Here is a 72,089-nt window from a genome sequence, read left to right on the forward strand (position 1 = left end):
TGGATAATGACAATACTTAGCTTCCTTAACTCTTTAAAACTTAACTTTTACTATACATAATTCCCTGACTAGTAAAGTTATACCTGAACTTTAATATCATCCAAATATTTCTTCATGTGTGGAATTTAAAGTTCTTATACTCCACACACTGCTCTCAACTTCCTGTGCTTCTCAAACTCATGGAGAATTTTCCAGTCTTAATGTCCCCTACCCACCCCCCGCTGGCATATAATCTCCATTTTAAACTCTTTAAACTCTTAGATAGGCATGGTCCAGTCAGCACTTAAATGTTTTATCCTGAACCTCAACCCTGTGACTTCTCATTTAAGCTGGCCCTTCTCATGGTTAATTCCTTTTCTTGTCCGTGGTCAGCTCCTTTTTCCCTTGTTAATCTCTTTTTGCCAGTGACTTATTGCCTCCTTAAACTCTCTCTCTCTCTTTATTTTTATTTATTTTTATTTATTTATTTTACCATTGTTAACACTACAATTTCCCAGTGTTAATTCTACCTCCATGGTCATACTTACTCAATTCCTAGGGAAAACGAGTTCTTCAGGGGTCAGTCCCAGTGTACTTCTTACTTAATTCTACAACATCTTTCTGAATGGTCTCAGTCACTATCATCCATATGCAGTGACTTCCAAATATATATTCTAATCTTGATTTCTCCCCAAATATTCTAGAACAAAATATAAAATTGCCAAGGGACAATTCTACTGGGAAGTTTCTCAGGTACCTAAAATTCATACAAAACCAAAGTTAAACTGTTCCTTCCACATCTATTCTTTCAGGTTTTTCTTTTCAGTTAGAGACACATGATCTGTGCTGTCACCTAAGCTAAAATCTAGAAATCATGTCTGATCCTTCTTTCTCCATTATCTCGCTCAGGTCTAAGTGCTTTTACCTTTTACACTTCTCTCTGATATGTCTTCTTATCCATAACTATTGCCTCTGCTCTAGCTCCTTAGCATCTCCTGCTCGGGTAGGAAAGAGCAGTGATTATGAACAAAGACCTTAGAGTTTAAAAGATCTGGGCTTTGAATCCTGGATCCATTAAATTTTCTTTGTGTGATTGTGACCAAGTTAGTAAGTCTTGTTTTTATTTGTAAAGTAGTGATAATAATAATATTGGTAGAGGTGGTGATAATGGTGCTATTTCATAAGGTTACGTAATCCAAACTTAGGTCTGTCTGACACTAAATCTCTTCACACTCTGCTTTACCATCTGCTACTTGGGAGTTTTTTCTAAAATATAGTACTATCAACCCCAAACAGCCTGAATTTGGATGACATGATCTATTCCTATCGTGTCTACTGCTAATCTCTGTCTAACTGCTAATCTCTAACTCCAACATCTTCCAGTTCATTCTGATTTCTACAGCAAGCAATGGACTCATAGGGTCATATCTTAAAAAATATTAGAAGAAAAAATATTCTCTGAGAATCTCATTGATATTCTTGGCACAGGAAAACAAATTACAAGTACTTTGATTGTAATGGGCAACATTTTTTTGAATGCTCAATATATATTTCATATTGGGCACTTTAGACACATTATGTCACACATTCTTCAGGGTTGTTGAATTTGGTTGTGCAGGTCATCCACTCTATGAGGGCACCCTGCCAAAAGGCATTATTTTTATCATAGATATCACACCACATTTATGTCAATTTGCCATCAGATGACTATACAATGGCTTATTTTAACAAAATCAAAATATTACACATTTCTGAGATTAATGCAGAGTGAAGGGATGAAGAAGGGCTGCTTTCTAAGAAGCACAAATAACTGTCAGGATTTGAAGTGGTAACGGGAATCTTTACCATTGTCTTTATCATCTTCATCTTTATTATTTTTCAGTTATCCCCTTTTCACATTTAAGAAAACTGGTATCAGGGCAGTTAAATGACTTGCACAACATTTTACAGATATAGCAAGAGGCAGAGCTATGATTTGAATTCAGGTCCGTATGTTTCAGCTCAACACCACGCTGCACATCTCCTATGGCAACTAGTGTAGTGCTTAGCATGTATACTTGCTCCAGTGATACTAAAATGGTAAGGATCAAGATTCTGAGTAAAAATAAAATTTGAAAAATGGTGCAAGCCATCAGACAGTTGAATAAGGAAAACTTGGCTTTAGGCTTTCTGTGATTCTGATTTCATCTCTTTTTCCTGTGTCTACCTATCTCTAAGGCAATGTTGACTTTAGATATAACATGTGGAAACTTTCTCTTGAGGAGAAATTAAACTTCAGAAAATTGAAAGCATATTGACTTAGTGAGGGAATCTGGGCACTGGTCATCTTCTAAACTTTCTTATCAGGGCTGAGGCAGAGGACTATTGTGCATTTTCCAGGACAGGGGTGTCTCTGGAACTTTGATTGATGACATGTTGGGAAATTATATGAACAGTTTGTGTTTACAGCCTCAATGTTATCACATGAATAATACAGCTAAGCATATCCAATAAATCAAATGTCTTGAAAGGTCACGTGCAAACATGGAATGACACGACCCCAAGATCCAATCAGTTCAAGCAATATGGAATCCTGGCCAAGAAGTACACCAAGTTTTCCTGGTTTGACCTCTTGCCTCTTCTGGGTGAGATTAAAATATAATAATTCAAAGAATTGAAAAAAGTTCTCTTTGCAATGCTGTTAACTTTTGAATCAAAACTGGAATGGTTTGTTACCTTAGCCTTTCACTTTATTTGGAATTTTAGATAAATATTCTAATAAAGCATAGATAAATATGAAATAAAAGATAATGACTGTGATATCTCTTCAGTAATAGTAGATAACTATGATAATCAGAAAATATGGCCCAGGCAAAATTATGAAGAGGATGATGTTTTTCCTGGTATCTTCAGCTATCTGATTCTTTCCATATGTTAAGAGTATTCCTTATTGTTCCTCTCAGATATTCATGGAGGAGAGTGCTCTGGCTGTGATACTGCTTGATTCCGTTAGATATTATTCAGCTAACTTGACTGTATGGTAAGTGTATATCTTGGCAGATGCTGGCATATAGATAGGCAGCTAATTCAAAGAGAGGCATAGAAAAGTTCCCTGGCTTTGAGGGAATAAGAAAGAGAATGGTAAAGGCCAGTGATTTATAGTCTGACATAGAATCCAAGTACCTGTGAAATTTTCATTTCTTTGTTTTTGCTCTTATTTAATTAAATATAGGCTTCCCTTCTCCAAATAATTTTGGGAAGATGAGAGGAGGCCTGACACTCTACCATTCAATCAATGGTATTACAAATCCAATTTGGGAACCAGTGGTATAAATTGCTCTGGTGTATGATCTAGTAATATCTATCAAGGTTTAAACTACACACACCAGTCATACAGAGTATAGAAAAAAGCTAAAGAGATGAAATGAACAACTGCTATAATATATAACATTCTAACATTCGAGAAAAGGACAATACAGAACAGAGATAATGCAAGTTCATGATGTAGAGAACTCAACAAATTAAATAGGGAAAGGGTTTTCAGAGTCATTTGATTAAATTTTGAAATGAGAAGACTAGATTGATCAATGAAAAGACTCTTGATATACAAAGACAAATTGATTCAGAATTATAGAAACTAAGACATATTCTAGATAAGTTATTGAATTCAAAGAATAAAGAAAAGATTCTTCAAAAAGTAAATACCACTGGTCAAAAAGTAAATACCACCCATTATGGGAGAATATCTAGGTGACTTCATTTCTTTCCCATAGCAACCTTCAATACAGCAGTGTCTACAAAGTACTGAGGGATAAAAAGTTTATTGTATTCACTCCAGCCATTTTTCTTTTTCTTTTCTTTTTTTTTTTTTTTTTTTTTTTAAGATTTTTAATGTATTCATTTGAGAGAGAGAGAGAGAGAGAGAGAGAGAATGAGCAGGGGGAAATGGAAGCAGTAGAGGGAGAGAAAGAGGCAGACTACCTTCCAAGCAGGGAAGCCCAACTTGGGGCTCTGTCCCAGGACCCCACGATCATGACCTGAGCCAAAGACAGATGCTCAACCAACTGAACCACTCAGGCACCCATCCCAGTCATTTCTCAAGAATAAATGCCACAGGGGCACCTGGATGGCTCGGTGGTTGAGTGTCTGCCTTTGGCTCAGGTCGTGATCCTGGGGTCTTGGGATCCAGTCCCTCATCAGCCTCCCTGCAGGGAGCCTGCCTCTTCCTCTGCCTGTATCTCTGCCTTTCTCTCTGTGTCTCTCATGGATAAATAAATAAAATCTTAAAAAAATAAATACACACCAGAGAGAGGCTTTCTCAAAGAAGAAAATCATATGGCACCCATAAGTCCTTCTGGAGAAAAAGACAAACCAATCTTGAAATACAGCCAAATATGAACTAATATTAAAAGACAGAATTTAACATGTAGCAACTATGGTAAAATGACTTTAAATATTTAAATTCTTTTGAGAGGTAGTTAATCCACTAAAATATGAAAACAAGATTAACTAATGAAAGAAATTATAGCAGATCAGAATGTGAATGCCATTCATTCATCCAAAGCAAAGATAATACAAGTATCACAGATGGAAATGTAAGCAGGAGGCAAGGGTTGAAATGTAATGATGCTGAGCAGTTCCTCTCTCATCACGGAAGACAATCAAAGATGTCTGAACTGGAAAAGTATTTTTTTAATGCCATAGTTGATCTAATATCAGTACTTTAGATAGTATTTTTGTTCTGAAACTTAGAGAGATATTGTAGAGTCACATATATTTTGTAATGAAATATATTAATTACTAAGAAGACTGGTAATGTTTTTGTTAAATTCAACAAAAATTTAACTATTCATTTTTAAAAGATTTTATTTATTCATGAGAGACAGACAGAGGGGCAGAGACATAGGCAGAGGAAAGGGCAGACTTCCCACAGGGGGCCCGATATGGGACTTGATGCAGGACTCAATCCCAGGACCCTGGGATCATGCCCTGAGCCGAAGGCAGACTCTCAACCACTGAGCCACCCAGGTGTCCCACTTCTAAGTAATATTTTTCTCCAGCTTAGAAATATGACTTTTGTAGAACTGCCAAAGAAATATTATCAGATATATTATTTTAAATAAAAAAAGTAACTGCATTTTTCCTTAGAGAACTGCTTAGAAATTAATTATTAAGCTACTAAAGAGGCAGAGGTAGAAGAGGAAGAAAGCCTCATGTGGGACTCAATCCCAGGACCCTGGGATCATGACCTGAGCAGAAAATAGACACTTAACCACTGAGCCGCCCAGATGACCCTAAAATTGAATTATTCTTAATGTTTAAAATATATAGATTAGGTGACCTCATTGTTTTAGAGTCATTTCTCTATTGTTATGGATCGATGTATTTATATACCTGTTATTCCACATTTGTGTATATGTGTACGTAGGCATACATTTATATATGCACATGTGTATATTTATGTATGTACACACAGAGGTACATATATATATACACACATGCACACACAGACACACATACAAAGACAGAGAGAGACAGACAGCTGTTGACAGTAGCAACCACACAATATTAACGCTGAGGGGTCCCTGGGTGGCTCAGTGGTTGAGGGTCTGCCTTTGGCTCAGGGCGTGATCCTGGAGTTCAGGGATCGAGTCCCACATTGGGCTCCTTGCAAGGAGCATGCTTCTCCCTCCGCCTATGTCTCTGCTTCTCTCTGTGTCTCTCAGGAATAAATAAATAAATAAAATCTTTTAAAAAAATAAACAAAAGGGAAAAAATAATATTAACACTGAGAGATGCCCAGTCACCTGCCTTCCATGAGAGATGCACTTTCCTAGATCTTGTTGGCCAGATACACAGGTTCCCACTGCACAGAGCAAATCAGTAACAGTGTTATTATTAGGTCATCTGTCTTTATTGGAAAAACTTTGACCTTGTATCTAGAAGGTCTTTCAGCTTCATTTGTCTTTACTAAAACCCCCCAATTTTCCTCAGAAGCTCTTGTGACTAAGATACTTGATCAAATATCCATAAACTCTAATGATAATGAAGTATCTTATTCCTGGTCTGTTTGGCCACCCCTGATTGGTTTAAGGGTGAATATCTACTCATGCTGGGACAATGAGCCTGTCTACAGAAATTTGGATATTTTTTCATGTTCTTCCGGCTTTAGTGGCTAGAACTTTGAATGTAATGTCACAGATTGTGAAGGCTCATTTTCCACCATGGCATCTGAAAAGTTGAGAAAAGTGGAGTGCAGCGAGGAAGAAAAAAGCAGATGTTATAGTGGAACAGACACAGAGGCGACTGAACATCTCATTGTGCCCTTGCCTCTCCGTAACTGGATTGCACACCTCTGTTCTCCTAACAATAAATTCTTCTTTCAAGTCAGCTTGAGACAGTTTCTTCTGCCAAATAATCCAAATTATTATATATGAATTAAATTCTTAAGAAAGAGAAACATGTAAGAAACTTTTTATGGCATTTAAACCAATTTAATGAGATCTGTTATAAAAAACATCAGTCACTTCAATTCCTGCTATATTTCAAAATAAAAGTGTTATTTAAGAAGCAGTTGATTTTTCAACAAATAGCCATTGAGTTAACTATGACCCAAGTACTATTCTAGGTACTTGAACAAAAAAAAGACAAAAATCTTCGTTCTTGAGGCACTTACTTACATTTGGTGGAAGCATACAGTTTTCCAGGCTCTGGAAAAGTTGAAAAGTAAAATCTTTGGAAAATAAATGGGTTCATTTAGGAGTAACCAGTTCAATGTTTCCTAAAATACAGACAACATCTGGATCAAAATATGAAAACCTCTCTCAACACAATAAGATCAATACTACATATTTTGGAGTTGTAAGATAAACTTGGTAAAATAGAACAGTAAAAAATATTTCAGACACCTCTATTTTAATGTGGTTACTTAATGAAGGAAGTCATGCCTCCATCTTTCAGCTTTTGATAACACATAAGGTAAAAAGAAGCTGTTTGGAAAAGTTCATTTTGAGGCAACAAAGCAAAAAAAAATGTATTCAAGAAATATTTGTAGTATGAATTAATGGGAAGTTTCTGGTATAAAACAGTAAACATCAAAAGTAGGGGTGATATTACTATGTTTTCAACCATTCAAACCATGTCCAAAAATGTAGATTTATTTATTAATTCTCTATTCAGCTTTCACAACAATTTAAGTTTTCTCAATTAAATATGTTCTTAGAATTCCTAGTATATATTTTTATTCTGTCACTTATGGTCCTTTTAATTTCATATTCATGGATGCTATTCCTTGATTTTTCTCTTTGAAGATCATATACATATTTAAAGTCGTTTCCAAATTTCATTTGCTATCAGTGTTTCTCCTGAATTTTAATTTTTTAAATATATTTTTTATTGGAGTTCAATTTGCCAACATATTGGATTGCAATCATGAAATGGGCAAAAGACATGAACAGAAATTTCACCAAAGAAGACATACACATGGCCAACAAGCACATGAGAAAATGCTCCGCATCACTTGCCATCAGGAAAATACAAATCAAAACCACAATGAGATACCACCTCACACCAGTGAGAATGGTGAAAATTAACAAGACAGGAAACAACCAATGTTGGAGAGGATGTGGAGAAAGGGTAACCCTCTTGCACTGTTGATGGGACTGTGAACTGGTACAGCCACTCTGGAAAACTGTGGGGAGGTTCCTCAAAGAGGTAAAAATAGACCTGCCCTACCACCCAGCAATTGCACTGCTGGAGATTTACCCCAAAGATACAAATGCAGTGAAACAGCAGGACACCTGAATTTTAATTTTGTTCCTCATATTTTTAGAGTGTTTTCAGTTGCCCAGGGCTCTGAGAAAATGGCCTGGTCTTAAACTGGAAGCTTAGGTTCTTTAAGTAAGATGAGATATAATGCAGCTATAATCACTGAGTTAGTGGATATCCTGGCCCATGTTCTGATCTGAGATCCTATCTCCTACCTCTTTCATTATGTAACCTTCCAAAACTATATCTAGTGTTCAGTTCCATTAAGCAACTCTGGCTCCTGACTTTTGCCATTTTCCTGCATAATAACCAGTTTGCTTCCGCATGTTTCCAGATCTGGAATCCAACAAGCTTATGACTTTTGCTCCCACTTCAATTTGTTTCTGGCCAACAGACATGTTTATCTCATGTTTTAGCATAACTATTTTTTTAATGTTTCTCCTTTCATATTTTATCTATCATTGCTGGAATGGAGGGAGCATTAGAACATGACCTCAACAATGGTAACTTCATTGGAAATCCCAAAATAAATTTCTCAATGATTTTTCCAGACTCCAAGCCAGGAGAAATAGAAAGTATTATTTTGGGCAGTGGGACCATTCCCCCTGAAGTTATATCCTATGATTGAACTGAAATAAAAACAAAACAAAACAGCATGCTCTGATATGTTCTGTCACTGGCAATAATGTAATAGAGGCCGTTTGTATGATTAGGTAATTTCTAAGCAGTTGTTCTCCTAGAATTCCATAGGGTCAGGCCTCTTGAAAGAACTCCTGGCACCATCAGGAGAATCATCATTTATTTTATTTTTTTAATAATAAATTTATTTTTTATTGGTGTTCAATTTGCCAACATACAGAATAACACCCAGTGCTCATCCCATCAAGTGCCCCCCTCGGTGCTCGTCACCCATTCACCCTCCCCCGGCCCTCCTCCCCTTCCACCACCCCTAGTTCGTTTCCCAGAGTTAGGAGTCTTTATGCTCTGTCTCCCTTTCTGATATTTCCCACACATTTCTTCTCCCTTCCCTTATATTCCCTTTCACTATTATTTATATTCCCCAAAAGAATGAGAACATATAATGTTTGTCCTTCTCTGACTGACTTACTTCACTCAGCATAATACCCTCCAGTTCCATCCATGTCGAAGCAAATGGTGGGTATTTGTCATTTCTAATGGCTGAGGAATATTCCATTGTGTACATAAACCACATCTTCTTTATCCATTCATCTTTCCATGGACACCGAGGCTCCTTCCACAGTTGGGCTATTGTGGACATTGCTGCTATAAACATCGGGGTGCAGGTGTCCCGGAAAAGAGAATCATCATTTATTCATACACTATTGTAGGTGATAGAAATAGGAATAATGAATTTTTTTATCTTATAAACTGATTATAAGAAACCTAAAGAGGGGATCTTGGGTGGCTCAGCAGTTTAGCACCTGTCTTCGGTTCAGGGTGTGATCCTGGAGACCCGGGATCGAGTCCCACATCGGGCTCCCCACATGGAGCCTGCTTCTCCCTCTGCCTGTGTCTCTGCCTCTCCCTCTCTCCCTCCCTCTCTCTGTCTCTCAGGAATATATACATAAAATCTTAAAAAAATAAAAAACAAGAAAAGAAACCTGAAGAAACTTTTTCAGTGTCAAAATATTAACTAGAGGTAGAACTGAAACTAAGTAGGTAGAACTGAAATGGGCTAACAGATCAGAGTTCTTCTCACTATAGCAGGCAGTTTTATTTATTCCTTTTTCTTATGTAAACACAATGAATGTTGAGCATGTAGTGAGATAACCTGGAAAATGCTGTATTATCCTCCTAGGTTAGAATTAATTCACACCATACCAATTTGTTGGTATTGAGGCCAATGTATTTTAGTGGAGTGTACTTTTATTATGCAGAAAACTAAAGACAATGTTGATAGTTATTGTTCTTTTATTCAAGTAATTTTGAGATTAAATTTAATTGTGAGATTAAAATGTTTCAGAGTATTGTTCTTGAAAATCACAATTTTGTTATGACTGCAATTGGTTGATTTTTTTTAGCATCCAGTTTTCAGGGTTTTAGAGTTGTATATCTTTATAAAACTTGCTTATTCATATTTTTAAATACATATTTGAAATGTATAAAACTTGCTTATTCATTTCTTTCACTTCAAATATGTATTGACTGCCCCTTATGTGGCGGATGCTATGCTAGGTATCTGATATATAGAGTGAACACACAGTTATATTTCCTGAATTCATAGAGTTGATACTCTAGTGTGGGAAATAGAAAACAAACAAATAAAAATAATTCCAAGATAAATGAAAATTAAAATGACTGCAAGTATTATGAAGGAATGGTAGGTACTAGGGCTTATGTGGAAATAATCAGAAGATTTGACTAAATCAGGAATCCAGGGAAGGATTCTCTGGAGAGAGAGTCTAAAGGTTATGCAGAAGCAAATTCTTTCAGGAGACTGGGGGAAGAACATGCTTAGCAGAGAATAGGATGTGCAAGGTCCTTTGGAAAATAGGTCCATGGGTCCCTCAGTGAATTAAGTAGGCCAGTAAGGCTGGAAAGCATTCAGCAAGGGAAGAGTGGAGTAAATTGAGGCTGGAAGAATAGACAGGGCCAGGTTATGCATGACCTTACAGGCAGGTTAAGAACTTGGATTTTATCTTTAGCATAATATATGGGCTTAAGATAAGTATTTAATGGCTGAGTAATATTCCATTGTATACATACACCACATCTTCTTTAGCCAGCCATCTTTTGATGGACACCGAGGCTCCTTCCACAGTTTGGCTATTGTGGACATTTCTGCTATAAACATTGGGGTGCAGGTGTCCCGGCATTTCACTGCATCTGTATCTTTGGGGTAAATCCCCAGCAGTGCAATTGCTGGGTCATAGGGCAGATCTATTTTTACCTCTTTGAGGAACCTCCACACGGTTTTCCAGAGTGGCTGTACCAGTTCACATTCCCACCAACAGTGCAAGAGGGTTCCCCTTTCTCCACATCCTCTCCAACATTTATTGTTTCCCTTCTTGTTAATTTTCTCCATTATAAAACAAAACAACAACAACAAAAAAGATATGTATTTAAAAGTCATTCTGGCTGCAGGTGAGTATGGGCCATAGATGGAATCAGATAGTGTTTGGGCTATTGTTTTATACCAGGTAAGAGATAATAGTAAGCTGAATGAGACAGTGGAAATTGGCATGGAAAGAAGTGAATGAATTTAAAAGGTACTTAGAATATGTGAATGATGAATCACTAAATTCTACTCCTGAAACCAATATGTTAGCTAGCTAGAATTTAAATTAAAACTTGAAATAAAAAATAAATAAAGTGACAATTAAGTAGAAGATTTAAAAAAAGATGTTTAGAAAAGAAAACTAACAGATGATGAGAAAGGATCAGGGTGGTTCGTAGGTCCCCATCTCGCATATATGACTATATAATGATGTCCTTTGCAGCAATAAGAACCACAGAAGGGGACCTGGTTTCAAGGAGGTCAGATTTTCAATGGTGTCTTATTAATTTGAGGTGCTTTGGAGACATAAGACAAAAGGGTGGAGCTAGGATAGGCAGAGTAGTAGAGGACCCTAGGCTTGTCTTGTCCCTTGAACACTGCTAGATAAATATAAAATCATTCTGAATACCCATAAAGTCAATCTGAGGACCGACAGAACAAACTGAACAACTAGAGGGACAGAAGAGGCCACATTGTGGAAGATAGGAGGTGTGGAGACATGATTTGGAGGAAGTAAAGATAGTGGGTGCTGTGGAGAGGAGGGAGCCCTGATCATGGAAAAAAGAGATAGATAGATAGATAGATAGATAGATAGATAGATAGATAGATAGAAACAAAGGATTGCATAAGGAAAATACTACCCCAAAGCTATTGACTGGGAAAACTAGAGGGACTGATTATTGTGAGTTTTTATAAACAGTGGAACTCAAAGATTGGAAGTTTAGAAGTCTGTGCCCTGGCTGGAGTCAAGCCCAGTGGGCACTGCAGTACTCCTGTGGAGAAGTAGAAGCCCGGGAGCTGACAGTGTAATCTGAAGATCATCTGGGACACACTGGGAGGGACAGTTCCCCCTTCTTGAAGTGCTTCTGGGAGAGGTGGCATTGCCTCTCTGGGGACAAAAGAGTGGGCAGGTGCCATTATGTTCCTATGACCCTCAGCATAGGGGCAGAGACACCTGCTGAGCGCAGCTAACCTAGACAGCAGCTTTTTGCTGTGCTTTATTCCAAATTCCAAGCTGCTGCATGTTGGTACAACTGCCCTTCTGGAAAAAACCTGCACCAGCCCCACCTTGTCAAGACCCTCCCACAGAGGACCAGTGCAGGTCCACACTATGCCAGGTCCCTAAAGTTTGGAATTTTAGAACTCAGCCTGCCTGCCTGCCTGGGATAAAGCACAGGTGCCCGTGCTGCCAGAGGAGCAGACAGCTCAGACATAGACAGGGTGAAGGCAGGGAACTGAGGAATACTGGGGACACACGAGGAGAGATTGTTTTTCTGCAGGGAGGGCCTCCTGGACAGCAACTAGTGTGAACTCCCCTCTCAGGGATGAGGGAAAGGGCTGGTTCAATTTTCTTCCCTCACCCCTCAGCATAAACTGACTCCAGTAAGCAGCACAATACCAATAGTGGTATTGGAGATTGCTTATACCAATCTCCACTCCCCTGCACTCTGTAGGTGCTTCTTTACTATGTTAAGTGAGCCTGAGAACCAGAGCAGCCAGTCACTCCCCCAGAAGACAAGTACAGACCCCCTACATGCATGAAGTCTACTGAACAGTGTTGCAAAGCTTCAGCTGTAGTGGAAGTAGCATCAGGTCTCTTTTAACAAGCGGACCAGAACACACCTAGTTAAAACTTGCCACACTCTGGTCAAGGCCTGAACAGTTCCCAATACAAGCAAGAGGAAACTCTGCAGAGAACTGACCTGAGAGAAAGAGCAGTCAAAATACAGCAGCAAAATGTATACAGCATATACTATAAACACTTCCTGAAGTGCCAAGCCATGGACAGTATATGATCCCTTCTTAATAAAGCAATACTCTCAGGATCAAGAAACATAACAAGCTTTCCTAACACACAGAAGAAGACAGACACTTAGACAAAATGCCAAGATGGAGGAATTTATCCCAAAAGAAAAAAACAAGAAAAGGCCATATCCAGGGATCTAAATGAAACAGATAGAAGTAATATGCCTGATTCAGAATTTAAAATAACTATCATAAAAATACTAGCTGGGCTTGAGAAAAGCATAAAAGACACCAGGGAGTCCCTTATTACAGAGATAAAAGACATAAAAATTAGGAAGAAATAAAAAATGCTATCACTTAGATGTGAAACCAAGTAGATATAATGACCAAAAGCCTGGAAGAAATAGAAGAACAAACAAGTGATATAGGAGATAAAATTATGGAGGGTTGCTTGGGTGGCTCAGCTCATTAAGTGTCTGATTCTTGATTTTCTTTCATGTCATGATGTCAGGGTTGTGAGATCAAGCCCTGTGTTAGGCTCCACACTAAGCATGAAGTCTGCTTAAGATTCTCTCCCCCTCTCCCTCTGCTCCTCCCGCCCTGCTCACATGCACTCTCTCTCCCTAAAGAAAAAAAAAAAAAAAAGAAAAGATAAAATTATGGAAAATAATGAAGCTGAAAGAAGAGGTAAAGAAAAATATTGGATCACAAATGTAGACTTAGGGAACTCAGCGACTCCATAAAGTGTAATAATATTCATATCATAGGAGTCCTGAAGAAGTGGGGACAAAAGGGGCAGAAGATTTATTTGAAGAAATTACAGCTGAAAACTTCCTTAATCTATGGAAGGAAACAGACATCTAAATCCAGGAGGCCCAGAGAACTTCCATCAAAATCAACAAAAGCAGGCTGACACCAACACACAGGATAGTAAAATTTGCAAAATATAGAGATAAGGGAAACATTCTAAAAGCAGGAAGAGAAAAGAAATCCCTAACACACAAGGGAAGACAAACAAGGTTAGTAGCAGATTTCTCCATAGAAACTTGGCAGGCCAGAAGAAAATGGCATGATATATTCAATGTGATGAATGGGAAAAATATGCAGCCAAGAATACACTATCCAGCAATGCTGTAATTCAGGATAGAGGTGGAGATAAAGAGTTTCCCAGAAAAACAAAAACTAAAGGAGTTTGTGACTACTAAATCAGCCCTGTAGGAAACACTAAAGGAAACCCTTTGAGTGAGAAAGAAAGAGTAAAAGTGACAAAGACTAGAAAGGAACAGAGAAAATCTCCATAAACGACTATTTAACAGTATAACTAAATTCATATCTATTAATCATCACTCTGAATGTAAATGGACTAAATGCTCCAATCAAAATACATAGGGTGTCAGAATGGATAAAAAAAGACCCATCTATATGCCGGTTACAAGAGACTCATTGTAGACCTAAAGATACCTGCAGATTGAAAGTGAGGGGATGGAGAACCATTTATTATGCTAATAAACATCCCAAAAATCTGGAGTAGCCATACTTATATATCAGACAAACCATATTTTAAACCAAAGATTGTAACAAGAGATGAAGAAGGGTGGCACTATATTATAATAAAAGAGTCTATCCAACAAGAAGATACAGCAATTGTAAATATTTATGCCCCCGACTTGGAAGCACCCAAAACATAAAACGATTAATAGCAAACATAAAGGAACTCATTGATAATACAATAATATTAGGGGACTTTAACACCCCATTTATGGCAATGGACAGATCATTTAATCAGGAAATCAACAAGGAAACAATGGCTTTGAGTGACACACTGGACTGGATAGACTTAACAGATACATTCAGAATATTTCGTCCTAAAGCAGCGGAATATAATTTTTTTTTGAGTGCCCATGGAATATTCTCCAGAAGAGATCACATACTGGGCTACAAATTAGGCCTCAACAAAGACAAAAAGGTTGAGATCATACCATACATATTTTCATACCACAATACTCTGAAACTTAAAGTTAACCATAAAAAAAATTTGGAAAGATCACAAATACATGGAGTTTAAAGAAAATCCTACTAAAGAATGAATGGGTCAACCAGGAAATTAAAGAAAAAATAAAACAATAAATGGAAGCAAGTGATAATGAAAACATGATGGTCCCAAACCTTTAGGATGCAGCAAAAGTGGTCATGAGAGGGAAGTATATAGCACAACAGGCCTACTTCAAGAGGCAAGAAAAATTTCAAATACACAACCTAACCTTACACCTAAAGGAGCTAGAAAAAGAACAACAAATGAAGCCAAAGTCAGCAGAAGAGAAATAAGAAAGATGAGAGCAGAAATAAATGATACAGAAACAAACAAACAACAGCAAAAGATCAATGAAACCAGGGGTTTGTTCTTTGAGATAATTAATAAAATTAATAACCCCCTACCCAGACTCATCAGTTGAAAAGAGAAAAGACACAAATAAAATCATGAATTAAAGAGAAGAAATCACAACAAACACCACAAAAATACAAACAATTATAAAAGAATATCATGAAAAAATTATATGTCAACAAATTGGGCAATCTGGTAGAAATGGGCAAATTCCTAGAAACATATAAACTACCAAAACCGAAACAGGAAGAAATAGAAAACTTGAACAGACTGATAACCAAAGAAACTAAATCAGTAGTCAAAAATCTTCCAACAAACAAAACTACAGGGCCAGATGGTTTCTCGTTGGTAGAATTCCCAAACATTTAAAGAAGAATTAATACCTACACTTCTCAAACTGTTCCAAAAAAATAAAAATGGAAGGAAAATGTCCAAACTTATTCTGTGAAGCCAGCAATACCTCGATCTCAAAATTAGACAAAGACCTCACTAAAAAGGAGAATTATAGGCCAATATCTCTTATAAACATGGGTACAAATTTTTCAATAAAATACTAGCAAATTGTATCCAACAGTACATTAAAAAGAATTATTCACCACAATTAGGTGGAATTTATTCCTGGGCTGCAAGGGTGGTTCAATATTCACAAATCAATCAACGTGATATACCACATTAATAAAAGAAATGGTAAGAACCATATGATGTCCTCAATAGATGAAGAAAAAAGCATTTGACAAAGTACAGCATCCATTCTTGATAAAAATCCTCAACAAAGTAAGGATAGAGGGAACATACCTCAACATCATAAAGGCCATGTACAAAAGACCCACAATTAATATCATCCTCAATGGGGAAAAACTGAGAGCTTTTCCTCTATGGTCAGGATCAAGACAGTGATGGCCACTGTCACCATTTTTATACAACTTAGTACTGGAAGTCCTAGACTTAGCAGTAAGATAGCAAAAAAGAAATAAAAGGTGTCCAAATCACCAAGGAAGAGATTAAACTTGCACTATTTGCAGATGACATGATAGTCTATACAGACAACTTAAAAGACTCCACCAAAAAATTACTGGAACTGATACATGAATTGAATAGCCACAAGATACAAAATCAATGTACACATATCTGTTGTATTTCTGTACACCAATAATGAAGCAGCAGAAAGAGAAATCAAGAAATAAATCTCATTTACGATTGCACCAAAAACCTTAAGATATCTAGGAATAAACCTAACCAAAGAGGTAAGAGATCTATACTCTGAAAACCATAAAACACTTATGGAAGATATTGAAGATGACACAAAGAAATGGAAACATCCCATACTCATGGACTAGAAGAATAAATATTGTGAAAATGTCTATGCTACCCAAAGCAATCTACACAATTAATGCAAAGCCTAGCGAAGTACCAGCACCATTTTTCACAGAGCTAGAACAAAAAATTCTAAAATTTGCATGGAACCACATGCAAAAGACCCCAAATAGCTAAAGCAATCTTGAAAAAGAAAAGCAAAGCTGAAGGCATCACAATTCAGGACTTCAAGTTATACTACAAAACTGTAGTCATCAAGACAGTATAGTACCGGCAAAAAAACAGACACAGAGATCAATGGAATAGAATGGAAAACCCAGAAATGGACCCACAACTAAGTGGTCAACTTAAGTGGTTGTCAGCTTAAGTGGTTAACTAAGTGGTTAAGCTTCAACAAAGCAGGAAGGAATATCCATAGGAAAAAAGACAGTGTCTTCAACAAATGGTGCTGAGAAAACTGGACGGCCACATGCAAAAAAATGAAAATGGACCACTTTCTTACAACATGCCTAAAAATAAATTCAAAATGGATTGAAGACCTAAATATGACACAAGAATACATCAAAATCCTAGAGAAGAACACAGGCAGTAACCTTTTTGACATCAGTTGTAGCAACTTCTTACTAGATACATCTCCAGAGGCAAGAAGAACAAAAGCAAAAATGAGCTACTGAGACTACATAAAGATAAAAAGCTTCTGCACAGCAAAGGAAACAGTCAACAAACCTAAAAGGTAACCTTCAGAAAGGGGGAAGATATTTGCAAATGACATATCCAATAAAGTTCTAGTACCCAAAATCTATAAAGAGTTTATCAAACTCAAACTTCAAAACCAAATAATCCAGTTAAGAAACTGAATCAGTATATCATATACTCTATTTATGGAATATTGCTCAGCCATACAAAAGGATGGAATCTTGCCATTTGCAGCTAGCCATTTGCATGCTAAGCAAAATAAGTCGGTCAGAGAAAGACAAATACCATATAATTTTAATCATATATGGAATTTAAGAAATGAAACAGACTAACACAAGGGAAAAGAAAAAGAGAGAGAGGCAAACCATAATACATATTCTGAACTATAGAGAACAAACTGAGTGTTGCTGGAGGTGAGCTGATGGGGAATATAGGTCAAATGGGTGATGGATATTAAAAGGAGGATGCTTGTGATGAGCACTGGGTATTATATGAAAGTGACAAATCACCAAAAATTCTACACCTGAAACTAATATTACACTGTATGTTAACTAACCAGAATTTAAATAAAAACTTGAGATATATAAACAAAAAACAAAGCAAACAAACAGGAGGACATCTGACACGAAATGCCAGATAGGTGATTGGATAAAAAGACTTGGGACTCAGAGGATAGTTCTGGACTAGAGATATAACTTTGTGAGTTACTGTCATACAGTGGTGGATGGAACACATTAGATCACCCAGGGGAAAATTATAGAGCGAGAAGAGAAGAAAGTCCAGGCCTGACTGGTGACCTACCAAATTTAGTGTTTGGGTAGAGAATGAAGAATCAACAGAGGAGACTTGAGCAATCTGGGAGAGTAAAAGGAGCAAGGGGCCACAGGGCAAAGTCTTGTGCAGAGTGTGTCTATACTGGTAATAGCTACTGAGACTATAAAAAAGAACACTGAAAATATCCATTAGATGTACCAATCGGGAGATCACTTGTGACCTTAGTTTGTTGCTATAAGAATTGGAGCCAGATCAGAAAAAGTTAACAATAAAGCTGATGGTGAGGAAGTGTTCACTGGAGAAACAGACCAGTCTTTTAGAATTTTGTTTTGAAAAAGAAGGTAGAGAAAAAGCTCTGTCCAAAGGAAGATTTGAACTATATGGATGGAAGAGACTTGTGCATGTTTAAAAGCTGGAAGTAAGATCAATTTGAGAGGATGTATTTATACTATTGAGTAAATCCTTATTGTCTTTAGACATTTTACAAATCCTCATTGTGTCCTATTAAATAAAAGTAATAAAACTCATTTTCTGTAAGGCATTACACTCTTTAAAATACTTGCATTCATGATCTTGTTTTTATTCTCACAGTAATGCTGTTAGTTAATATTATTTTTGTCTCATAGCACAGACCATTACTGTTCTCTTCAATCTTGGGTCCTCCGTGCATACAGAGCACCTGAAAACAGTAAACATACAATATGTATTTATTGAATAGATGACATAATGTTCATCGTCTACATGAGAAAACAAAGCCAATCAGAGATTAAGTTCTTGGCTAAATTGACAGTTGTTAGGGACGATGTTGGGTCTTCAGACTCCAAGTTTAGTGTTCTTTCCATCTTAGACTTGCAAAGATACTAGAGAGAAAACTAATTTGTAATAGATCTCTTGGTTGGGTGTTTTGTAGTTAATTTTCTAGAGAAAATATTTCTGTAATACTTAAAAGAATGGCATTTGAAAGGAAAGCCCACCAACTGTTCTCCATCTTTTAAAAACTTGCCCAGATAACTAACTTGTGGCCACTCTTAAGAGACAAACAGGAAGCCAGTCATTGCTTTGTGAAGTATAAATACTATGAAGCAGATGCATTTTAAGTTCGATTCTAGTAAAATTCCTCATAATTGGCCAGCAAATCCAATACAGGTGAAGTAATAATTGAGGGGTAACAACTAACATAACACTTTTTAGATATTTTCTATGATGTCTACTTATTCGTAGGTGGTATGAAATGAACACATTTTTTTTCCATTATGATTATAATACAGTAACAGAGAAAGAGAGAATAAGAAATGGGAACAAGATATTTTAGATATCCAGTCTTGGATCCATATTCAGCCCCAAATTATCAAACAATTGAATATTAATCTGTAAAAATCTTATGGTACTTCATGTATTCTGCCTTGAATAATATTATTGAACCAAATATCCACTGGTCTGAGTGCAAATTTTAAAGGGTAATTAAATTAAATTTATCAAAATACTTTGTCTATATTACTTAATTAAATTTCAGGAACTACTGCATGAATATATGTACTACTAATATGTATGTATGTAGTACTATGTATATATGTAGTAATATGTATATATGTAGTACTAATATGTACTACTGCAAGGCATGTAACTCCAAACAGCATGCATTTTCTTCCCTCAGTCCTCCCCATTTCTGAATACTGCTTCTCCCCAAAATTCATTTTCAAATCATTTCACTGTTTCTTTTGGTGTTTGACTCCATATTTATAAATAGTATATCTATTTTATGCTGGTGTTTAAAATCATATAAATTATCTTTCAGCCTTGTTGTTACTTTTAAGAGTTCTAATGTCATTCTCATTTCAGTCCTATACATTTGACTTCAATTTTGACTTGTTTCTGGAAACACTCCAAACTTTTGAAGGCATTCTATTTAATTTAATTTATTTTATTTTATATATTTTTTTAAATAATAAATTTATTTTTTATTGGTATTCAATTTGCCAACATACAGAATAACACCCAGTGCTCATCCCATCAAGTGCCCACCTCAGTGCCTGCCACCCAGTCACCCCCACTCTCCGCCCTCCTCCCCTTCTACCACCCCTAGTTTGTTTCCCAGAGTTAGGAGTCTTCCATGTTCTGTCTGAAGGCATTCTATTTTAAATAGAGATTAGCTTTCTATCATGAAAGGCAAGGAGTTAGCTTTCATATATTCTCTTCAAAAGTTTTCTCCTCCACCCTCATCATTTTTCAGATACAGTTTTATATATGTCTGTCTGTATGTGTATGTATTTATATATAACTATATAAATTCTTTTCTTAATATCTGTAGTTAATAATTTCAATTTCTTCTCCTTCTCCTCCTTTTTCCTCTTCTTTTTCTTTCTTTTTTGTATACTTCTCTACTTCCTCCTCTCCTTCTTCTTTAGCTTGCTTATGCATTCCTATTTTACCCACAATCTGCAAATCAAACACACCAGGTAATGTAATGTCTGTTTTGTACTTTATCTTGGGAACAATCCAATTCCAGTGTTTCGCTCCATTTTATACTGGCTGGGCTCTTGTGCTCCTGAGTCTGCCAGGGGAAGGGCATCGCCACAGAGATGCTCCAGAGTAAGAACATAGGTGCATAGGTGCAGAAGACCTAACCTAACCCACAGTCTGGAACCAAAACTAGCCCAAGAATATAAATGCTGCAAGCACACAGAGACAAAGGATATACTTAAGAGAGGGAAAGAGAGAGAGAAGAAAAAAGAAAAAAAAAACTAGACAAGGTAGATTAAATTTCCACAAATTCTGGAAAGATGGACAGTTTGTACTGTCTTTTGATGAGGAGCTATTCCATTCATCATTTTATGTAGGATAACTAAAGTACATGGACTTTTAAAAAATATTGTACAAAAAGAGAATGTGTGCCTATGTGGGAATGCACACACTGGTTCCCCAAAGAAATGTAGTGTAATGGAAAGCTTTATTTTATTTCACTTTTTGTTATACTTAGAGTGCCATAATTCAATAAATAATTGTTGCATCACCAGAATAAAACCCACAGAAAATTAGGAGTTGCATCGTTACACATGTTACTTCTTTCCAATGAAATCTTATTTGATAATGTTTTTCTAAATTTCTCTGAGAAGCTAGATATCATGGCACTGTTAAAGTGTATATTATATATGATGTAACAAATGAGGCAATTAATTTGGATTTGTTTCCACAGAATAAGCTGTTTGATATTTCTGTACTCTTTATGGCAGATTAGTTTTGATCATGGCAGATTATTATATTCTTTCTGAGTCATTAAAAGCTATTACCGACGTGTACCAAACTGTGTTTTAAAGTGTTGTCATTATGTTTAAAACGTATAATTTGTAGATAAAAGTAAAAGCATGAAGCTTGTCAAATATTCTTTTATTTCATATTGCAAAAAGTAAGAAAATTCCTCACTTCAATGTTGAATTATTGTAGGTAGAGAAGTCAGTAGAAAAATGATATTAAAAAAGGAAATATTATCTCAATATTTGCAAAAAACTGTGATAAAATTTACTAGTGTTTTTCATATCTGATTATTCTCTCCTTCCAGACCTCCTTGCAGTTAGGCAGGGTCATATGACTAGTTCTAGCCAGTGAGATGCAAGTGAAATCCATGCATTTTATTTCCAGTTGAAGCTTTTAAGAACAAGTAAGTCACTTCCATAATCTCTATTCCTCTCTGACAGTGACATGGAAGCAGTTTATTGAAATGGCAGAACTCAACAAATAACGCAGAGTGACTACTCTGGAAAGACAGTTGACTGACATCAGACTTGTGCATGTGAGAAATAGATTTTGTTTAGGACTTTTTTGCTATAGCTAGTGACTAAAACAGGCATGTCTTGTACAAAATCTATGTCTAAATTTTAACTTTATTAAATGGAAACATACTTTGTTAGGATGTACTCACTACTTAAAAGTATCCCAAGGTAAATGTTCCTTTAATTAAACAACTATTTAAGTATAAATAAAAAACACTTAATTTACATGTTCTTTAACTAATTAGTTAAAAAAAAGTTAATCATAAAGTTATATGATTAAAAAAATTGAGAGCTTTTGAGTGAATTTTAGTCTTCATTGTTCAATAAAGATTGGATGTGTGTATGTATGTCAAGAGAAAGGCAAGTAACTTATATATAGTAGGATATTTTGAGCTGTTAAATTAGGTCACACATATGAGAATAATTTTTAAGTTGGAGGGATTATAAAATATAGAGAAATCAGTAGAATCATTATCAATACCATTAAAATCTTGCTTTATTGGGAATCTCAGAGTTGGCCATACACTTAGGAGGGGGTCTACATATATTACTCTGCTAGATGATATAATAAACTGGTAATTCAGTCAATCAACTAAAGTTGTTTGTACTACCTGATACTGAGCAACTTATTTAACTGATTTGCACATTAATTGATAGTTAATTACCTTGACTGATATAGTAAGTTGTTTTGGTTTCATGTAGACAGTCTTAGACAGTTACATATTATTATCTGAGAAGCTTATCCTCCAAACACAAAGTCAGGGACTCCAAAGGTACTATAGAAACTGGCAGTGACTCTGTGTCATGTGTGTATTTGTGTGTGTGTGTATGCTCATGAGTACATGTTCACAGTTATTAATATTGCATTTTTTAGACACCCTGATATTATTCTAATATGACTAATATGACAGCAACTTCAAGACTTTAAGCAATTTACCAAATTTTGCAGAAGAAAAATATGCTAAACCTAGGGCACTGACTCTTACCTTCTGAGTTCAAGGCCAGGACCCTGTCCATCAGACCACAGCTTCCTTTAGAGAAAAAGAACCAAAAAAGCTCAATATTGTAAGGGATTTTTTAAAAAAGTTACATTTTACTCTATGGTTTATCTGGAATTATTATCATGCTTAATGTGTGAGAAAAACCTAAATTCATATTCTCTACACACTACAATCCAATAGTTTTCATTCTGATTACATAAAAATATGCCGTACTTTCCTGTCTTTCTAAATTTGTATCCTCATTTTTAAGCAGAAGAAGGGAAAGTTAATTATGAGCATTCACTAATAAATGTTACTATAATGAGATACTAGCAGGAGGATCAGAATTCCTTGTATTTCTTCCCTGTCTATTCATATGACCTTAATGTCATCCTTGTTCTGAAATTCTTGCTGTTGAAGAATTGTGTTTATCTCCACAATCTGTCTTTAAAATTTGTAATAAATTCCTCAAATCTTAAAGAAGCAGCTTAGAAACATGGATTTTAGCTTGAGACATTGATTTGAATGCTAATTTTACCATTAATTAGCTGAGTGAACTTGGACATGTTTCTTAATCAAGCTGATCCTTAGTTTCCTCATTTCTATGGTGGAGTTAAAATGTCTGCTTCATAAATAGAATTAATCGATATAATGTACATAAAGCAGATCAATTAATATAGATGAAAATTACATTGCTTGCTTTCAGAGACCTTAAAATCTACTTTTAGAAGGTAGCTTATTTATAGTACAGACTAAAGGTAATACAAAGTAATGTATATTACAACACTGGAGTCAAATAAACCTGGGTTTAAATGTTGCTTCTACCACATACAGTTTAGTATTTTTATCTGTAAATTGGGATCATTATAGAATGAACCTTATGAAGTTGCAAAGAAGATTAAATGAAATAATTTATGGAAAGTACTTAGAGGTACCTATAGGTACTGGAGAATTGAGCTGGTTTTCCCATGTGAAAAGCTACAGGGAAAAAAGAAATCCCTGGGAAGGGGGCGAGTGAGAGCGGCGCAGGGCAAGCCTAAATAGCAATGAAAGCACAGAGCCTACAAGGTCAGGGACTACACCATTCACTTTGCTCCACATCGCTGGTCTATGGCCCCATAGTTGTTACACATCACCCAGCCAACACCTATCTATGAAGTAAATTAATACAACAGGTGTTCTTCTAGACATTGCTTAAAATGTTATATCAGAGGCATGAAAATGATGAAATATGCTCTGAAATCTATTCAAAGTCAAAAGAACCCACCAAAAGGCATTTACACAGAAGAGGAAGAGGTCCTTGAAGGAATAGAACACTGGCATTTTCGAAGAGAAAAAATAGTAAAATAATTATTTGTTCTTACAAAATATTATTTCTTTCTCTCAGAGATGTTGTCTTCATTGGCATTAACTGGTAGCCGAGAAAGACAATGCACTGGTTTGGCTTTGTAGATACTTGTTATTACCAGTTGGGTAACGTAGCTGCATTGGGAATGCATAATTCCATTGTTGGAAACACCTACAGACAATCTTTCCTTTATAGGATAGTCAGGGACTTGGGTTGTTTATACAGTGAATCACCTAAATAGAAATGGCAAGCAATTTGAAAGAAACAGAATTTGTTCTCTATTTCAGAGTAAAATCTTCACCACCCATCCCCCACTCCTGGCTTTCCATCTATATGTGAAAATCTCTCTGCATCAGCCAATAACAAGGTAAATACTCATTCAGACTCTCTTCACTTTCTTCACACAGATCTATTTCATCCTGAATTCGAGGACTCAAATACATAGCTAAAGACATAGAGTATTAAATAATAATGTGTCCTACCATCTTAGCTCAGATCTCTGGAGTTTTAGGACTATCAAAGAACAGTAATAATCATAATTAATATTTATTGAAATCCTAAAATAACATTATGCATATGTGTGTGTGTGTTTTGTATGGATATTATTTTGTTCTTACAACAGTCCCACTAACTTGTTAAAACAAGTGTTATAACTATTTATAAAAGAAGAAAGAAGATCACAATGTTTTGGTGAGTTTCTCAAGGCTGGTCACGTATTGAGTGTGGACCCAGATGTGAACCTTGGCTCTAGGGTCCACCTGCTTTCTACTAGATGCTGCCACAAAATAGTCCAAAATAATAGAGACTTTAAAAGTCACAAAATTAATTAACATCTCTTCTCTTACTGTGGGAAACAGACATAATGGATATGAAGGTGCCCATCTGATTGCTCAGTAGGCCATGGTGAGCCCAGAGTCTTGCATAAACTCTGGGCCTGGGGTCTAGTCAGCAGAAACTATCAAGAAATGGTTTAACCAGACAAGGGCAGTGATGCAGATGTAAGAAAGTGAGTACTGAGAAGAGAGCAACAGGACCACCAAGCTGTCCCATAAAATAACCCAGAAATAGACCCTCTTACTATCTTTTATCTGGATCTCAGTTCAAAGTCATTGTCCACTGCCACTGTAGAGAAATCTTAACAGAAATGCTTAATTACCTAAGCTCCATTTAAAATATTAACAACATCCTTAATTTTAGAAAAGTGCTCAAGCCACATGCTGTCTTCTAACTCACTAATTTCTAGTTAAACTGAACATTTAAATGTCAAGTTAAGTCTTCCCTGATCTGATTCTCTCATTTACTGTGATGAACTAGGCTTCTTTAAATTTCATAAGTGTTATCCACCAACTTTATTCTTTGCTTTGGCCTTCCTAAGTTTCTCAGATCGGAGTGTTGAGTAACCTCCAGCCTGCTCCTGTTATACTCATTCGTGAAGTAAAGAATATATGGATGAAAAACTCTAGGTCTGCCACATACGCGGGCTTAGAATTGAGTCAGCTTGTCCATACTTCAAAATATCTTTGTTGTCAAAAGACAAGTGGGATCCAAGAATAGGCCCTGGCACTATGTCTCCCTTCTTCATCGTACCAGTTGGTATATAACAAGTCATCCCTAAACAGTGGCTTGTCATAGCTATTTATTAATTTATAATTCTGTAGATTGACAACTGGGCTTGGATTAACTGAATGGTAATCTGCTGGTCTCATCTGGCTTTAGTCATGTACCTACATTTAGTTGACAGCGTTGGCCTCATTTACTATCAGTCTGGCAATTGACTGTTCCATGGCTGCAGGCTGGCTTACCATTGAATGGATACCTAAATTCTTTTCCTTTCACTCACCAAGCAGGCTAGCTTCTGTGGTGATCGCAGAGTTCCAGACAGAGCAAAAGAGCAAGATTCAATGCACAAAAATTTTTAAAGGCTCATCTTGCATCATAATCCAATGCAGTGAGCCACACAGCCAGCTCAGATTCAAGATGTGGATTACACACTCCCTATCTTCTAATGGTAGAACTTGCAAGAATGTAGATGTAAGGCCAAAATTTATGGCTCTTTTTACATTCTTCCATAGCCAGTCCTCTGGTCACACACTAAATGTTAATATTATCCCCATTTGCAAAATATACTCATCTAGGATACTTAAAAGACTTATCCAATTAAGGCACTACGTTCAAAAGTTAATAATATGACCTTGTAATTTTCTACATATCCAAATAAAGTTTCTTAGGTAGATATACAGAAGGTGATACTACAGCCGAAATGCCTAGTGATCACCCTCTTTTGAGTTAAGAAGAATGTACCCAGTCTACTTTATTACAGGTTAAAGGTTGTGCTTTTTCCACCATTACAGAATCATTCACGCAGAATCATTTAAGTCAGACCAATTGCCTGCCAACTAGAATGACTGAGACTGACTGATCTGAGCAGAAATTACAGTCTATAATGTTTTTTTCTGCTTCATGTGCAGAAACAGCCTCCAGCTGGATCTGGTTGAGCCAGACTAAATTGCATTTGATTCATTGACTTTGCTGCAATTGGTCTGTATAACAGTATGGCAGAGATCCAGCATTGCAATCCTTTTGTTCATGGCATTAAAATGGTATGTAGTAAGTTAGACTGAGTCTTTTGGAATCATTTTTATTTGCTCATATAAAAATTATAAGACTTTGAAATCTTACAAATACCAACTGTGTATATGCATACATGCACACACACACACACACATCAAGGAAGTTTGACACTTTCTACACATGTTCATAGCAACATCTTTAGAGAATGTTTTCTCTAAAGTTCATTTTGCTCATTAGTTTATAATATAATATACTAAATGTTGTGATTATTATATGCCATACGTTATGCTAGATGCTTTCAAATCATTAGTTCTTTCAGTCTCATAGAAAATCTCATCAAAGCCAGTACTATTATTATCATCCTCATTAATAGCTGATGGCAGTGGCAAGGGGGAAGTTAAGTATCCTACCTAATGTCATATAGCTACTAGGTAGTAGCCCAGGTTTGGGCTCAAATAGTTGGAATACAGGATTAATGCTGCTGCCCATCCTACCTTGCTGGCTCCTCTCTCCCTCCTTTCCTCTCTCTCTCTCTCTTTCTCCTTAATTTAACTGCATTCTTGAGTATCTATTCTTTATTTAAATTTAAATGCAAAGAAGTATACATTTCAGACTCTCGAAGAATTTATAGACAAGTAAGGATAATTATTATGTGAATAACATTTAACAAATGTTTTCAAAACATGGAGAATCCTCTAATAGATTAGAATAGCATGTAAGGTGTTAGAGGATTAGAACAATAAATGTCCATGAGGTTATGTTTAATGTCAGTTCTGTTCACTATCTTAATCTTAGACTGAGGGCACTACTTTGAATCTATCAGGCATTCAAAAAACAATGCTTATTAATTGAATCACTGAAAGCAGTCTCACAAAAAAATACATGATTGAATTATTGAAAACAGTCTCATAAAGGAGATGACCTTTTTTTTTTTAAAAAAAAGATTTTATTTATTTATTCATGAGAGACACAGAGAGTAGAGAGAGGGAGAGAGAGAGAGAGAGAGACAGAGACAGAGACACAGGCAGAGGGAGAAGCAGGCTCCATGCAGGGAGCCCGACATGGGACTCGATTCCGGGTCTCCAGAATCATGCCCTGGGCTGAAGGGGCATTAAACTGCTGAACCACCTGGGCGGCCCAGGAGATGACCTTTGACTTGATCCATGCCTATAGTAAATTTTCAAAAGTGTCAAGTACTTAACTATAAAACATTTTACTAAGTGCTTTACCATGTGTTAGGTATTCTTTTAAGCATTTTGCAAATAAAAGTATAAGTAATCCTCATAACAATTACTAGTCCCATTTTCCATATGAGAACAAGGATTTGCAGAGAGACTGAGTACTTGGCTGTAGCTAGAGTGTGGCAGAGCTAGGACTCAAACACCTGCAATCCAGCTCCAGGGTCTATCCTCCCAAGCATCACCCTATGCTGCTTCCTGAGGGTCCTGGGAGTTCCAGGTCACCTTTCGCGGTTGCTTGACATTCAAAACACATACTTCTCTTCTCTTCCTTTTTGTTTTTATGTATATAAAGAAGGATTTTCAACTCCATTTCATTAAAGATGGAAAATTGAAATTCATGACATTTGGAATATAACTTACATAAAAAAGAGAGTAGGTTTTACTTGGCTTTTGACAGACTTTGGTCAAGTTGTATGTACATGTTTGCACACAGGACTCTTGTCTATATTCAGAATTTGCAGAGTTTTTTATTCCTACGTGGCTACCACTTACCTATCTTTTTATTTTCTCAGCTTGTCCATTTAAATTTCCACCTATAACTTCATACACATCAGAACAAAGTCAGGCTTTAGGTACAGGAAATGTAGTGATCCTCAGCTTGTAGCTTACTTCCTAGGATTGATTCAAGTGCCTCCTGGCTGTATCCATACGAGTTCTTAGCAAAACAGTTGAAGTCAAGGAGAATGGTGTTTAAATGCAAGATGTCAATTTCTAAGTATGCAAACTTGGGCAAATTATTTAACCTGTAGGAGTCAGTTTCTTTATCTGCACAAGAAAAAATAACACCCACTGTATAAAGTTTCATGAAAAAATGTATATAAAGTGCTTGGCACTATATCTGGCTAAGTAAATGGTGGTTATTAAAAATGGTTCAACTCATAGAGATTTAGTGTCCTTTATCTGGATTCATATTTCTGCATGTTATATCTTAGCACATCATCCCTGGCTTTGCTCCTAAGAGATTCCTACCTCTCTCTGTCTTGAGCTTTCTAATAGGATTTCTGGAGTGGGCTTCTCAGTTCTGGGCCACTTCAGCCCTCATGATAAAAATGCTATGCCATTAGCTCATGTTATTGATGCCCACCAGAAGAGGCAAAATTTCTCAGCCTGAATTTCATAGATTTCTGTATTCTGATATCCTTATCTACCTCAAAACATTTTTTTCTCTTTATGACATATTCCTTTTTCCTCCAAGGGGCAAAACTCATAGCTCTTTATCCTAAAATAAACATAGTATTTTTTCTTTCATCTAGGGATCTTCCCTTTTGCCTTTTACAATTATTTCTTTCAAATTTTGACATAAAATTTGCCTCCTATATTAGGTTTTCATCAACATTTCTAGTTCATCTTTATTGATTTTGTGTTCAATGGGATTTGATTAAAAATAAACCAAGGCCCTGGGAATGATACAGAATATGGGATTCATTATTCATTATTGTTATTACATTATTATGGAGCTAGTTAAATACTTTACAAATAGCTGTTAGTTCTACATATGGTTCTGAGAATAAAATCAATAGATAGTGAAGAAGGAAAAATAGACATGGAGTAGGAGAAGCAAGGACAATAGAATTCACAAGGGCTAGCTGAACCCACATAGATCTCTTACCATCACCAAGCTTCTAATTTGGATGATGAGGTGATCTGAAGAAAAGATGGTCCTCTTCATCATAGAGCTAAAAATGCACCTGGCCAGGATTTAGAGAAGCGAAAATAGATCCAGTGAGAGCTAGAAAAACTATGAACCTGGCTGCTACCCTTCATCAACATGATGAGCCAGATCAGTGACAATGAGCATGAGTGGTAACAGAGACTAGTGCCAGTACAGATCTTCTGACCATATCTTCACTCTGTGTGTTATTAAGAGAGATCCATCTCATATTTCTTCCCCTGACATCCTTTTCACCAATTGCATTACTTTCAGTCCTTGATTATCCAGCCAAATCATTAACTATTGCCTTTGAATTAGTGTAGATCCAACTCCTGGTCATCTCTCCTTTTAGGCAAAGTGAACAACTAGGTACATTTCTTGAAGTTATTTTTTTAAGGTTTATTTATTTATTTGAAAGAGAGAGCAGGAAGGAGGAGGGGCAGAGGGAGAGGTGAGAGAGAATCCCAAGCAAACTCCACTCAAAGCATGGAGCCTAATATGGGGCTTGATCCCAGGACCCTAAGACCACCACCTAAACTGAAACCAAGAGTCAGATGCTTGACCAACTATGCTATTCAGGTGCCACACATTTCTTTTTTTCTTTTTTAAGATTTTATTTATTTATTCATGAGAGACACACACAGAGAGAGAGAGGCAGAGACACAGGCAGAGGGAGAAGCAGGCTCCATGCAGGGAGCCTGACGTGGGACTCGATCCCGGGTCTCCAGGATCATGCCCTGGGCCAAAGTGGTGCTAAACCACTGAGCCACCTGGGCTGCCCGGTGCCCCACATTTCTTGAAGTTCTGACCACTGGCTAGATTTTGCTTTACCACTGAGAGGGACTGTAGTATTGTAGCCATATACCTTCAAGTAGTGCATAATCATTTGTAAATCAGGACCAATTTTTTCTTCCTTAAGCAACTCTCCATGAGGTTTTAGGTGTAGGTTAAGGAGGAAGTAATATAATAGGAAAATGGGCCATGGGCATTTGGGCCATTTGCTTGTGCAACTCACTGTGTCTTAAGAAACTGATTGAGCTCAATCTCATATCTACCATTTTTGTTCAATGATGGGATGCTACCGTCTCTCTCAAGGATATAAATCAAAAAATCAGACAACACTCTGATGGGCAGTGTAGGCCACATAGTAATTTGATGGTCCGTGGTTAGGTGTTGGTTTTTTACTAAAGCTCTGTAGCAAGCCAGAGATATTTTACAAAAGGAGAATAATTATGTGTAACAGAAGGTGTAATTTGCTTCAAAATCCTAAATATCTGCTTCTTGAATCACTTATAAGGACTGTTCCATTCAGCTTTCCTGTCTTGACAAAGATACTTCAAGCACTGTTGTATCCTATAGATCACATAGCCCAAATGATAGGACATCTTGCTTGGCACCTTGTATATGTTGCAGAGTCTTCTTCTCGTGTTCTGGACCTCCATCAAAACTAAAAACTTTTGGAGTTACTAGGCAAATGGGTCAGAATAGCATATCCAAATGAGGTATATTTTGCAATCAATATCAAAGAGATACAAATAATCTTTTTTCTTTACTGGTAAGAGGGGTCAGATGCAGCAATTTTCTTCATTTTGGAAAGGATACTTTGACCTGTCATGGGCCATTGACTGGATCCATAGAAATTTCATTAGGCAGACAGGTTCTGAATTTTTGTGGAGTTTGTTTCCTATCCATGGGCACAGATGTTTCTAAATAATGCGTAGATAGTTGCTACTATTTTCACATCCTTCCCAAACAGCTAAATATTATAAAGAAAATAAACCATCATGAAATCCCACTGAAAGAAGAGGTAATCAAGGTCTCTGCAGACTAGATTATGACATGATATAAGGCTGGAGAATTGATATCACCCTTAGGTAAGATGGTAGTGATGTACTGTTGTCTCAAACAGCCAAAAGTAAACCGTTTCTCTTGGTCTTTACTAACAGGTATGAAGCAAAGAACATTTGCCAAATCAATAGCCTTGTACCATATGCCAGGGGATATGTTGATCTGTTCTACTAACAAAACCACATTTGAAGGAGCAACTGCAATTGGAGTCACCATCTGGTTAAGTTTGTGGAAACTCACTGTCATTCTTCAAGATCCATCTGTCTTCCACAGAGGCCAAAGAGACAATTAAATGGGATGTGACAAGAATCACTATCTTGCATCTTTCAAGTCTTTAGTGGTGGTACTAATGTCTAAAGTTCCTCTAGGAATGCAATGCTGTTTTTAGTTTACTATCTAGGCAGTTCTAGTGATTTTCACTTGGCTTTCCCTAAAATAATAGTTTTCATTCCATAGGTTAAGAAACAAAAGTGGGGATTCTTATGGTTTCTGAGCATGTCTATTGCAATCACGCATTCTGGAATCTGGGAAATTAACCACAGGATGAGTTTTGAGACTCATTTGGTTCACTGTGAGATAGACCCAAGTCAAAACTCAATTTATTTTAGGCCTCCATTTACCTCTACTACAATTGGTGAGCCACAGTGAAATATTTGGTCTCCAGGAATTGGTTTAAGTTTAGAGCCAATGTCTAATAATCCCTCAAAAGTCTAATTATTTTCTCTTCTGCAATGCACAATCACCCCGGTAAAAGGTTGCACAACTCTTTAAGGGAAGGCTAAAAGATTTACATTACATACTTTCATCATGGAAAATGTTTTTTTTCCTAAGGGTCGCAGGCTTTCCCTTCATTTAAGGGGTTCCAGGTCTGTGAACTGGTTCATATCTGGGAACTTGTTGAAGGGCATGATACTTCAATTGTAGTCACTTAAGTCAGGCTTCTGTTCACTAGACCTAGAGTTTTTTTGTGTATACAAGCCAAGCAAGACTTTTATATGTTGCTCATCTATTTCAGTTCTAGGGACACCTTGTCAGTTGGCCAATTAGACCATTTCGACTCTTGCTTTTAACTCAATTGCCTTTAAACTGTGCAATTGTGTGACTTGGTTAAACATTTTGTATATAGTTTTACTTCTGTGTCTTGTTTTGAGCCTGAAGATAGCTGCAAAGGCAGTAAAATAATAAGCTGCAGACATAAAGTGGGGTGGTTAGGACAAATCCAAACCCATAAGGATAGGCTGGAACATACATCTGTCTCTTACCACCTCCAACCAAGTTTCCAACTTCAATGATGCCAGTAACAAGCCACAGAAGCTAGTGCTCAGGATTTGGAGAGCTTAGGGAGATCTGGCACAAGTTTGAGGGGTTGCTTTCCAGCTACTGTCCCAGTTGCTATAAACACTAACCATGGATTTACTGACACTGAAGGAGATTCAACAGAACTAAAGCAGCTGCAGGACCAACTGCTGCTGCACAATAGGATGAGCTAGCACATCAGGGACCAATCTATGTGAGCTACAACAGCATTTGTTGTCCTGCACTGACCTGAGTGCAAAAAGAAAATATATGGCTTCTGCCTCACTTCTGCCTTCCAAATTTCATGCAAAATGTTCCTCATGATCCATGCTAATAAGAAAATATGCAGGTGTCAAAGCAAAAACTGTACCAGACAATGTTGAACAGGCAAGGAAGACTTTGTTCAAGGTTATTGAAACAGGAGAAACATATGAGAACTCTGAGCTTACCTCTACTGAAGAAAACGGCAGGAGTTTTTAAAAGCTGGATTGGGAAGATCTTAGGCACCCCCTTGTTTGCTAATTGGCCTTACCCAAAGGAAAATTAAACTTTCTCTTCATGACAGGAAATAATTTTACAACTTGGAGCAAAGTGCCAACTGAAGTTAGGCTTCTCTTCTCCCACAGACTCTGGGAGGCAGGAATGCTATCTTTCCTGATGATTACTCCTTTAAAGGTTAGCTCCCTAGTCCTGAGAAAATCTTCAGCTGCAAAACTGGCAAGAGGCTTTTTAAAAGACTTACATCTCAAAAAGGCAGAGAAAGAATTTACAATTACAAGTTTTCTAAAATAAATATTCTAAGAACAGGGAGGTCAGGAGCCTAGAGTCAAGAAAATGCCTGTTTATGGTTTAGCAAAGCTAAGGGGAATATTAAAGCTATCTTGGTCTCAAGAAAGGGAATACTAGGAAATATAGTTTTAGCTTGGCTAAGTTGATACTGTGCAAATCTAGCAATTCTTTTTTCTGAACTCCTACTGTTCTGATGCCTCATTTAGTGCTTATTTGTTCTATTATGAACCTGATGCAAAAATGGGAAATAAAAGAATGACTGCATGGCCTTTAAGTGTCATGTTGAAATATTATAATAAGACTATTTCATGATTATTTAATTTTCACTGTTGTAGCTGACAAACTGCCACAAACCCTTTAGATAGATGACTGTGGTTGTGTTACAGTAAACTTTATTCATAAAAATAGGCAATGGGTTGGATTTAGCCAATTATCTGTAGTATGCTAACCCCCACTCTAGATGAATGTAGTTTTGTTTGATTTACTATTGGATAACAGCCTAGATTCTTGAAGTGAATTATTGATTTATAGGATTGATATAGTAAATGATGTTTCTTCAAAAGAGATGTAAAAGTTTTCTAACCAGTAGAGAAGATAACCTCAAATGTTACAATTTTGTTTCATCATAGGACATTAACTACTTTTATATTTTACACTGCAATGATATTATTTCAGGGTTCTGTGTTTCCCTAACTATAAATACTTCTATCTTTCCTATACTCTTTTGAACCATCTTTACCAATACTCCATTTCCCTCATTATTGCCTTAAATAAATCTCTGACACATGTTACCTATGTATTTGTAATAGACTCATATCTTTAACCTTTAGAAATTATGCTTTGATAGTTTACTGATGGTTTACAGTATTGGGCATCCTTAGCCTTTCTCTGAAGGGCAGAGCCTGCCCTGATAAGCTTGAAGAAAAAAAGAAGAAACAGTGGAGCTAAACCTGTTCTGTAATTTCCCCCCAAAGATTAATTAGTCCTCTTTTCTTGAGGAAGAGTTGAGGTATGAGCAGGGTCAGGAATTGCCCTCTAGCTTTGTAGTTCCTCTGGTGTGGTCCCCAGAGCAGCAACAGCAGCCCTGAACAGTTATTAAAATGGTCAACTCATAGGTCCCCTCAGATCTACTAAAGCAGAAACTCTGAAGGTGGGGTTCGGCGATCTGCAGTTTGAAGAGCTTTCTAGATTTTAGTGCAAGCTAATGTTTGAAAACTTCTGCTTAGAAGATACCCAATGGGATCTGCAAGTACCTCCTTCTAAACAGCATTTAATACAAAGTTCAGCCACTCTCTAGGGTCTTTACTTTCACTGGTGAAGGCACATCTTCAGCACTTCACACTGCTGCTGAAGGGAGATTTTCAAGTTTGTCTTATAAGTGTGACTTGCTTGTTCTTGATAATTTATTTAATTGGCAAGTTAAATTCTATTTTACTATAGGATTTATTTTTTAAATGAAAGATAAAAATTAATTTGGGAAAGTGGTATGGGCAGGCTAGGCACTTTTCTCTTTGCCCTCTGCTGCTATAATTTACAGTTGTTTTCATAAAGACAAAGATTTAAAATGCATTTCCACATCATCTCTGACTACTCTTCAATCGATAATTCATTTCCACTTAGGTAGATGACCTGAAGTAAGAAATGTACAGTGATAGAATCATAAAGAAGTGTCAGAATAGTCTCTAGAGATTGTTCTGAGCAGAGCGTTTCATTTAGTTACTTCAAAATCTATGGTGGGCTTTCTGGAAACGTTTGCTTCATAATCACCATTGGATATGTCTCAAATCAAGCTGAAGAGTGAGTGAACAAATGGGACAAGCAATAATAATGGAGACAGCCTTATGGGGCTTTTTGGATACAGATCACTAGTGGGGTGAAGCCTTTCCTACAACCATAATTAATCTAAATAGAAACTAATAGATTGCCATGGGAAGTGCTCACTGTAATGACACATTTTTTTTTTATCCTGGAGAACTAGGTTTTGAATGCTGATCCAGGCTTCTAGGAAAACCACTTTTTGTTCTACTAACCTATTCTGACACATGAAGGGCAGAGGAGCTGCATTTGCTGCACAGCTCCTTACTGTAACACCACTGGCTATCCCAGTGGTGCCTACCTTTCGCAGAAGTGCAGTGTCATCTAGAACTCAGAGCTCAGATTTACACTGGCACAGAGAAAGTGTCCTCATGAGATCTTTTCTTTCCATTAACAGGACTTCTATTTTCATTAATGATCAAAAAACATATGCTCTCTGAAAGCAGGAGGCCTCATGGAATAAATATTTCAAGAACATGAGCTACTTTTTCAGAAATCATTGTCTTTCTACAACATTCTCCTTTGGTTACTTGGGGAATTATTTCTAAGGTAGTTTTGTATCCATTATGGCTTCCAGAATATCCTACAATACTTTGTATGTCTTTCAGCAGGACATATCAGACCATGGAAGATGATAACTCTTTACTAGTCCTTAGGCCAATTATCTTAACAGTGAGTGATGCCTAGGAGCATCACTGGTCCTGAGGGGCTGCTGTGGTTCTCTACTTTCTGCCTCATGTCAGAGTTCACAAACACTAATTTTGTTAGTATATATGAGGCAGATCAGGCTCTAAATGACTCAATCTAAATAAAATGAACTAACTAAATAACTAACTAAATAAAGATAGCTTATTTATTAATTTGCAAGAAAATTTACCTACATGTATCACAATTTCAAGATATTTATGGTCACTGATTGATGGGTATCAGATTGGCATTATTATTAAATGTTATAAATACAGATGACTATTATTTAAAAATAGCAATAGGGCTACTTATTAAATACTTGACATATTTCAGGGATTATTTTTATAAATGCAATGAGAGATATTTTGAAAATTATTAATGTACATATTCCTTTGACCTTCTGAGCACTTGACCCTTATCCAAGTGTGTCTGCAGATTCAGAGTAGAGATTATATTTATTATCCAGAAAGAATGCTACAAGAAAGACAGAGTCTAACATTCATAAATTTGATCTGCAGGAAGATGGTAATAGTCTTAGAAGCTGTGAAAGTATTGAAAAAAGAATCTTAAATTTCCTTTCTTATAATTTAGCCATTCAATAGACAAAATTGGCAAGCCTGACCTAATTCTTCAACTAAAAAAAGAGGAAGAATATAATGATGATGGAGGGAGGAGAACGAAAGGTTATGTACTTGTGCTAGGTTAGTGAAGGTCATAACAAGGGCAGAAAGAAGCTCTGGCCTCTGGAATTCAGATCTTCGGTCTCTCTCTGACCAACCTGGAAAGCCAATCACACTCATCATGAGTCACATAGCAGGGGACTCTGAGGTTAACTTAATTCATCCTTGCGTCACAGAGGTGGTATAAACAACACCCAGAATGCTAGATATTTGGCTGGGGAAAAGGGGAGGTCTTGTAGGGTGATTTTTTTTCCAGTTTTTATTTAAGTTCAATTTAGTTAATGTACAGCATATTATTAGTTTCAGAGGTAGAATTTAGTAATTCATCAGTTGCATATAACACACAGTGTTAATTACATCATTTCAGATATGACTGCAGAGTGAACCACCAGAATCAGGCTAGAAGAAGATACAATCAGGGAGAAATAAGGTCTGAATCTAGTTCCCTTGGACTCAGCCTGTGCTCCAGTGGTGGGATGTTCTTAAGAGGGATTACCTTTATGTTAGGATAGTCTGGGTAGTCACACTTCTCATCTGCATGCCTTACTGTCAATTAAGAATGGAAAAATGCCATCTGATGGTCAACCTTCTCTCACCTTCAGAATACTGAAAATTCTTCCCTTTCTCCTATTTTCATTAATAACACCATTTTCCTTATTGCAGTTGTTTTTATAACATCTCTTCAATTTGGTATAATTTCAAGTGTTTAACTGCATTTGTGCAGATTTGCCATTTACTATATTTAAGGCCTGCTGCTTCCAGATGATATGCAAAAAGACACCTTTTCCCCCTCATTTGTAAAATGATTCAGAATCATGCAGTATAATGAGTAACTTCTGGGAAGGGTTCCATGTTCAACAAAAATGTTCTAATCTAATTCAGGGCATGTGATGTCTTGTTGGCCACAATCACAGAGGACAGGTAGCCCTCTTATGTCTTGGTCATCTAGTTTGCTTCCTCACCTTGGCCTTTCTCATCTTTTGTCTAGAATTCTAGGTTTCATGTTCCTCTGAGGTCTGAATCTCTTCATTCATTGGTTGGATAGATGACAAAAGTATGTATTAACAAATCATTTTTGAAAAGTCCTTTTAAATTATTTCTATTATTCTCTCATACATCTTAGTGAGGGAAAAAAAGGAATTTTATTTTCTTCTTTTCCATTGTAAAGGAGGTTAAATGCTGTTCCTCAGGAAAGCTGGCGATATACCAATAGAAGAAGTACCCAAGACCTTTAGCATCATTGATCTGCCTTACTTGACACTTCCCTTAAAATTTTATCATTTGAACAATTATGAATAAAACATGAAGTTTGCATTCATGCCATTTACATATCTCCTTGCTCTGAGGAAAAATACATACCCAGATTTCTCTCTTTTTGTTCCAGTGTACTTAAGGGACTAGTAGATAAAACTGAGATGATAAATGAGATTCCATGGCTGAGGGCAGTAGAGTAGCAACCCACTGACCCAATGTTCCCTTGAACTGGACTTGCTCATGCCTGAGGCTAATGGTCAGTTTGCTGCATAATGAAGGCAGGAGTCTGGAGAACTTGATTAGCATCCATCCATTTTTGTTTTGTTTATGATTTTTACCCTAATGCTGAGGTTTTCTGCTACAACATTTCCCCCACTCCACCTCCTGGGCATTGGACATTTATTGTGGATTTTGGGCTACTTTCATTAAATATATATTTTAAATTCCTAGTTTTAATTTTTCATGGAACTAGAATATTATTTCCATATACATATCATGAATCTTAATTTGCCTATTTAAGACATGGGGATAAATAATAGCTGCCCATCTAACATCTTTGTTTTCAAAGTCCAGTAAGAGGCACAGATTCTTTTTATAAAATTTTCAAACTCACTAAAATTACTGCTACTACTACTACTGCCACCAGCACTACCACTACTACCACTCTTACTACATCTATAACTTTTACAATGTCCTTACTTGGGGGCTTTTATATTACCAACATACAGCAATATTTAACTCTTCACAAGTGCTTAGTACTTATAATTAAGTTATATTATATTGGATTCTGACATGAAACTCATATTCCGATATCTACAAATATACAAACTCCAGGACTCTAATACTGAGGATCATAATTCAGTATGTTTTGAGTGTGGTGTTTGGTGATTCCAAAATATGATCAGGTTTGGAAACTTCAGTTTAGATCACACCTCCCTTTTTACAGCTACTTTTTTAGCACCATGGACAGCACACTTGGCTTTAAAAATTATGCAGTGGAATGTTAAGAATTCTATAGTTTTTGAATGGAAGGGATCTTTGAGATAATAATAATAAAAAAAATACCATGTTTTCCAAGTGAGAAAAGTAAATCATACAAAAATTTAAAAATATTTTACAAAGATCACAAGCAAGATGAAGAGTGCTGACAGCTTTATATTTCATGACTTTCCTTAATTCTCCATCTACAATGAATTTTCTTCATTTTGTGAAACACACAGTGCTCACCTCCCAGCCCCCATTTGCTTTGTAAACTTCTCCTTACCAGCTTCAAGTGCTACTTCTTCAGGCAGTCATTTCTGACTTCTCAGACTAAGTCAGTTATTGTTATCACATGCTTTTGTTTTTTAATTTTTTATTATATGCTTTTATAGATCCATGTTGCTACCCTTCACATCTTTTATCTCAATATGTAATTATACAATCAACAGTGTGATTATTGGATTCATGTTCTCTTTACCAGACTGTGAATGTCAGAGTTTGTGACTATTTTTGCTTATCTTGGTGTCCTTTCCCTAGCACAATGCCAGGCACATAATACGCATGTGATGAATATGTGCTTAATTGAACAGAATTTTATTAGCAGCAGCCATAACATGATAGAATTTTATTTGTCCTAATTTAAAATCTAATGAAATTTCTTGTTCATGCCATTTATTTTAGACTTCAGAGTGCTGTTTATGACTGACACTAACATGTGCAAGAGGATCTTTTACTATCACATAAAAGTTCTTTATGACAAGTAAGCTGTTTTCAATTATGTATGAGTTATAAGAAAAAATATACTGGTTGGTCAAAAAGCAGAGAAATTTTAGAATGTCTGTTCAGGAAATTGAAAGATACATTTTTATTTTTGTTCCTGTAGTTTTATATAGTGGAGAGATAAACAGATGATAGGTGGATAGATAGATAGATAGATAGATAGATAGATAGATAGATGATAGATAGATGAAGATAGAAATGCAGACATAGACATAGGTATAGATGTATGGAGGACATTTGACTACATTTAATGCCACAGCATTGTACACTTAAAATGGTTAAATAGTACTTTTTATATATATTTTACCACAATAAAAATAAATACATAAATAATTAAAAAAATAGATCCTCTCTACCTTCAAAGAGCTCTTAAACAAGTTAATATGACATGTAAACAGCTAGGACAGTTTATGGACCAGACTTAAGATACTGGTGAAGGTTTAAGGTGGTCACCAAGGCCAATTCTATCAGAGCAGGGCTGTGCTGATGGAAGTCACAGCCTTGACTCAGAAGTGAAGGTATCTACTAAATCAGGCAACTTCATTCAGCTAAGTATGCTATTATGAAATGACTCAGCAGAATGTGTTTGAAAGTCAGTTCTCTGTTCAGCAGGAAGGGAATGCTGAGCTTTGCTCAGTAAGTACTGTTCATAGCTTGAGTAGAATGCTGGCGAAGTCTAAAATTGCCCTCTTGCTGTTTTAGAGGCTCTAGATTTCCTGTTTTTTTTCTAGCCTGATCTGGTGATTCACACAGACTGGTGCTGATCAGGCTTATGTCTGTCAGTGAGTGGAGAGAGACTTAGGAAAGAATTCTGTCAGGCTTTGATTTCTTTGTTTTGGTATTTTTCAAAATTTAGTTGAAGCAAAGAGCTTTGCAAAGCTCTTCAGATAAGAAGACTACTGATTATAGTTCTAATCCTGCTACGGTTATCATGAGTAACTAGGAAATGAGACATAATGATAGGGAGGGTTGAAGATGAAATATATGTCTTTGGGCATTAGATTAACATGGGAAAATTATTAGCAGGCGGATGGTTGGGGTCCATCAGGGTAGATTCTAATTTAATGGGGCTTAAGTGGTGCCTAGAAATCTTCATTTAGAACAAAAACAAAAACAATCCAGGTTAAAAGCAAACAATCAGCTTAAGCTGAATTTCGCAATAGGATGTACTGGCAACCAAGATAACAAGAAGACTAGAGATTTATTTAGGTCTTTATTTAACTTCACTATTGTACTACGGTAGTTGAAAGACAAAAGCTGTATCTAAAAGCTGCAATGGGACGAAATGAGAAGTCAGTAAAGCAGTAAGTTATTTCATTTAGATCAGTGGATCAGGGATCTTAATGTAAAATTGACTGACTTTTTATTAAAGAGTGGTTTATTCAATAGTAGTCAATTATGTCTATTGAGTGGATTATTGATAGAATTAATAAGCTGTTTCACTATCATTGAAACAGTGTTTTTAATCTCCCGTTTCTTGGCCTCTATCATATAAAAAATAAATTTTTCAAATTGCTGGTAAGGTCAATGAAGGGCTCTGAAAAGCAGTATAATGTAGGGAAAAAATAGACCAAGGGCTGAATCTAGCATTGTTCCTTATTTCTGTACTGCTCCTACCACCATTAGGACCATGACCATGACTGCTATCACCTCCAATTTTTTAGTACTATTTGACATAAGACATTCTTCTAATGTTCATAACTTCTAGGTAGGAGTTTTTACCATTTTTACCATTTTTTGCAGTTAAGTGAGCTATAATCAGAAAAGTTATGACTTGCCCAAATCACATAGCTGTTAAGAGACAATACAGATCAAGTTTCTCCTGACAAATAGTGGATTTCTCCCCCCATTCTAGCTGAATGATCTTGGACTAATTTAGTATATGCATTTTAATTTCTTTGTTTTCCAAGTAAAAGTAATACTTCACAGGGTTATTGTGAGGATTAACTAGGACCCCAATGGATCTGTACAATATAGAGAAACTTTAGTACCAGTGTAGCAGGTATGCTAGTTTTATCCCAATACTCATGTTCTATTCCTTTCATAGAATAGGAAAGAAATATTCATTGGATAATAGACGCTCAAATTTAGCCTACCCACTCTCTCAATGCTTCTGTACCTTGTAGTTGGTTAAGTGTGGCCATGAACCAATGAGATGGAAGAAGCATGCAGCAGCTTCCAACAATCTTCTTTTCATAAGTAACAGGTGATTAAGTGCCCTTTCCTCCACTTCTTCTCTGTCCCTTTTCCATACACCTGCCAAGAGATGGTAGAGCACTGAGAAGAGGAGAGCAATGAGAAGAGGGTCTCTCAGGATCTCATGGAGAAGAGCTACATGCCGGCCCTAGGCTGCCCATTTCTAGACATTTAGATTAAAAAGAAATAAATTTTATTCTTCCTCAAAGTCTTGAATAATATATTGTATGTAGTATGTATGTAGTAAATATTGTTAATTATTTAATATTGTAATATTAGGTGTAAAATTGCATTAGATGTGATAATATATATCTTACATAATATAACACTATAGATACAGATTATCTACATGCATATTTATATATATGGAGAGATGGATAGATTTGTTTTGAAAGAGGAATAAAAGCTAAGTATTCACTTTATAAGAAAATTGATTTTAGACTATAAAAATTTTAATAAATTGCTTTTGGACTATAAAAATAATGTGTATATACATACCTATAATCCAAACACTTGTAGTGTTTGGGGTTAGTTTTTTCTCCATATGCCAAACTTTTTTTTTTTAAGATTTTGGGGCTTACATAATTTGGGGTTAGTTTTTTCTCCGTATGCTAAACTTTTTTTTTTTAAGATTTTATTTATTTGTTTAAGAGAGAGAGAAAGCATGGATAGGGGAGGGGCAGAGGGAGAGGGAGAAGCATACTCCCAGCCAAGCAGGGAACCCAGTGCAGGGCTTGATCCCAGGACCCTGGGATCATGACCTGAGCTGAAGGCAGACACTTAACTGACTGAGCCACCCAGGCACCTCTCCTTATGCCAAACTTACTGTTATATTTTAATTCTGGCATATTGTTACATTATTTTGATAATCTAAAAGCAATCTTCTAATGAAATCAATATTTGTTTCCATTATCCTTTTGAAATGAATCAATATGCAAGTAAGTCTGAGTGCTCATAGACAGTAGATCTTGAAAACATGTATCACGTTTTCCTAATTTTTTTATTGTGATAAAATACACCTAAGATTTACCATTTTAACTGTATTTCGGTGTATAGTTCAGTGGCATTAAGTGTATTCATATCAATTTAATCATCACCATCATCTATTTCCACAACTATTTCCATTTCTTAACATTGAAATTCTACACCCATTAAACAGTAACTCCCTTTTCTCCCCTCCAGCCAGCTCTGGGCAACCAACATTCTATTTTCTGTTGCTATGATTTTGACTACTCTAAGTACCCATATAAATGGAATCATATGCTGTTTGTCTTCTGGCTTATTTCACTTAGCATACTATCCTCAAGGTTCATCCATATTGTAGCATACCTCATAATCACCTTCCTTTATAAGCTAAAAAATATTCCATTGTATATATCTCTCTTTTGATTACTACTTACATGGAATATCTTTTTACATCCTTTTTAAGCTGCAGAATTTGTTTTTGGTTTTTCTATTTCTTTTTAAAGTTTCCTATCTCTATTGATACTTCCATTTTGTTCATACATGGTTTTCTTCTTGACTGTCTCCATATTTTCTTTTAATTTTGTGAGCAACTTTAACAAAGTTTTAAACTCTTTATCTAGTAGATCTGCCACTGGGTCTTTCCCAGGGACCATTTGTTTTGTTTTGTTTCCTATTTCTTTGTAGGCCTTGTGACATTTTTTTTGTTGAAAACCAGAAATTTGAAATTACTGTAGTAACTTTGAAAATCTGATGCCCCTCCTTTCCCAGAGTTTTCTGTTTTTCTGTTTGTTTTGGTTTTGATTGTTATGTCTCTGTGTTAACGATCAGTCAGAGGTATAAACTTCTTTTCAAACCTTTCCAAGACTGTGCCTTTCCCTAGGCATGCACAGTGATTTTCTAATTTCTGTTATATAAATAGAAGTTGCTTTTGAATATTTGGCTCCCACAGTGCACAAACAGAAAACTGAAGCAAGAAGAAAGGTTTTGTCCCTTTAAATCCTCTGGAAGTCACTTTAGCCAAAGGAGAAGGGGGTTGTAACAATGGAGGGAGGTACAACAACAATGGCCATCATCTCTGTGTCTGCCTTTCTATGATCTGAAACAGCCATCAGAGATCAGATGACAGATCCCTAATGTTTTTTGGACAGGGTCTTTAAAGGCCACCCTGGCCCCTACAAGCTGTACATAAGCTGCTCCCAGAACTCATGCACAGCTGCCTGTCACTTGGAGGCAGGTGGCAGACAGATAGTTGCTATAGTGATAGGAAAGAGCTAAAGTTGACCAAAAATAATTGTTTACTATCCAAGGCTTCCCCTGGAAGTAGCAAACCTTCAATGGACTTGAGAATCCTAAAATAGTTAACCTGGACAGACTTTGCCCATGTAATTGTTGAGTAGGGAGATGGATTGTTGGTGGGCTCCCTACTGTGCCATCTCAGAATCCTCTAACATGCAGCTCCTAAGGGACTTTTTCCCCCCTTTTCCAATGTCTTTTATCATATTCTATTGTGAAAGGATAGGAAGAAAAGGAAACCCATAATTACAGATATGACCGTGAATACATCATTTTGGCCCCATTTGGGACTGTCTTCAATAATCTCAATGGACCCTGGTTGGAGTACAACTAGCTAATGTCTCTTAAAGGAGTCAGCTTTGGTCAAAATCTTCTTATGGTGGCTCACTTGTATAGTAGAATAAAACAAAGAGAGTTAGTAGCCCGTCTTCATATTGTTGTAAGGACAAGAATTTTATTTTTTTATTGAGCACATCATAGCTGGATTCTACAAAAAGCTTTGAAATTAGAAATAATTTTGTTTAAAGATGTGGAAAATGCAGACATCTTTTGTATATTCATTTGTTTTTTTCCCATTTTTAAAAAGATTTTATTTATTTATTCATGAGAGAAACACACACACACACACACAGAGAGAGAGAGAGAGAGAGAGGCAGAGACACAGGCAGAGGGAGAAGCAGGCTCCATGCAGGGAGCCCGATGCAGGACTCAACCTGGGTACTCCAGGATCAGGCCCTGAGCTGAAGGCAGATGTGCCCAACTGCTGAGCCACCCAGGCATCCCTCTTCCTTTCTATCTTAAGAGTGTTTTCATTTTTAATGCTAATGGAAAATAAAGGCTGTTTAAATTTCTACTCAGTTATAGTAGAAGTGAAGATGTAAATTTAAGTAAAGCAAGTCAATCTAAATATATTTCTTTACCAAAATGAATTTCTTCATTATTCTGAAATTCCCATTTCTTACATCTTCTCATTTGGGGATAATAGAAGAGGCATTAATCTACACAAATCTGTAAAGAAGTAATTTCATCTTCTGTTAACTGGCATGTATATGAGGTAATTAGATAAATCTGTAATGAACAATATGCATTATATATAGACTGTGGGCAGGGCACTGTGACAGGGACTTTTTAAAGATCCCTATGAATGAAACATGTGTTGTTTAATTTTATAAACTGTACCTTTGGCTGAGAGAATGACAATGACTGGCATTACACTAAATAAACTGTCAGATGGCTGAGAGAAGTTTTCTAGAATCAATTCATCAATTTTGGTGTGATCTTTCTACTGCTGAATTGTGTTTACAAGATGCCTTACTTTGGCATTCAAGGCTCTTTGTTTTATGGATCAAGTGTATATATAAAACTTGAGCTTTCATTGCTCCTTGACTATCATTTTCACTTCATCCAATTGGTTTACTCACTCTCTCTCTTCACACCTCTGTTTTCTCCTCACTGCATTTCATTAACATAGGTTGTTCCTCTCCTCCTAACCAAATCTTTTTCACTGTTTAAAACAATGCCCATTGCTATATTTTTTTTCCGCTGTTACTTTCCTCCTCTAAATTGTAGTAAGTCTTTTGTCTGGATCAGCATTTAGGAATTATTCCCCTGCTGACTTGCAACATTTTTTTCTTCTTACCTAGTACTGACACTTTAAGGTTTATAAATAACACACTTGAGAAAATTCACTAATTAATCAGCTATCATTCTTTGATATCCACCAAATGACAACTGTTTATCTCATTAAATGCACTCCTCCAAAAATTTTACCACTATAAGTTAAATATTGTTATTCTCTTTATATCTATACAAAAAAGAGGCTCATAACTGGTAGTACATTTTAAGTAGATTCATATTTAGCTAAAATCACTGAGATATAGTTTCAAATGTTGATGATATTCAGCTTTTTAATATTTCTCTGAAATGTTTAATTCATTCTTTTCCAGTACTTTATATTTTTATCTAAATATCTCCCCAAATCATTTTGCTTCTCACTAAGCACCTTCCTAACACTTATCATCACTATATTATATATTAATATGCTCACTGGTTTATTACCTATCTTCCCACTCTAGAAAATAAAGTCCTTTTAACACTGTGGAAGCTTAACTGATTGCTCAGAGCTCTTCTGGGTGACTGTTAAGCAGGCAGACAGCTATAAAGTGATTCAGGGATGGAAGCTCCTTCTAACTTGTGTTTCCACCATTCCCTAGATCTTCCGTGTCCTTGACCAGCGGATAGGGGTAAAGAGTGAGTGGAAGTTTGGGTGAGGTTTCCCCCCTTGGAGGTGGACATCATTTCCTTGCAGAATCCATTAACCAGAACCCATACACATGGCCTTGGATAATTACAAAGGGATCTGGAAAATATATTCTAGGTGTGTGCTCCAAAGAAAAGGAAACAGGTTTAATGACAAGAAATCAGACTAAGAATACAGATCATACGATCTTGCAAGGTTGTGAAGAGAGTAGTGTCTATTAAACTTCTTGGTATATTCTATAGCTTTGAACACATGAAGCGAACAAAAAAATGACTGGACAACAAGTTCGGTATTGATGGAGGGACTGCTTATATTCATCTTTGGACATTCTGCAATGCCTGGTACAGTTAACTACTATTCATTAGAAAGAATTATTTGAAGTCAATTAATTAATTAACATAAAATTTTTCATTAACTTATTGTAACCACAAGAAGTGAATAGGTTTAACTGGTTTCTTAGTGGCTGTGGTCATGATTGTCTTTGTTCCTATTTGGAGAGATATGTCTGTTCTCTTTTTCTTCAGGAGTGATAGTCACGGTTCAAGTAAAAGTAGAGATATTTAGACATAGACTATATACATATTTCTATAAAAAAATGAGAAGTGCCAAGCAATTACATCAGATTACCATTAGGGAGAGACAGAGGAGGAAATGAGAGAGGAGCATGTGCATAGCTATAATATTTTAGTTCTGATTAGGTGATAGATTTGGGGGATATTTCTTATAGTATTAAAAGTAGGTACAAACGTGGTGATGAGATACCACTTCACCCCACTTACCCCAACCACTATCAAAAAAGCAGAATTCGGTGTTTGTGAGGATGAGGAGGAAATGGAATCCTTGTGCACTGCTGGTGGGAATGTAAAATGGTGCAGCCGCTATGGAAAACAGTATGGAGATTCCTCAAAAAATTAAAAATAGGATTACCTTATGATCCAGAAATCTCACTTTTGGGTCCATATCTAAAAATAATTGAAAGCAGAGGTAGGAAAAGATATTTGCGCACCCCTGTTCATAGCAGCCTTGATCATAACAGTCAAAAGATGGAAGTAATCCAAGTGTCCACTGATGGACAAATGAATAAACAAAATGCGGCACAAACATACAACGACTATTATTCAGTCTTAAAAGGAAGGAAATTCTGACACATGCTACAACATGGATGACACTGGAGGGCATTATGCGAAGTGATATAAGCTAATCACAAAAAGATACATGGTGAAAGATTCTACTCACATGAGGTACTTAGATTAGTCCAATTCATAGAAACAGAAAGTAGAATGGTGGCTACTAAGGGCTGGTGGGAGGAGGAGCTCTTAAGTGGTGCAGAATTTCAGTTTTGTAAGATGAAAAACCTTCTATGAATAGACTGTGGTGATGGTTCCCCAACAGTGCCAATGTACTTAATGGCAGTGAACTATATATTAAAAGACTGTTAAAATGATAAGTTGTAAATTTTATATATTTACCAGTTTTTAAAATAAATAATTTTAAAATGTAAATGAATAAATGGATAAATAAAAGTTGGCCATTCAAACAATGATGAAAGTGCACTATGAACCAAAGGTTATGATGAACTCATTTTTGTTTATGATTACTAAAGGAAAAAAAAAGCAAAAGAAAAAATTAATGGCTTTGTTTATATAACGCCAAAATAATTGGTTTACAGGCTCAATTGAGTTGAATTTCATTCAAATGAATGAATTCATTCATTAAATTAAAAATAAAACCAAAATGTTGCTTATAATGTGTGCCCAAATAATTTAACAAATAAATGTATTTTTCAAATTGTAGCTTTTTGCAAGGCAACATAGTTGATACTTTAATTTATGATTAAAAACCTGATCCAAAAAAAAAAAAAAAAAAAACCTGATCCCTCAACTCATTCTTAAACAATGCAATTCTCCTTTGTTTTCCCACTTAACTTCATGCTGCTGTTTAATGTCCCTTTAATGTTAACACATCTTTTTGGGATTGTTTACTAAATGTGAAAGTATTCATAATTATTCCTGCATCTGGTCATCTCAGTTCATCCGGGATTCACTGCTAACATTTCAGGCTTAATAATAGATGTGTTTATTATCTATGAACTTGTCCATTTTATTTTCTCCCAAATTATTCAGTATTATTTCAGCATCCAAAATGAACAGTTTCATCGAAATGTTTTTCAACAAAGTAGCCCATTGTCAACATATCAAACAAAAGTACCATTGGAAATAAAACCAGATTTTATGTGTGTAGGCTTTCCTTACATATGAAAAGGAAAGTTTCCTTGGGGTAGCTATTTTATCACAGAAGTTCTATGTTCATTTTCAGTGGTAGTAAAATCTATTTGTAATTCTCTTTGATATCAAATTTCGTATCAGTAGGTTGTATATCATTCTGTAAATATGCTTCAGGGTTGGTCCCCAAAGATATCTGCAAAACGGCTATGTCATTCTTGGTGGTGTGATCCTCTATTTCATAGAATAGTTTGACTTCACCTCTTCACATTGAGACTACTTGGATTACATTTTTTCTCCTTTTTCTCCTCCTACAACTGCTCTTTGACATTCTTTCTTTTCTTTTTCTCCTTCTCTTTCTTTTCTACCTTCCCTTTCTTTCTTGGCCATATTACGGTTTTTCCATCTTGGCATATTTGCACAGCTTATTTGCATTGGAACAGTTTGGCCTCTGTTATTTCCAAACCTCTTTAAATAAGTTGTGACAGTAGATATTTATAGAGGGCACTTTCTTTCAGGGATCTAGTACTGAGAAGATCACCTTGGTTTTTCATTCTAAGGTAAGGGCAGGATAGTTACTATCACTTGTTGAAGAAAATCGAGGTTGTCTAATTAGTAAGCAAAATTAAACTATGGCAAAATCGATTCAATGGATGTCATATGCAGTAGATAATAATTATTTGAGCTTCACAACTATTTTTATTGTATTTTAGCACCTGTTTATACATATATATGTTATGTGGTAGAGAGCATGCCTGGTTTTCAATGTCGGTCTGCCTTTCTTACTGGCTGGAAAGCATTAGGCATCCATTTACCCTTCTAGACTTCACTTGACTCAGATATAAACATGAAGGTTTGAATTGGATCTTTAAGGTCATTTAGTTTGAAAAATCTGTAGTTCTTCCTTGATATAATTTATTTGTTATCTTATCTCTCTAAGGGGTTGTGTGTCTGTGTCATTGTTTCTGAATCATAACAACGCTTTGCATAGCCCTTCCTAAAGCAAACACACACTCAAAAGTCACTTAATAAATCAATGATGTTCTGTGGTTATGTATTTTCAGCTGTGTATCTTCATGCTTTAGCATAGTCTGGTAATAATATGCTATAGTATAAACCCCAAGAACAAAAAGCTAAATATCACTGTAATTTTTCTAAATGGCAACAAATGGTACAGAAATGTGCCCAGTAGCTCAGTGAAAGAATAGGCGGGAAAAAATGTACAATTATCATTGAGAAAGAGCTGCATAGGATCTCTGTGGAGAGGAAAGAGCCAAGCAAGCATTATAAACTAGCTGAATGACATGAAATACACATAGACTTTTAACACCACAGGAATCATTTGAAGGCTGGAAGCTGTCAGGTTTAATGGCACTAAGTGAATAGGTGAGAGCAAACTCCCTGAACCAGTGGAAATGGCTTCACAGTCACATTTTTCTCTGCTACTTCAGTTTGATAAGCAGACAAGGTTGTTTGCTCTCTGAAAACTGAGAAGCTTTATTCCTCAGATTGAAAGTCATCAGCATGTGACATTTAAAGACATAAACTCGGTGGACAAATGTAAATTAGAAAACAAATATGCTGAAGCATAAGACAAGTGAGCATTTCCATGTGAACTGCTCTGGCCCAGAAGACAATCTATTTACTGAAATAGGATGAGAGCAGGGAGTGACAAGGAAAGGGAGCTGAACGCTCCCCATAAAGAAAAAAAAAAAAAAGCTAAGTCTTCTGGTAATATGGACTCCAAAATATTAACAGAAATGATCAAAAAACCAGGAAAAGGGACAGACTTTTGACACCAATACAAGTAAGATTACACATAGACTATTTAAAATAAATCCAACTGCTATTGCATAAATATGGCAGCATATAGGTAGAGCTTCTTATTTCTTTCATAGACTTACAGTTTCTCTTCCTGCTCCCTAAATATTGGTAAAATCTATTAGCTATGGCTAAGGAAATTTTTTCTGTTTTGGTTCAATCTGAAGTTATTTTTTTAAAAAAAATCAATTGAATTAGAACAGCTAATGAATTGTTACAAGGTGAACATGTCCATACAAATACCACCCAGGTAAAGAAATTAGACATGACTCGTTAGAGAGGTTCTCTCCAGGCTCCCACCAGCCAGAACATTCCCACTCCACTTCAAGGACATCTACCGATTTTTAACAGGCCATGGGTTAGATTTGCCTATTTTTAACTCAATATTATGTTTGTATGATTCATACATATTGTTGCACATAGCAGTATATTTTCATTTTCTTAAGTATCCACTGTATGAACATCTTAGTCTATTTACCCATTTTGATGCCGATAAATATTTGGGATGTTTATGCTGTGAATTATAATGAATAATGCATCTGTGACCACTCCTCCATATATATATCTTCCATGTGAACCTTTTCATGTGGCATTTGGAGCTTTTTCACAGTGTGGTGTTTGTGTCCCAAGAGAGAAGAAATTGAAACAGTGAGGTATTCTTAATACCTAAGCTTGAACATTCCAGATACCACTTCTGCATACCTTTGTTCAAAACAATCAGACACAACCCAGATACCAAAGGGAGACAAGTTCCTTAAGTGTGTATAGACAGGGGCAAGAAATATTTGGAACAATTATACCAGATGAAACCTTTGAAGATTCTATTCATATTCTTAACCAGTCACCACTATAGACAAATGGTTTGCAGGCAAACGTAATCCCCAGAGTTGGCTTCTCTTTCCTCGAGGGGTGATGGTCCCTCAAGTCCTGTGAACTTTCTCTCTGTTGCCTTCAAAAAAATTTTGTAAACACTTTTTCCCACCTTTTCTAGGCACTCTTGGTTTGCTCAGACCAACTAAGTAGGGAAAAAAAATTATTAAAGACTATTGCAGTAAGGTAGAATGATTGAACTCAACTTTGCTGAAAGAAAAGGTGAGGTGGGAGGGCATATTTAAAACCAGGGGGTGAGCTAATGGAAAAGTACTGAAGGATACTAGGAGAGAGGGTGGTCAGTGTGACCAGTCCATCTGTGTTTGCTAATTTTCCTTTTTTTTTTTTTTTTTTTTTTGAATTTAGGCAGTTGGCCTCCTACAGGGACTGGGTGATAAAGGTGCTCTCTCCTTCAGTGACCATGTTTCAAAGAGGTGGTTCCCAGGTCCTTCAGAAACATATAATCCCTTGAAAGAATTAAGAAATTTGCTTGGGCCAGTTGATAAAATCCTGTAAATTCAAGACTGTCTAGCAACTTGTGTTTTTGACAAACTCTTCAATCTTAATTTTAAGCAGTGTCATCAAAGCCCCAAAATGGATGTGGGAGCCTGAACTTTGTACTACTCTATTTCTATGTATTTCTCCTCCCAGGGTCAATAGGTCTCTACAATATGCAAATGATTTTAAACAAACACAAAAAAGGCTTTTTTGGAGTATTGGCAGGGGAGGTGAGGAGAGAAATATCAATTGTAGAATATCAGACTAACTGGGGGTCTGAGTTGACTACTTAATGTAATCTGATATCTTTTAATATGGTTGCTTATTGTATGATTAATTCTGGAGATAGTTTATTGAAGAAATAAGCATTTGTTATAGTTTCTACTATTCATTAGGCATTATGAAATCAATCGAGGCACACGATGAAGTGATAACTTCTTTACTATTATGGAAAATGTAGTCACAGGTCGGGAAATATATGCTATCAAGTGATTTGAGGCTTTAATGGGCTATGATAATATGATATGGGGCATGGGGATGGAGCTGTAGGGGCATAGAGCAGGGGGCAGTTATTTACCTCTCAGGGTCAGGGCTGGTTTTGTAGATAAGGTGATGCCATTGCTTACATATTCTATAATTATACATATTCTACAATGACATCTTTTCTTGGAAATTGCATTCAAATATTCAAGATGTAAACACAGTTGATATTTGCCACCTGTAAGCTCTTTCTCAGAATTTTATGTTACCCTTGGGGACCATTATTTGCTCATTCTTAGTCTGTATGATTCAGCAATGGTGCCACTTTTTAGGGATGTATCACAAAGATTACTTTTATTATTGGCACATTATTGACCCATTACCATAATTCCAATTGTGCTGGTCCAAGAATGATTGGTGCAGGAACACACAAATCTCCCAAACTGGTTTGATTCCAATGAATCCCAGGATTTACATGGATGCCTCTTCCCTTGGAACTACTGGCAGAAAGAAGTGAGCCATGAAGTGTCAGGGACCATTATAGGTATGCTGAGGATAAATCCAGCCAGCAGAAGGCTAAACCAAGAGATAGAGAGAAAGAGATAACTTAATAATGTTATCTGAACTCCTGGACCAAGTCTAGACTAATGTTAAATTTGTGCTTGGACCTTTCAGTTATTTGCATTAATAAGTCTCCTTCACTGAGGAACTCAGTTTGGGTTTGTTTTTTTTCCCGTGTGCAATTGGAAGGGTTCTATTGTATAATAAAGCAGATAGTGTAGAGACTTTGATCCACCAAAGCATACTCTGATTCAAAATATTTGAAAACATCATCTATATCAGAGATTGGCAAACAGTGGCCAGTGAAGCAAATCCTTTTGAAACCATCTTGATTGTCAGAGGAATTAGAAGAACTAACCTGGCACTAAGGCATGTTTGAAAGCCTACGGAAGCATCAGGTATAGAGACATAACTTCTGAAGGCAACACTGCAAGTCTTCCCATCATTGTAGGTCCCATAGTCAGTTACTTAAGAATCTTGCTCTCCATTTGACAGACAACTGCTTTCCTGTTTTACCTAAAGTCCTAATCCTCTTTGTTGTGCATGCAAATACGTTTGATTTTGTGTTATTTAAAAAACAACAACAATAATAAGCACCTGAACTCCCACAGGCAGAAAAAGCAGAATGTTAGCAGGAGTGACCCTGCAGAAACCACAGGAGACAAACAGAATAAGATCTGACGTTTAGCAGGAGCCAGACACTCTGTTGAGAACTTTAGACTTCACATCCAATCTAACAACACTATGGGGAGTTACTAATACTCCCCATGCTACCCATAAAGAAACCAAGGTTCAGCAAAGCTGGGTAACTTATTTAATTAAAGTCATACAGAGAAGTCATAGGGCTGAAACTGGACCCCACGTCAGTGACTCTCTCCCATAGTCTCTCAGGTTCAAAATTATGACTGTGACCCAAAGAAATATCTGGGGGTCTCTGGATGGCTTTATAATGGTTGATTTTATGACTGAGGTGGCATTTGTTCAATAAATTTAATTTAGAAAACTGTTTTGTAAATAAAGTTTTATTACAACACAGGCACACCCATTTGAATGGTGTTACCTATAAGCCACTCCATGGTATGATGGCAGAGTTGAGTAATTGTGACAAGAATTATATGACCTGCAAAGCTGAAAATGCTTACTGGCCCTTTTCGCAAATGTTTGTTCACCCCTGATGTATATAACTTCTCTTGGACTTAAAGCAACAAGTAATAGAAAACCTGACCACACAGGCTTAAAACAACCAGAAAAACTTATCTCATATAACAACCTGTAGCATAGTTCATGGTTTCAGGTTGGTTAATCCAGTGCAACAAGAAGAATTTTGCTAGAAGTTCAACCATCTGACTTCCTCAACATATCTCATGGGCCATAATTGTGCTAAATGGTCCATAATGGTGCTAAATGCCATTTATAATTATTGGTGAAGGGAATGTAATTACGATGGTTTGTTTAGTCCAGTTAGGATTTAGCTTCTGGGCCTGGGGTACATGGGCACCTACATATAATTCTCTTCCTCTCTCTTTCTCTCTCTCACTCTCTCAGTCTCATATCATCTATCTATCTATCTATCTATCTATCTATCTATCTATCTATATCATCTATCTCTATCTCTACACACAAATCATACATATATACACATATAAGACTATACAAATTATGAATGCCTATACATAAAACTAAAATTATGATTATAACCATAGGTATGTTTGTTTTTTTATATATTTGGGACTTCAGTGCTAAACAGGTAGAAATATGCTTTGCTCAACCATGGTTTAGACCTGGTTGTAGTGTGGTGACCCTGGAGTAATGAAGATAGGATAAAATTTCTCACAATAGATCCTTTGCAAACTGAACTCAAACTTTAGAGTGGAGATTCTCTTTGGTTAAATATGAGGAAAATTCTACTTTTAACAAAAAATGAGCCAATAGAAAATTTCAGTTAAGGCATTATATTAAATTATTGCAATGAAACATATTGTAATGAAAGTTTTGCTATGATCAACTTAATAAAAAAGAGTTCTCCAATAATTAAAATGAATGTAAACACTCTACTTAAGAATATGGGCCAGTCAGCCTAATTGCCTAGGATCAAATCCTATCTCTGGCAAATAATTTCTGTGTATTCTGTGGCAAGTTGGTGAAATTCTCTGTGTCTCTGTTTCCTCATTTGCTAAAAGAAGGTAATACTAGAACATGCCTCATAGGATGGCTGTGGATATTAAATGAGAGAATACATGTACAATGTTTAGAACAGTACCAGGGACATAAGCCTCTACACATGTCAGCTACTATTACTATAACTTAGGAATATATCCATTAAGATATCCACACTGTCCCTTTTACACATACACATTTTCTGGAATTTTATTTATTTATTGACCAAACTGAAAATTCTCTAAGACACTACCATCCTGCAGCGTAATAGGAGATCCAAAGAAAACAATGAACCCTAAAATGTTTCAAATTATTTATATTTCATGAGCTTCAATGAGTCAATGGTTTCAGAAGCTTTTATAAGAATAAAATTATTGGCTTCAAGCACATACGAATTAGGTTTTGTAGAGTAAAAATTACATTGCCAGGATTTAAAAGTGAATAAAATCCTTAAGAATATGCTCCTTGTAGTCCAGTCTCCACAGGTGGGATGCTACCTCATGTCCAGTATCTCTCTTACTGCTTTGCAGATATTAATCACTTCTCTGTTTTTCATGGGAGAAGATTAAGGGGCACTTAGGAAGGTGAGGTGGCTATCACTGAAATGAGATGTATAAATTACTGGGAATGTGGAAATGCAAGACAGTGCAGTCATTGTTCACACACGGAAGGAGATGACAATACTACTCTACAGTAGTGATTTGGAAACCTGTTCTCACCTCTCCCTGGGGAGGCCTGATGGGAAGTGCTGCTGCTCTAATTCCTTCCTCAGACCCATGTTTTAGGTCAGCAAAATATTTGATGGAGACTGCTGTCAGCAAAGCATCAAGGGACCAATGATGAGGTGAATAGAGGGATGGGAATTGCTGGAGTTCTCTGATCATTACTGAGAAGCTTTGGATCAGATCCAGATCTCATTCTTGCAAGGCAGAGGGTGATAATGGTGGTTAGTACTCTTGGCTCTGCGTTCGAACTGTATGGGATGGATCCTGGTTCCAGTCATCACTTCCTGGCTGCACAGACCTTAGCAAATCATTTGTAACATCTGTGCTTCAATATACTCATCTTATTTAAAATAATAATACCTACCCAATAGGATTGTTATGATGGATAATAAAAATAATAGCTATCTATCTGTGTGTGTGTGCACGTGCATACCTATGTATTGCTGAGATCAATGTTTGACACAGAATAAGCACCTAGTATCTATCACCATTACTTTCATGAAAACTCCCATCACATCTCCATTTCTCCCAGAAACTTTAGAGAAGTCAAGATTTATAGGATACTAGGGTCTTCAAGACCATCTCTCAGACAGGGCAGGCTGAGCAAAATACTGCTGTGGTATCTGTTTAAATGGATTATTTCAACAAGTCTAACAGAAAGCTGTTCTCTTCAAGGCTGTCTCCATCTGATTTTTTTAATCCACCCTAAAATATTAGACAGCACTATATTTATATCAGGCATTTAATCATTGAGAGCTGTAACCAGAAAGCCTGACTTGTGTATAGACTTCCTTCTTGAGAGACTGGAGCAGCATTCAAATGTACTGCCCTTCTCCACTGGCGTGAAAAGCGCTCTCATTGGACTAGCTGTCCAGTTATTGACTGCACTGTCCAACTTGACCTTTAGGGGCCAGACATGAAAGCACTGAGGTGCAATTAAGTCTTCTGTTATTCTCTGTAAGTGGAACATTTTAATGTACGAAACCTATCTGCATTCTAGTTGGAGCCTTGTGCCTAAGACAAAGAGCTGGGCAAGGCAGACACAACACAGTTTGGTTTTGACCAGTAAAAACCAAATTAACTTTGTTTAATATAAGCAAATTGGTTTTGATAATCACATTTTATTTATATTAAGGCAGGAAAATATATATCTATTGAACCATATTTGAAATTGGCCATGTTAAATGAACAGGCATTCCTAATGATAGGCTGCTATGGGTGCATTAAAAAAGGACCTTAAAGCATTTTAAGCATTAATGATTAGATTTTTAAACTTTTTAAATACTGAAGACAAGGCAAACACTCTACCTAATGCTGTAAATGATGGCAATCAATCACTGGCAAGTAGAGGAGGTCATCTGCTAAGAGGCTAGAAAAGATCAATATGGTCTCCTAGCAACAGACCCACATACTGCAAGATCCTGCAGCCATCTGGGACCTTTCAATCTCTGACCTGACCCAATAAACCACAGCAGGGTCACTCTCTGCATTTCCATAGTGCTAACTCAGAGAACATATTTCCCAATGACAAAGATGTAAGTGCTTATCAAATAAATATGAGGGGCAATGAACACCTAATACAGGATAGCATAATAGAGAGTTAATTAACTTATATCTGTGGCAAATGATATTTACTTGGACCTAGATAACACTGTATAAAATAAAACTGAAAGTACAAAGAAAATCAGATGCTCTTGTTTAGCAAATTCTAATTATAGAAATTAACAAAAAATGAGAATCATTGGGCTCCAGAGTCTGGTAGTGTTTATTTTTGTTTGTTATCCTAATCTATATCTTTTATATAACAATCAAAATAATTTTCCAGATAGAGAATGCTTTGTTATTCTGACCTTATCGCAAATTGATCTTTAATTATATATTTTGCTTCAATTTTTTTCATAACCTTCTGTTTAAACCCAGTCATTTAAATTAAGAACGACCAAGACAAGTTATTATAACACAATGTGATATATACAAATCATATGCTATAACGTGATCCAAAATGGAAAACTTTACCTAGTCTGTCTTAGGGATGGTGGAGGCAATATTTCTGGAGGATTTAATAGTTAAACAACCTTCTTAGTTAGTCACTTTTTGAACTGAGTTTGTCTGGTTTCATATCCCCGATCCGAAACTGACCCCAAACTGGTTAAACTGCATAATATTTTGGTGCCTTAGATATCTTCAGAAGGCACCAAAATATTATATTATATTATTTTTATATATATAAATATAAAAAACAGGTATTGGAAGTTGACCTAAGTACTAAGTTAATGTATACAAAGTGCTTATAAAAATATCTGGCATAGGGGTGCCTGGGTGGCTCAGTCTGTTGTGTGCCTGACTTGGTTTTGGCTCAGGTCATGCTCTGAGGGTCATAAGATCAAGCCCCACATTGGACTCTGTGGTCAGCTGGGAGTCTGCTGGAGATTCTCTCTCTTCCTCTTCCTCTGCCCCTCCCCCCACTCACATGAGTGAACTCTCTCTCATCCTCTAAAAATAAATACATGAAGCTTAAGAAAATATCTGGCATATAGTTAGTCTAATAAATATTAGTTTTCATGGTTATCCAGAATAACTAATTTGATACATGCTAATTTTATCAATTAACTTGGTCAGTATTTCCTGAAAGCTTACTCTGTCAGGCAAGGCTCAGCCTTGATTCCCAAGTTCCCAAACAGTAAGCATGAGACAAAGTTCCTGTTCTCATGGGGGTACATCCTTGAGATCAAGTGCATTCATCTGTCATATAAGGCATTGGGAATAGATGTCTTAAATTTTAAATTTCTAAAATGAGCAAAATAATACAAAGGAGGCTGTAAGCATGGGAGGCAGAGTTTACCATACTTCTTGAAAACTCACTTTGCTCCAAGGAAAAGATGAGGAAAAACAAATGAAAGTTAGACTTAAATGTTTTTCAGGTTGCGTAGGCAGTTGGTGTATGATGTGATTTGAGAGGCACTATTGAAAGGCTCAGGCTTCTAAAACTTTCTTTAGCAATAAAATTATCATTATTAGAACTTCATTAGTTGAGAATAAAAAAACTATGAGCCTTAAGGCCTTAGGGCTCACTTTCAGCACACAATTTTTTCTGATAAGGATGACAAAAAATGAGTCACAATTAACTATTAGTACAGTATGAAGATCAATCTATCAGATATGAGCTCGCCTGTCACCTGGGAAGGTATAAGAGCAGTAGAAGAAAAAGTTGGAGAAGAATACAAGAATTTTCCCTAAGGACAGGAAGACCATTTGCAAGCCCTGCAGAGGAGGCCCCTGGGCAACCTGAGGTTATAGGCCTGAGGGCTGGCAATATCTGGCAAGAGAAGGAAGGAACATGTGATGAATGGTGAGTGAGACTCTTCACTCAATCCCCAAAACATGGCAAAAGAAGACAAGAAAAAGAACACATTGCTTTGTTTTGTTAAAGAAAGTGTTGTGCCCAAGATTGCGAATCCGAGAAACCACCAAGGAGCTGACACCGATGCAAGCGCACGAGGGTTTATTAGCAAGCTGGAGCTTGGGTCCAAGTATGCCCGACACAGCAGAGCAGGGACTTGGACCTGAAGTGGGTTACAGCCGGGGTTTTTATAGGCTGGTCTAGGGGATTTCCAGAAGGGATGGAAGAATTCTAAGATGGGACTTTCTACCACAGGCATGGGCTCTGTTGTCTTTCTGATATGGGATTACCTGCCAAGGACATTGAGGACATTCTGCAGTTTTTCCCCTTAAAGTTCAGCTCTTATTCACAGGGACCTAAGATGGCTGTACTTGTGCTAATGCTAAACTTTAGGTGGGATGGCCTTAATTTTTCTCGGCCTCCACAAAGATGACCTAGATTCCAGTTCAGCTTTATCATTAACTATCTCTGTGACCCTGAGAAACTCATTTAATTTCTCTGAGCTTCAGCATCTAAAATATAGCTTCACCTCTAAAATATCAATGTCAATCCATCTCTTGCTAGACTGTTGAGGATCAAATGAAATGACATATGTAGAACTTAGTTCATGTGGTTGCCATGCAATATATAAAATAATAATGACAGGCTGCCTGGGTGGCTCAGTGGGTTAAGCTGCCAAAACTTGATTTCAGCTCAGGTCATGATCTCAGGTTCCTGGGATTGAGCCCCACATGGGGCTACTTGCTTAGCAGGGAGTCTGCTTGTCTCCCTCTCCAGCTTCCCCTCTCCTTGCTTGCATTAGCTCTCTCCCTTGCTTTCTCTCTCTCAAGAAAATAAATAAATGAATAAATAATGGCAAAGATAATAGTTATTTTATTATTTTCATTACCTTAGAGCATAAATGTCCCTAAGACAGGAAGGGAAAAGGTGCTCATTTCTCATGTCATTATAGTATCAGGTAGAGAGCATGAAGTTGTGGGCTTTTATACTATATATATAATATATACAGATATATACATAAGCCATATATATATATATATATATATACGGCTTAAAACCAATATGTGAATACATGAGCGTGAATGTCTACATTGTGCCCAGTGTTGTGCAAGATATCATGGAGAATATAAGAAAAGTATGAGATGACCATCATTCTCAAGTAACTTACCATCTAGTTGGTGAGACAAAAACCCATAATCCAGAGAAGCGTAGTGCAGCCAGAAAGTAAGGCTTCTAAGAATAAAAAATAACTAATCTAGGGACACCTGGGTGGTTTGGTCAAACCATCTGACTCTCGATTTTGGCTCAGGTCATGATCTCAGGGTGGTGAGACCGAATTTCATGTTGGGCTCTATGTTGGGTTCACGCTGGGTGTGGAGCTTGCTTAAGATTCTCTCTCTCCCTCTCCTTCTGCCCCTCCCCCACCTCTCTCTCTCTCCCCATTGCAAAAGAAAGAAAGAGAGACAGAAAGAAAGAAAGAAAGAAAGAAAGAAAGAAAGAAAGAAAGAAAAGAAAAAGAAAGAAAGAAAGAAAGAAGAAGAAAGAAAAGAAAGAAAGAAAGAAAGAAAGAAAGAAGAAAGAAAGAAAGAAAGAAAGAAAGAAAGAAAGAAAGAAAGGAAAAGAAAATTATAAAATAACTGATCTGGGTGTTGAAGAATGGAAAGAATCTGGATGAAGGCAAGAATTAAAAGAAGATTTTTCAGGTTGAGAATGGCATAATTCAAAACAACTGATGGAATGTATAGAAAACCAGCCAAGGGATAACATAAGTCAGGGAATAAATAGAAGGGAGAGAAATGGCCTGAAATCATAGTGTGGAGCCATCCATGGAGAGCCTTAAGAAATGATAGCAACATTTCTTGCACAGCCAGAAATACTGGATCATCTCATAAGATGAAGTGTCAGGTCTTGAGTTTTTTGAGAATAGCAAATAGTGCAAAGGATTAACAATGATAGGACTCATTGGTTACATATAACCTAGGAAATAAGCCATAGTAAAGATGGTTCTTTTTTCTCTGTAGATACAATTCATTGCCTGATATCAAAACAATCATTTCCAAGGAAAAATAGATTATGAAAAAGAGTAATTACACATTTGGCAACATAATAGTTGCCTTTACTTTTTTCTCTATTCTTGTACTGATTTCCAAATAGAGTTGGCAAATGCAAATTACAAACATATCAAACATTTCACAAACATCCCACACATTTCCAGGGCAGCTCTGAGCCAAATATGGAACCAAAGTCTGGTAAATAAAATGTGAGATCACCTCTCAGAACATCTGACAGAGAGCACAAAACTGCTTTTTTCCCTCAAAACTGGATGTTCCCACATTATGGATACTCACCCTGAAATGAAAGGATGTCAGATATATATACCTCACTAGTTGATCTGTTCCACCATAGGCAGCCAGGAGCTAGGTTTGTAAGGAGGACATGCAATAAATGAGAAAATGTTTTTAATGGTATTGAGATGAAGCACATCCCAAGCCCTTCTGGCTTAAGAAAGGGAGCCATATCAGTAGCTCTTACAAACGGTGTTCAGGGATCAGAATCACTGATTCAGTAAAACAGTATCTATCGACACAATGGAATAGGAGACAGAACTCATTTGGCCTTATAATCAACAATAAAAAGCTTTATTTGTGTTGTTCCAGTCTCTTGGCTTAAAAATTAAATTAACCTAAAATAAATAATAATAAAGCTGAGAATTAATATATTTTTTGTATTACCTGATCTGTTACTACAAATACAAAGCAAACATTTAAAATGTTACTCAAAACACTGATAAGAAACCAGACTTTTTTTTCTGTATCATGGAAATAATTTTCAACATGTCAAAATTTAATAAGTAATTCATTATTTAATATTCAGCTTAATTAAAGATCCAACATCATTCATTATAGGAATAGGGGAGAAAAATAGGAAACACTTTCTTAATGTGATTTGGGGTATGCAAGTCTATGAGGGAGGTGTGGTTGGACATGAATGGATATTTTCTCTAATCATTGAAGCTTTCATAAATATATGATTCATCTTACTCCTTCTTGAATTGCATGAAAGGCATATACTATATTACTTTCCCTGAAGAGAAAGGACTGATTTCCTATTTACTTATAGTTAACACATTATTATTGAGCAATAAGCACTGTATTACTTTGAGCGTGTTGCATAACTTGGCATATTTTAGGAGTTTCTGTTGATTCCCAGTAAGCAGACTCCAGCACAAATGAGTTACCCTGTGGGCAGGCTAAATACCAAACGTTTCAGTTTCTGAGATCTTGTCCAGACTTTGTCCCTGAGCTGCTGCCTCAACATAGATCGCCATATTTCTATCACCACAAACCCTTGATATTTAATGAGCTTTTTTTTTTTTATTCTTAGATTTCCTATGAACTGAGTCACTAGCAATTATCTATGACAAATTGAGAGATGGTGATTTTATAGGTAGAGAGAGAGGGCAGTAGAGTACCTAAGATGAAAAGCATGGCTGAAGTATACAAGACAGAAAAAGAAAAAGAAAAAAACAATAGGTCTGGGTAAATAAGAGGTAAGAATAATAGTGCTATAATCAGAAACACATAGAGTACCTAATACTGAGAGAGAGAGAGAGAAAAATGCACAAAGAGAATTTTATCTCCTCTTGTTGTTGTTGTTTTTTTTTTCAACTTACATCAAGTCTGATTTAGTTAGCATATGTTGGTTGCAATCTCTCCCTAGCAACAGCCTCTCATTGGTCACTGAGCCCCCATGGGATTCCATGAAATCCAGCCCAGCTTTATGCCTAAACACAGAGCCCCACCACCATCCTCATGATAAGATAAGCAGAAACAGTTTGAAAGGACAGCAATAAGACCAATTCTTTTTTCATTGAGCCCTAATGATCTCCCCTAAGGGTCCACCTTATCAAATAAACCCAGACAGAACCAATCTTTTCCTACCAATTAAGCTCTCATCCTTTTGCAGTAAGATCAATAAAAACATTACTGAGGTATTGGTCGTCTCAAATATGAATCTGAGCATGCATAAATTCAATTCTAAATGGCAGAGACACATCTGGAGAGAATGTTTTGGAGCAAAATACACCTGGGACCTCCTAGAGAGCCAAATTCAAAGTCAGGCAACACTTGATAAAACTGCATCATGACTTAGTTATCAATACATTGAAAGGAGATTTTTATTTTTAATTTATAGATTCACCTATAAGGAGATCCTACAGCACAAAATCAAGAATGGAACCATAGAAATTGTGATGAGACTATTTTAATGTCATAACAGTTTGTTAAATTGTTAAATTTTCTTGAAAAGAAAAGCAAAACTCAATCATTCAATAGTAAATTGAAAGATTGCTCAGGATTCATCACACTTTTTATTCACTCCACATATGGCAGGAATGCCCAAGGTACTTTAGTTTCTATAAAGTGTACTATTTCTAGTAGTTTAAATAAGATTTTACTGCCTCGTATATATCTATACTCATTTCTTTGTTCATTTGCTCTCACAACACTGCAGTCTCCACAGAAGGAGTCTCAAATGAAAATATATTTTAAGGCAACTGGACAATAATGAGTGAAATTTAACATTTCCTTTTACTGTGATGTATGATTTCTCCTATTATAATGGGTGTCCTTGAATTCATGCCAAGTGAAGCATTCCTCTCAGAATCTCTCTCTGGAGATGAGGACAAACTATACACTGCTATGGTATTTGCTGAATTTCCAAGGAAAAAAATGCTCACACTCTCACCCCACCAAGTGGAACATCTGGAATGGGAATTAAGACAATGCTAAAATGGTGTTAACAACTGGATTGCAGCACTTCCTTGTGTTGCCAAATTCTCCTAAAAATGCATCTTCCTAAAAAATCCTATGCTGCTGCAGCCTCAGGATCTGAACATTACTGATCCAAAGCAAGGGAATTAATTATTAATTATTATTATTATTATTATTATTATTATTATTGCCGTTGTGATACAGATACAATGAAATGTGACACTGTTTCCTTCCTTAGGAACTAACAGCAGGGAGAAGACTGCAAAGTAATTTCACTTTGCTTTCCGTGTAACTTGATTTCCACTTCTCAGGGGACACAGTGATAAGAAGCAGCTGCAGTCTGAAGGTTACACTGACCTGTTTTCAATGAATGGACAACAGTGAAAGATCCATGTGCCCTGGAGTCACAGAGATTATAGTCATTCCTAAGATACCTTTGTGGAAAGATTTTTTTGTCCTTACTTCTTTGTCTGGGTCATAGTTCTGCTGGTTTCTGTTAGTTCAATAAACATTGAACATTCACTCTGCTCCAAGCATGGCACTGGATAATGGGGGTATGAAGATGAATATTAACTCAAGGACCTGTCCCTGTAGTGTTAATGGACATCACAGATGTGCTCAGATTCACTACAACATGGTACAATGTAGGAAAAAGCAAGCCTGGGAAAAGGGTGGTGAGGCCTGGATGGATGTTTGAAGCAGAAGGCTGTCTAATCAATTTAAGAAGCCTTGTGGCCAGCCCAGAAGCCTACAGAAGGGGTACCTCTGTTGCTCAGGCAGTTAAGCTTCTGCCTTTGGCTCAGGTCATGATCCCAGGGTCCTGGAATCGAGCTCTGCATTGGCTCCCTGCCAGCACAGATTCGGCTTCTCCTTCTCCCTCTGATCCAATCTCCCACTCATGCTCAGGTGCTCTCTCTCTCTCTCTCTCTCAAATAAATAAATAAAAATCTTTAAAAGAGAAAAGAAGAAGAAGCCCTATGGGAAAGGCTGAAGGTGGGTGTTAGGATCAATAACTGTTCTTCAGAGCATACTTTCACCCATACCCTCAATGTTTACTGAGTGACTACTATGTGTTCAAATTGTCTCAAAGTTTAATCATGAATCAAGACAAGTAAATTATCCATAACCAATAAGGGAAATACTATTGTAGAAGCGTAAGTGGTTATTATGGGTTGAATTGTGTCCCCTCAAAATCCATGTGGTAACATCCTACCCCCAGTACATCAGAATGTGACCTTATGTGGAGACTGGGTCCTTACGGAGGTAATCCAGTTAAAACGGGATCACTTATTAGGATGGGCCTTAATTCAATATGGTTTCTTTATAAAAAGGGGAAATTTGGACCCAGAGACATGCATACAAGAAGAAACATAGTATGAACATGAAAATGGTCATCTTCATAGCCAAGGAGAGAGTCCAAGAAAAGATTTGGGCTTCATAGACACCCTTAGAAGGAATCAACCCAATCAACATTTTTATTTCAGACATTTACTCTCTAGAACTATGAGCCAATAAATTTCTGTTGGTTAAGCCATTCAATTGTGGTACTTTTACTGTAGTAAGCTAATATTGTGTTTAGTGTGAACACCAAGAAAGGAATAAGAAAACTCCAGAAATGGCCTTTGATATATGTCTTTGTGAATCTAATAACACTATAAGATTATGAAATTCCCAAAAAGCTATTCATCCATATAACACATATTTATTAAGTATCTTTTTGTGGTGGTTTCAAATTTTTATTTAAATTCTATTTAGCTAACATCTAATGTAATATTGGTTTCAGGAGTAAAATTTAGTGATCCATCACTTACATACAACACCCAGTGCTCATCACAAGCACCCTCTTTAATACCCATCACCCATTTAGCTCTTCCCCTTGCCCACCTCCCCTCCAGAAACCCTCAGTTTGCTCTCTATAGTTAAGAGTCTCTTAGGGTTTGCTTCCCTTTCTTTTTTCACCCTTCCCCTATGCTCATCTGTTTTGTTCCTTAAATTCCACATATAAGTAAAATCACATGGTATTTGTCTTTCTCTGATGGAGTTATTTCACTTAGCATAATATCCTCTAACTCCATCCATGTCAATTCAAATGGCAAGATTCCATTCTTTCTGATTGCTGAATAATATTCCATTAATATATACCCACATTGTCTTTGTCCATTCATCAGTTGATGGGCATTTGAGCTTTTTCTATAATTTGGTTATTGTTGATAATGCTGCTATAAACATCGGGGTGCTTGGTCTCTTTGAATCAGTATTTTATATCCTTTGGATAAATACCTAGTAGTGCAATTGCTGGATCATAGGGTAGTTCTATTTTTAACTTTTTGAGGAATCTCCACACTGTTTTCCAGAGACTTATTAAGTATCTACTATGTAAAAGTTATTTCCTAGGCATCATGGGCACCGTACAGAGCTATATGGGCCCTCAGGGAGTTTATAATCTGAGTCTGAGACAGACTCCATTGTAAGATACTAATTGATTACAAACAGGTTTTTTTTTTTTCTAGGCTATCAATTCTTTTCATTGATCTATGTGTCTCTTTTAATGCTAGTACCATACTATTTTGATTACTATAACTTTATACTATAGCTTGAAATCAAGATGTGTCATTCATCTAGCTTTGTTCTTCTTTCTCAGGATTGCTTTGGCTATTTAGGGTGTCTTATGGTTCCATGTGAATTTTAGTGCTTTTTTTTTTTCCATTTTGGTAAAAGAATGCCATTGACCTCCAGCTGTAGTCCACAATTGGGTGGGGTTGGAGGGTTGGAGACTGTGCTCTGCAATTGGGTGGGGTCACTGGCTGGAGTCCCTGCCTGGGCAGGGCTGCAGGCTGTGTTTCAACAACTGGGCAGGACTGCAGGGTAGGTTCCTCTGCTAGGTGGGCTTGTAGGTGGGGCTTCACAACTTGGTGACACAGTAGGCTGGGTTCTGAGGCTGGTTGGTTGGTTTCCCTGGTTCCGTGGGGCCAGAGGCTATGCTTAGCAGTTGGGCAGAGCTGTTGTCTTGGCTTCCTGTGCAGGAGTACAGGATGAGTCCCATGGTTACTAGGTTGTCTTGCCAGGCTTTTTGGATAGATAGGACTGGATTTTACCCTCAGAAACTGGGCAGGGCTACCAATTTGTTTCTCAGCCTGGACAGGGCAGTAGAATGGGCTCCATGACTAGCAAGACCTATTGATTGGAGACCCAGTAATAATTTGGATTCTAGTTAGGAATGTGTAAGAAGCATAAAAAGGGAAAATAAAGAATTCTAAATGAATGGAAATGTTTTCTAATAAAAAATTAATTCTATCATATTTTAGCTTTTCATTTTTATTTATTGTGAAATATAATAAACACAAAAGTATACAAAATTTGTACAAATTTGTGTGTTCAAATAAAGTGTTTTTATACAGACCCTAATGGTCATTTTATGATCATGAGTTATATATATATATTGCCAAGAAGTAGTGAAGGAAGTGAAAATTTAGCTGTGTTTCCTATAAGGGTCTCCCCTATCTCAGCAATATTATTAACAGATTTATAATTTAAGGAGCACAGGAATCAAGAAACCACACACTGACCAGGTGACCAATCATTTTTTTTTCTCCTGAATTGGAAATTGATTTTGGTGTTAAGCAGAGCTGGAGTGATTGTCAAATGCACAAGTCACTAAAATGGTTATAGAGGTGATTATTTCAAACCTAAGGACTAGAGTTAGCTGGTCAGATCATTTGCTTCGTAACTAAGGAGAACACATAGCTAATTGAAAGGGCAATAAGCCTATAAAGGAACCTACAAAATTGCACTTGCAAGGCAGCCCCGGTGGCCCAGCAGTTTGGCACTGCCTTTAACCCCCGGGGTATGATCCTGGAGACCAGGGATCAAGTCCCACATCAGGCTCCCTGAATAGAGCCTGTTTCTCCCTCTGCCTGTGTCTCTGCCTCTCTCTCTGTGTCTGTCATGAATAAATAAAAATAAAATCTTTTAAAAAAAAATTGCACTTGCAAGGGCTGGGAAAGAGCCCAATATTGGCCTTTGGCCACCACAAGAGAGTAAGGCCAGAGTGGAAATGCTGTTGTGGGAGAGAGTAAACAGGATTTCAATACTGAAATCTCTCTTAGAAAACTGAATAGATACTACTTTAATTTTTTATTCACTAATTTTGTTTCATATAATTTTCTATTTTTATTTTAGAATGACATTCACTCACTTTTTAGTCTCTTTTCATGTGTGTGCCTTCCAAGCAGACCAGACAGGAGGTACATATGTTGCCACATAAGTGGGACTGTTTACATATCTATGTGGTGCAGAATATATTTTGACATTCTGAATAACTAAGGGTAAGATGGAGACTGCTAAACGCCTTTTTTATAGAGTAATTCCAATTATATAAAACATATCACCAGATACCATGGATATGATGATCATACATCCTACTTTACCTGGCCTGCTCTCCAGGTGTAATTATATTATATTATACCATGTGTTTTTATTATTATTATTATTACTATTACTATTACTATTTCTTTTTGGGGTCACAGCTATATGTCAGAAAGACCCCGTGGCTGCTTTGAGCCTGGATGGAGTGGAGAGGGCTTTATTCCCAATTGAAGTTTGGAAACAAGCCTGGAGTGCAGCCCTGGAAGGCATCCTGGGGCCCTCCCTAGAGGTTGACTTTCTGGGACACCGCCCCCTCCCTTTAGTACTCCCAGGCTAACTTTTCTTAGTTGCCCATACCAACATCTATAACTTCGTCCTAGGGGCATTCAATGTGCCTCCCCACCCCAGATCTTTCAGATGTTCTCCCCACCCCCTCTAGTGGATGGGATTTTTTTTTTCTGGGCCCCCATCCCTTGGTCCCAAGCGGCACATCACAGAATGATCCTCTTACGGCCCTGTGGTCCCTTTTGAGCTGTAGGGGGAAGACTTTCACTTTCAGAAGTATTCTCATTTGGAAGATAAGTTATATTGCCTGTTTAGCCATGGGAAATAGAAACTCCCTCAAAAAGCACACAAGTGACTTGAGGAATGCACAATTTAGTATAGCTGTCATGGCTCTTCATGCTCATCTTCACAAGATGCTGAACAGACCCTTCCTTTGATGTGAAGTTTGGGAGAATAGGGTGGAAATACAGGTGTTCCCCTGAACTTGAAAAAAAAAAACTTGTCTGGGAGTCAGGGCTCCAGGTCTTCTATAAAATTCCTATATAGGACCAGGTTTGAAAAAAATCACATAATTTATCTGTGCCTGGATATTTTCACTTATAAAATAGGGGACAGGGCTACTTTGATAATGTTAAGGCCCTTTTCCGAGGAGCCCTGAGTTACAGAGGGGCCTTACATGTGGGGATCAGAGGTCTCTATTCTCACAAGTCTTGCTTCACTTAGAACACCAGCTTTCTCTGTTTACATATTGAGTTTCTGCCCGCAGTTTCACTTGAATACAAGTTTCCAGTCTTAGAGATAAAGACATAAAATGCTTGACTTTGAAATTCTCTGACAAATGATCCAGTAAATCTAACTGGATAATGGGAACATTTTTGCAAGGTGGCGGCTAGAGTGCTTGTCAGTCCAAAGGAATATAAGCCCAAGCAATTAGAAAATGATTCCAGGGCAGCCCCTGTGGCCCAGCAGTTTAGTGCCATTTTCAGCCCATGGTGTGATCTTGGAGACCCCGGATCGAGTCCCATGTCAGGCTCCCTGCATGGAACTTGCTTCTCCCTCTGCCTGTGTCTCCTCTCTCTCTGTGTGTGTCTGTCATGAATAAATAAATAAAATGTTAAAAGAAAATGACTCCAGTATATATGAAGCCTGCTTATCTTCCTTCTGCATCTAATTGAAGTAGTAGGTAATGATGCTGCTTGTACCTTCATAGGCTACATGTTAAAAATTAAACCTATTGCATTTCCTTCTCTAGAGTTCTCAACCAGGCCTAGGCCTATGCCTCACTGTGTCTGGAAAAACACACTTTTTAGACTCTTGGGTTTTCAATCTCATTGTGTCTTTGTATAAAATCAGGCCAACATTTTCTCTCTTTCTTGTCTCACTTGTTTGTTGCTATTATCAAAGAAGGTATTAAATGAAAAAGAGCACGCTGAAATGCTCCAAAGAAATGCATTCCATTATTATTTTTTAAGACTGTTTCTTAGGATTAATCTTTTACATAAATTTTTTATTTTTCTAGATTTTTCTTGAAAGTAAATCACTTTAAATTATCTATCATAACATTTTCTAAAAATATTACTTCTCAGAAACATCGTATTGTAGTACATTGGTTGCAAGCAAAGGAAATCAATCTTGTCTCAGGCAAAATAGCAATGAGTGCTCACCAAACAAGTGAAAATCTGGATGATAAAATATATATGACAAGGCTTATGGAATAGACAGATCCAAGGGAACTCATAAACACAAAGAGGCAGGAAAAACATACTAGATACCTGGAGTAGTTTGGCAGCATGCACTGTTGTTCCTGGAATGAATTATCTCTAACCAGGGATGGATGATTTTTAAAATGCAAATCTCTTTGTATACACAGACACCGAACCATCAGGATGGTGTCTAAAATTCCAGTAGGGCCATATAGTTGCACACCTACTGGATATCAGATCTTGCCTCAAATTACCCCCTCATGTCCGCATCTCTAACTAAAATCAAAGACCTATTTAATACCATTTCATTAGGTGAGCTTGGACCATTCTTAGTATGCATGAATAACACAAGAATTCTGTAGTACCAGAAATACTACAGAATTACTATAGTACCAGAAACACTACAAGAATTCTGTAGTGTCAGAAAAACATTAACCTTGATGAAAACTGCACACAAAAGGAATTTGTGTACTAATACTGAAGGGATTACATTTTTAACAGCCAAAATGACAAATATTCACACAAAAGATGGGGTATTTAGTCGCTATCTTGTTTTTCCCATGTGTATTTTGGTAATTGAATTATCTTAGTCCTTTAGAGAGCAGAAAAGTAACGCTGAGGTGACAGATAATATATGCAAGACATGAAATTTTAGATGCTGATACTTATTTGCACTGATTTATTCAATGTTATTTCACTGAGCAATCAAACATTAAAATTTAATAAGACAGGGTACAGAAATATATGTGACAGATAATATTTATCATGTCTTTTTCAGAGATAGAAACCTTCTTTGAGTAAAGAAATGAGATTCCACAAGGAAGCTTACACGTTTATAAGGGTAGATGACATATATAGAATTTTTGGTAGTATTTTACATATGTGCATTTTTTATATACAAAGAAAAAGCTTCTTCCTTCTTATGATAAAGCTATTTCTTTATCTTGTTTCCATAGTAATAATGAATTGGTGTTAATCTTTCTGGCCCACCACCTACAGTAGAAGTCTGGGTTATTTTGCCAGGTTCCAGCTGAGTCTCCAAGGATAAGAACAGCCTCCTAAGTGGCCAGAACTAACGGCTCACTTCTCAAATCATCAGAGAAGCTGGCAACTAAAGAGATCAATCAAAAAGCCTGAGATCAAAAGCTAAAGACCAAACACAATGGAGAACACACAAACAGTTTGTTTACAAGGGAGAGGTGGAGAATTAGGTTGGGGTCAGAGAACTGAGAGTCAACAACAGAATATAGAGGTGAAATCTGAATGAAACAGGAGGAAAACAGGACAAGGGAAGTCCTGGAAATTTACCTGTAGTGCCAGTGGTTCTTTAGAGGCCAGGAAATCAATCATGTGTAGTTCTGCTGGCTATTTTTAAAGGTCAGGATCTGGCAAAATGGATCTGTTCACATTCTTTTACTATTTATTTTATAGGCCTGTTTCTAGTATTTGAGAAGCCCAAGGCCAGAGTAACAATGGAAGCCCACACATAAGATGTTTAAATGTTTAAGAGTTGTGTATCAAACCAACACAGTGTGAAATAAAATACATTCTCTGTGCTTATGAAACGATATACTTTCATAATAAAAAATGAAGAGAAAAAAAGGAAAGCTATGGTCTTATATAATAAATAGACAAGATATAAATTCTGATTGAATTTAATTTTTATGGTATTCTGCTAATGGATCCACAATGTTTAAATGAACAATAAACAAAGGCACCTGTGATTTATAATTACTATGTATTTATTTTATAGTTTGTTTTTTTCTCTCATGATCATGATTTTGTAATGGACCCTTTTAGATACTTACATTCTTTTGAAGTGATGATGTAAAAAATCAAAAAAAGAAGATGCAGTTTTTTAAAGGCTATAAACTTTGAATATAACATATAAAAATTTTAAATTACTACTCAGCCATAAAGAAGAATGAGGTCTTGTCATTTAAAACAACAC

This window comes from Vulpes vulpes, chromosome 13 (genome assembly GCF_048418805.1).
Source record: "Vulpes vulpes isolate BD-2025 chromosome 13, VulVul3, whole genome shotgun sequence".
Classification (NCBI taxonomy): Eukaryota; Metazoa; Chordata; class Mammalia; order Carnivora; family Canidae; genus Vulpes; species Vulpes vulpes.